Source organism: Pinus tabuliformis, chromosome 4_2 (assembly GCF_031772625.1).
Source record: "Pinus tabuliformis cultivar Carrire ecotype Pingquan chromosome 4_2, CPIR1, whole genome shotgun sequence".
NCBI lineage: Eukaryota > Viridiplantae > Streptophyta > Pinopsida > Pinales > Pinaceae > Pinus > Pinus tabuliformis.
The window spans coordinates 431039364-431111452 of record NC_142304.1 but is presented as its reverse complement, the minus strand read 5'-3'; the positions used below and the strand labels follow the sequence as shown (position 1 = coordinate 431111452).

General features: G+C 35.8%; 2 pseudogenes; both read right to left on the bottom strand.

Moving 5' to 3' along the window:
- Nucleotides 1-44883: 44883 nt before the first annotated feature.
- On the bottom strand, nucleotides 44884-45351 carry LOC149169806 (xyloglucan galactosyltransferase XLT2 pseudogene; annotated as a pseudogene).
- Nucleotides 45352-61384: 16033 nt separating this feature from the next.
- On the bottom strand, nucleotides 61385-62681 carry LOC149169805 (glucan endo-1,3-beta-glucosidase 11-like; annotated as a pseudogene).
- Nucleotides 62682-72089: the final 9408 nt, after the last annotated feature.

Genomic DNA, 72089 nt, shown 5'->3' with positions numbered 1-72089 from the left:
TGAATTAGAAGAAAAGCGTGGTGTTGAGAACTCTTCTGACTTGGTAGTGCCACTGAGAAGTTTAAAGGAAGAAATAAGGAGTTGTAATTCAGATAATGACTAAATCATACAGGCACAAGAAAAGTTAGCCAAGGTAAATGCAATCATACTTCAGAGCTTGCCAGATTTGCAGCGACATGGACCACTTCGGATCAGCCATGAGAAGGAGTATATCACTAATGGGGCATATGGTAGTAGATCACATGGTGGTCATAGGTCAGATAGAGATGACGCAATCAGAGATGGTAAATTGTTGGACACTCTGGATAGGAGAAGGGATAGACACATATATGATTCTAGTTCTAATTCAGATAAGCACTATGATCGTCATTGGTGTCATCCTTACAGGAGGAGTGATAAGGGGTATTTTCGAGATGAGTTTAAGAAATAAAATCTACCTAATTTTGATGGAGAGGTAAGGAAATCACAAGATGCAGGGGCATGGTTGCTAGGCATGAAGAAGTTATTTAGATTTCATGACTATTCAGAGAACATGAAAGCTAGAGTGGCTACATTCAGTCTCAAAGGAAAAGCAGACATTTGGTGGGAAGACATGAAGAATGTCAGAGGTATAAATGAGGAAGATTTGACTTGGAGTGAGTTTGAGCAGTTATTCAAGAAGAAGTGTTTTTTAGAAAGATACTTTGATGACAAGATGAAATAATTCTATGAGCTAAAGATGGGATCCATGATAGATGATGAGTACACTAGCAGATTCTTGGAGTTGTTGAGGTATGTGCCTTACCTCAAGTAGGAGAAGGCTAAGATTCAAAGATTCGTTAGTGGGTTACCCTTTGCATTCAAAGATAGTATTGAATTCGATGATCCTAGATCATTGGTGGAGGCCATCTAAAAACTGAAGCATTGCTATGAAAAATCAAAGCACAGAATTGAGACTAAGCCAAACTAGAGAGGTAATGCAAAGAAAAAAGGAAAATGGGACAAGAAATGAGTACGACCATAGGACACAGGTAACAAGGAGAATGTTGCACCACCTAAGAATTTCAATACATTAGATATAGGATAGGGATCCCAGTCAAGAGAGTAGAACAAGGAGATAGGTTGGAAGCCTATAGAGTGTTGGACTTGTGGAAAAGATCATCGCAGGAGAGATTGTCCATAGAATCGAGGTGGTATACCTTAGATATGCAGTGCGTAAGAGGAAAAGACTATTGGGGATGTTGGTTAGAGTATTCCATGTATTTATACAGCATTGGATAACCAACAACAAAGCATCATGAATCTATCATTGAGATGGATGGTAAGCTTTGTGATCAATTTATTCCTATTTTTATTGACCCTAGATCTAATTATAGCTATGTTAGTCTTGATTTGGTGGATAAGTGTGGTTTGAGTAAGGAATTGTATGCAGAACCTTGATTAAGAGCTTATGCATTTGATTTGAACGGTATGCCTACAACAACACATTTGAATGTATTACCATTGGGATCATACCATGTGTTGTTGGGCACGGATTGGTTGCATATTCATAGAACCAAGGTATATTGTTATGATGAAGCCATTGAGTGTGTTGATGACAATGGAGAACCAAGAGTCTTACAGGGAAAGAAGAAAGCCACATTAATTAGGATGGTGACAACTATGCAAGAAAATCATAGTCACATGAAAGGGCGTAAGTTATTTGCATCGTACATTTCTAGTGATAAAGGTAAGGAATTTGAGGATGCAAATGTGTTGAGTAGATACCCAGTTCTACAACAGTTCAAGGATGTGTTTCCTGATGACATTTCAGAGTTACCACCTCATAGGGAAGTAGAGGTTTCTATTGAGTTAGTTCCAGGGGTAGCTCCAACATCAAAAGCACCTTAGAGGATGAGCATACCTAATTTGGTTGAGTTAAAGTTACAGCTGAAGGAAATGTTGGACAAGGTGTACATCATGCTGAGTGTATCACCTTGAGGAAAATTGGTATTGTTTGTGAAGAAGAAAGATGGTACTCTCAAATTATGAATTGAATACAGGTAGTTGAACAAAGTAACCATCAAGAACAAGTATCTATTGCCACGGATTGATGACTTATTCGATCAGCTGAAGGGAGCAAAAGTGTTCTCTAAGACTGACTTGAGATTTGGATATCATCAGGTATGCATCAAAGAGGAGGACATATACAAGACCGCATTCAAGACCAGGTATGGGCACTATGAGTTTGTTGTCCTTCCATTTGGCTTAAGTAATGCTCCAGCTACATTTATGTGTTTGATGAATAGTTTTTTGTGTCTGTACTTGGATAAGTTTGTTATTATGTTCATTATTGATATACTGGTATATTTTAAAAATGAGGAAGAGCATGTCGAACATTTAGTAGCAGTGTTGAGATTGTTGAGAGAGCATCAGTTGTATGCTAAGCTCAAGAAGTGTAGTTTCTTTTAGACTAAGGTACACTACTTGGGGCATGTTGTCTCCAAGGAGGGCGTTGATGTAGATCTGGGAAAGACAAGAGCCATCATGGAGTGGGTAGCTCCTAAGAATGTGGACGAGGTGAGATCTTTCATGGAGTTGGTGGGCTATTATAGGAGGTTCATCAGGAAATTCTCACACATTGCTTATCCTATCATATCATTGCTGAGGAAAGGTAAGAAGTTCGAATGGACAGAGGAGGGTGAGGCTAGTTTTGAGAAGATTAAGAAATCGTTGACACATGCCCTAGTGCTAAATATTGTAGATCCATAAGTAGTATGCATAGATGCTTGCAAGAAGGGACTTGGTGGAGTCCTTATGCAAGATGGATAGGTGGTATGCTATGATTCGCAGAAACTAAATGAGCACGAGTAGAACTACCCCACACATTATATTGAGCTAGAAGTGATTATACATGCGTTGAATATGTGGATACACTATCTTCTAGGTAGGAGATTTACATTGGTGAGTGATCACAGTGGTTTGCAATATCTATTTGACCAACCAAATTTGAATGGTAGGAAGGTTTGGTGGTTGGCTACAAACTATGAGTTTGATTTTGAGATCTGATATATCAAAGGTAAAGAGAACAAAGTGGTTGATTCTCTTAACATATGGATATAGGTAAATCACTTAGCAGTTATGAGCTCCTATGGGATAGATCTACAGGTTAGAATCTTGCGAGTAGGTCAGCAGGATGTCAGATAAATGGATATTGTGCACAAGTTGTAGCAGAGCATAGGTACAGCTAATGGTACAGGTATAGGTGATAGTACAGGTATAGGTACAAGTGATGGTACAGGTAAAGGTTATGGTACAAGTGCAGGTGCACAAGATATGGATTATTGTCTTACAGTAGATGGATTGGTTAGATTCAGAGATAGGATATGTGTATCAGATAACAATGAGCTCAAGAAGGTGACCTCAATGGAGTTTCATGTGAAACCCTATTCAAGTCACCCAAGTTATCATAAGACGTTAACTGTAGTGAAGAGATTTTACTATTGGCCAAATATGAAGAGAGATGTAGCAGAGTTCATGGCTAGATGTTTTGATTGTCAGCAAGTGAAAGTAGAATGCAAACATCCAGGTGGACTGATACAACTGATCACAATTCCAGAGTGGAAAAAGGAGGTCATTTCCATGGACTTTATTATAGGTTTTATGGAGACAGTGAAACAACATGATTCCATCATGGTTATTGTGGATAGATTGGCAAAGGTTGCACACTTAATTTTGGTTAAGTCTACATTCTCAGCTAGTGATGTAGCATAGGTATTCATCATAGATGTCATCAAATTTCATGGTGTTCCAAAGAATATGGTGTCAAACATGGATGTGAAGTTCACTTCCAAGTTTTGGAAGGAGTTGTTTGTGGGTTTGGGCACAAAGTTGGCCTTTAGCACATCTTATCATCTGCAGAACGATGGAAAAACAGAGAGGGTCAACAAGATATTGGAGGACATGCTGAGAATGTATGTGATGCATCAACAACAGAAGTGGGAAGAGTACCTTCCCCTGGTTGAGTTCGCATACAAAAATGGTTGTCAGGAGTCATTGAGGATGAGCCCTTTTGAGGCATTGTATGGACATAATTGTAGCACTCCCAGTAGTTGGAGTGATCTGGTTAACAGGGTGTTGATTGGACCAAACATGTTGGCAGACATGGAATAGGAAATGTGGGTTATAAAGGAAAATCTAAAGGCAACACAAGATAGGTAGAAAATCTATGCAGATTAGAACAAGTTGTTTAAGGAGTTCTAGGTTGGGGAATAGGTGTACTTTTGCATCAAATTGAAGAAGATCTCCTTGCGGATTGGATCATGTGCCAAGTTTCCACCACAGTTTTGTGGACCCTTCAACATTATTGAGAGGATTGGAGTAGTAGCCTATCAACTTGCACTACCTCTGACAATGAAAGTCCATGATGTTTTCCATGTATCATTGCTTAAGAAGTATGTTAAGGATGTTGATCATGTGATTGGCTAGTCTATATTGCAGGTGGAACTAGATGGAGAATTCCAGTCAGGGCCTCAGTGTATATTGCAGAAAAAGGTGTTCATGCTCTGGAACTGAACAATCGATCAATTTAAGGTACAACGGAAGCATGGATGGCATGGATGGCATATGCATGTGGATTTTTGGTTGTGATATGTCATTGGCATGTAGGATGGTCAGGATTGACAGTAGATTTCCTAGCATTGTCATCTCCTAGATAGCCATGGTGATTGTGGGTTTATTTTCATTGTTTTGTTTTGGTTGGTTCTCATGTTTTCTTAGCTTGGGTTTAGTTATTAGTTCCTAGAAGCCCTGGTTCGACAAATGCTTTGGAAGCCCTGTAACATTTTGGGTTTAGTTACTATTCTTGGAAGCCTTGGTTGGAGAAACGCTCTGGAATCCCTTGGTGATTTGAGTTACTATTCCTAGAAGCCCTAGTTGCACAAACGGTATGGAAGCCATATATAAGTTGTGGGTTGAGTTACTAGTCCTGGAAGCCTTGGTTGGAACAAACACTCTAGAATCCCAGGAAGGCTTGGATGGAGACCAACCTAATGATGGTTTTTTTGATGTCTGACTGGGTGGTGGAATCAATGTTTGATGGGTTGAGGTGGATAGCCTCTAGAAGCCCTAGATGATTTTGTATTGATGTGTTCTATGAGATCCCACATTCATGCCTAGAATATGGCACAGGGGTGAATGGCTGAAGAGAGATTTGGCTCAGCCATTCTATGGCTGGCTGGAACATGGAAATCCCATCCTGGGTTTGGATTTTGCATCATTAGTGAAAGGTTATTTCTCCTTGTATTTCTATGAGCGTTTTGATGGATTATATGTGGTCTATATGATTGTACTTTCATGAGTATTTTCACTACTACTATGTTAGTTATGTATGTGTTTTATGATAGCAACCATATATGGCTTTCATCATGTTTTTACTTGTAATTGAATAATCAATGTATCTATGACCTAATGGATGGAATGATAGTTCATGTGTTTAGGCATCAATGGTTCTTAGTCATTCTCAACTAAGTATGAGACCCCTATTCTCAGAACTGTTATTACACTTGTAGATTACATATTCATGATATGTTTGATGAAATGCCTGTCATGGCTAGTAGGGGTCTAGTCAAGGCCTTAAACAAGTAATTTCTTTAACAATGTCATTTCCATGTTATTTTACTGATTTGAAGAGATGGTTCAATTTTGGCCATACACCTGGGATCTGGGCCTGGAAAGCGGCTCAAATCTCATAGTTGTTGGCATAGCACTAATATTTTTGGTCTTTGGTCACTGTTAGGCAAGCTTGTGAGAGTGACTTTGGGTTCTTGGTTGCCCTCATGCCTATAGCATGGGAGAAACTAAGGCTTAAGTTGTCCAAAATATTAGTGGGACCGCAAGGCAAGATGTCTAAAGTATTGGATTAGTTCTTGAGGGTCCTGTAGCTAATGATTAATGTTTTTATGGTGTGTTTCCATCGGTTCCTCTTCCTTAACATGACTTAGGAGGCAGAATCATATCATAGTGGTATCTTGTCGCATGTTTACCCCAGCTGGCCAGTTTCTTAGGTAGAGTGGTATCAAAGCATGGTTCACCACTCGGAATGGATGGGCTATGTGTTGGTAATGTATGCATGTCAGTTGCATGTGTGTCTCTCACCCATGCATTCCATGTTCTTGTTGAATTTTCATGATATTGTTCATGGTTGTCGTGATGTCGTCATGTGAAATTTTAGGTTGTGTTGATGCCTCTAAAATCGTAGCACCAACATTGTGGGATAACCACCCAGTCCAAACCTTAGTGCAGCTCCTTACCCATTTGGTATGGTGGCTCTGATTGGATATTATGGGACCAGTTTCCCAATAAAGTATGATTTGATGAATGGGTGTTTTAAATGTATAAAAATATGATAGGTGGTTTAATCTATAAGCTCAAAAATATACAGATATATCTATATAACCAAGGTGATCTCATAATAATGCGATTCTTGATGATTCCTAGCAGACAAATCATAATATAGATTATTCACTTATCTACAGAAAGATGCATTTAAATAATGATTAATTTTTTTAAGAAATTAAACAAAGTAATGTAAAAACATATCGCATAACATACTAATATTTATCATTGTCATATGTATACAATATAACAATTCTAGATCATTCATAAGTGAAATAATACAGAGTTGTTTGAAACATAGGAACACATCAACAATAACAAATCAATGGAATGCTAATTACATAAAAAAAGACAAAAGAATAGTGATAGAAGTATGAAATGCATTTGAGTCTAGTTATGCAAGTAACACTCTGGTTCAATCTTCTTATTTTGGAAACTCCAAGGAGATACAAAAATGCAAGTCTTTATGAAGCTCTTTCAAAACAAGTCTAAACCTTGATCCATTGCTTACAAAAAATAAATTAAGAAGTGTGGAAGTGCAAACTTCTCAATTATAGTTTTATACAAATTGAGGACCCTTTCTAAAATGACATGAAAGGGTCTTTATAGTAAGATTAAAAACAAACTTTCCATAAAAATTACTGAGAGTTGTTGGAACTACCTTCATCAAAATATGGGATTTGAATTTCAAAAATAGAATTGTAATAAGCTTTGAAGAGATTCATCACATCTAGGCTTTCTCTTCTATCTTCAACCGACTAATTGAGAGCATGGTTTGGATTTCTAGATGATGACTCATCCTGAAGTGTAACTATCCTACGTATGTGGCATCTGAGAGCTCGGGCATCATGCAATCAATGGCATCAACAAGGCACTTGATAGTCATCTTCTGGCTATGTGGCTTGACTAAAAAGGACCAATGTGCATCCCGGTTAAGACCTTGTACTCTATTGAGCTGCTCTTCCTTGGTGTCCAAATCTTGCTTCCATTGCTTCTCTAAAACTTTCGCCTTTGGAAGTTTTCTTGGGGAACAATCAGAAATTAAATTGGCACCATATAAGTTATCATTCACTAGCTCAATAACATTATTAATTATAGCCTTGGCCCTAGATGTAGCTCTTTCTGATTTTATTAACTGTGTTTCCCATTCCACAAACAATATCTCTTTATGAGACTCTTCAATTTTAGGTAGTTTAGCAGCTCTTCCATCTTCTGTGCTTTGCCAAGAGAGATAATTTGTGAATTTATCATCCGCGTCTTCAAATTATAACCTGGTATTAACTACTTGATCAATTAGTGATGTCGTTATGATGCATAATGGATCAATAAGAGATATTTTTTGACGGAGTAGATTCAACTATTGAGATAAAGCCTTATTTGCCTCTAAGGCTTCCTTTTTCAATTCTTCAACCTTGGGATAATCTTTGAATTGTCCCAAAGAGAATTGTAACTGTGTGATTTGGTCTTCCTTAGATTTAATCTCTTACTGATGCATCAATTTAAGCTGCTCGAGCTCTTGAGATAGCTGTTGTTGTCTCTGAGTGGCCTGCTAGTCAATTTTCTACTTTTCCAGGTCTAATTGTTCTTCAAGCTACTCATTCTTCTATTTCTCTACTGTTAATTGTTCCTCAAGCTGATTTACCTTTTGCTGCTCTACTACCAACTGTTCTTCAAGCTTATTAATCTTTTGATCCTTTTCTTTGATCAATTGATTCACCTTAGTTTCCTTATCAATTGTAGCAGCTATGTATGCCCTTGCAAATTGAGATAACTTAGTCAAATCCTCAGAAGGATCGGTGAATCTTTCCATATGACATTCATAAATTCAGATTGAGGAGCTGTGGATGATGTTTGATCTATTTTCCTCTGCCTCTTGACTACAGCCCTATGTTTTGGGCTATAAAACACATCCAAGGGTGGAATCTCCTCAATATTCAATGTAATCTCCCCTGAAGGATTTTCAGGGATTATTTCTATCTCTTTTCTAGCTGTTTCTTTGTTGGGTGTCTCTTCAACCATAATATCAGGAATAATGGGTCGCTTTGTTTCAGGAGGCGCAGATGTGATAATTTTTTGAGGATCATTCTGACTTTTTATCTGTTGATCAAATTGATCCCATTCTTTAATCAATATGGTATCAATGTGAACATTAGTGCTTAGTTGTTCACTGGCCTTGTCACTTGTCTCAACTTCTCCAGAAACCTTCTCAATTACCTACTCTTTGCTATGTTTGCCTACTAAATGATTGGTGTAGTACTTAACAAATCCAGAGGTACTGTTAGTAACCTCTTTGTCTTGTATTCAATGAATTTCCACATTTTCTAAGCACTCAAGTTGAATTTTTCCAGATGACTTACTATTGAGAATAATTCTACTGAAGCAAATAAGTCATCAAACTCATCTTCCTCATGCAAGAATTTATTAACTTTCATTTGAGTGGTGAAATTGAAAGCAACCTTCTTTGGGTCATATTGTCTTTTAGGGATAATAGCTACACTCATATCTTTTTTCTTGTTTACTTCTTTCTCTGCATGTTTAAAATCATGTAATGAGTAAGTGCCACAGCGAAGAGGAAAGGTAGGCCACAACTATTTCTTAGAGTCTTTAAGATTTATAGACATCCCTTTTTCTACAATTTGGTAGGCTACCTCCCTGGCTAATAGCTTATCTAGAATGTAAAGTGGAAGTACATGAGGATTTGTAATACTGCCAAAAACCCTAACATAGTTGAATGTCTCTTCCCCGAACCAACTACCAATTGAGGTTAAATCAATGCTAGCCTTGTCAGACAGCCAAGGAGCAGGTTTATTAAAGATAGCTTGATGGATGGGTAAAATGAAACCATGGCAAATACTGTATAAATGATTCTTGTATTGAGACTTCCATAAGTATTTATGGTAAATATGAATGGGGGTTGGGTCCTGAATATTCCACATCCAACCTAGTATGGGAAAGTTGGAATTAAAACAAATTGTGTCAACTATGTAAGCACTCATATGGAATGGGCGCACAACTTGGGTAGTGACAAATATGTTCTTTCTATAATCCAATATTTGACTAGCCATTTTATCCAATAGGATAGTTTCCCAATCCATGACAAAGGAATTTATTGCTGCTTCTATCAATGGTACCATCTCAATTGAAAATCTAGCAAAATTAGGGCTCCCAAAGAGTCTACACATCATAGCAGTAACATAACAATATGGAGATGTCAAGGAGTCAACAGAATACATACCAAATGATTCATGTTTGTGCTTGTTAGGAAAGTGTCTCCATTGCTTGATATGACCTAATTCAATGTCATTCTCCTTGGCGAAAGCTTCCAGGAATTCTTTGTTGTAGTGTCGCTGGGGATATGGCAAGTGATACATTCTCTTGGTATCTTCCGGTTTGAAGGATCCAAACATCCTCCCATCAGCTGTGAAGAAATCTCTATCTGTTATGTTAATGCTCTTAATTACCCATCTTACCATATCATTATATGGTAAAATATTTGCATGGGCCGCTATTCGATGGAGGACAGATTTGGCTAAATCATTGAGCGTGTTTTTTGATTTATCAGTTCCATTAGTTGTTTCTTCTTCTTCTATCTCCTTCGGATCTTCATTTTCAAGCAAAGTATATATGCCTTCCCACGAGGTCTTGCCAAAGCCTAGACAAGTAGTATCTAAGATTAACGCCAATTTTCCTTGTCCTTCTTCCACTGTAAGGGGAGCCTTTGTCTTTCGAGCTCTCTTAGACATCTTGACTACCTGCGTGATTCTGGATTTACACTACAAAATGAGAAAGAGGAGCATGATAGGCAAAAAACTTTGAAAGGAGCCAATACAACTAATTACAGACTAAAAGTAGTTATGTGCATCAAAAGATCTCATATAGTACATAGTCACAAAGGATGAAATCCTTAAAGGATTATTACCATAACTGGCTCTTAATGCATTACCATATCCTCATAACGTGAAACTTTAATGCTGAATTAATATATGTCATATTGCAAGTTTTCCAATAGTCCTTTTAGAATAGGTGTCACAACTCTACGATTTTGTGATTAGCGATTGTATTATTTTAATACATGTAGAGCCATTGCATATCGCAAATCGGGAGTTACAAGTGCTAAGTCCATAAGAATTCCTTGTATTGTTGCGATTGCGATGAGTGATGAGCTGGCACATAGAGTTGGCAGGTTCCTTTCAAACTTGGCAAATCATGTTTTCCTTTATAATTGATTTAACATTATATCGCAAGTGCTCATAGTATATGGTACTTGTTTATATTGGGAGTGCAGTATGCGATATGCGATCGTGATAGTTACATTGCATCACAAAGTTTCAACAGATCCGTTTCAACGTTTTCCTATGGATTGGCGAAATGTGATATGCGATAGCCTTATCACATTGCAAGGTTTCAACGAAGTGCCCTAACTTATTCCTCAAAATTACCGATTTGCGAAATGTGATAGTTATATCACATTGCATGATTATAAATGGATTTTTTCAATTTAAAACTTTGCGATGAGGCATTTGCAATGACTTTGATCGCATCATAACTTTTCAAATGGATGTCCATTGGTCTTAAGCAATTGCGATTTATGATGAGAGGTTCCAAACACTCATAAAGCAACTTTTACATGAAAATTATGGAAAATCTATTTTTACTCAAAAGGTTTTATTTCTTTTATATCCTAAAGGGGACCTATTTCTTATTTAGCATCTTTAGACTAAGATTAAAAATTTGAAATGGCAGGGGGGGTTTGTTGTATAACACAACAATTGGCGATTCACTAGAAGAACCAATTATCTCTGAATAAATTAATGAAATTTCTAACACTTTCTTAAGTAGAATCAATTGAGGAAAATGGAACTATCTTGGAATTATTTATATAAAAAATTTAGTCTGAATAAAACAAAGATATCAATTTTGTAATTTCTTTTACAAACCCTTATCATAAATAAAAACATTTTTGGTTTCTTCAAGCTTTGATTGGTTGTTAAAAATAAAGTAGGGAGCTCCTCCAACTTAGCTTTTAAATCTACTCCTTTGTCACAGGCACTGCCACTGCTGCCAGCAAACATCTATAGTCTCGACAGGGTTACCTTTTAACCATCAATTATTCATTGTCCCATCCATCTAAGAGTATAATATTTTAAAGATAAATTTAGGAAGATATATCTACATTTTTATATTTTTTCATATTTTGTTTTATTATTTTATTTTATTAAAAGCCATTGGTAGCCAGAAGATGACAATTTCATTCACTGGTTGTAATTAAACTAAATAAGCTGGCTTGTGATGAGACCCCTTGTCTTTTGATTTAAGCCATTACCCTGTTTTGGTATGCAGTATTGGTAATGTCAGCTTAACTAGCTCCCTATGATCATGGTAAGCAAGCTCGTAATGAGACCTCTTATCTTTTAAATCAGATATATTTTAGAATTACACTTTGAAAAATCGTAAACCTAGTGGATGGGGTGAATGTTTGACTCCTTAAGAGTTTATGGATGACAATTATAGACTTGTAGATGCTTAGTTGGAGAAATTATTTACCTTTTTATAAATAACCTTTCTCAACTGATAAAACTCAAAATGATTTACTGTGTTTTCAAGGTTTGAAAGATTTCACAATTTTAAAGAGGATTTCAGATTTTCCTTCTTTTTATCTAATTTCCAAAACTATAATCATTTCCTTGAAAGTTTCTACCTTTCAAAAGCAAGTAGCCACAATGTTCTTTCAAAGATCTTTTCAATAGTAGAAAGCCAATGGTAGACTATTTACAATAGTATTTCTAAAAGAAACCAAAATTTGCATAAAGAATATGTACACGTAAGAAGGGGTTATCTCCTTAGGAAAAGAACTTCTTTAAGATAAGCCCACTCACAGGAAAAGAATCTCTCTTTCCTGATAGGTCTTACAGCAAAAATGTTGATGAGCTTATCTTTTCAACGATCTAAAATGGCCCAAGCCACATGTTCTGAAATTTGGTATGCTTACCTTTGTCTTCATGTGCTTTGTCCCATTTTAAAATGAGATCACCAATCTATAATGTTTTTGAGCTGTCAGAACTTGCATCAAAAGAAGATTTAATGACTTACTGATGTTTAACATGAGTAATTTTGGCCTTTTCTCTTTCCTTAAGAATTTGGTCAAACCTTAATTGAATAGAGGAAGAAGGAGTTTCTTCAATGAGTTCTACTAGGGCTAGAGATGGTAGGGCTAAATTTGGTGGAATTACAGCTTCTTTCCCATACACTAAGTTAAAAGGAGAAGTACCTATTGAGGCCTTCCGAGTTATACGATCTTCCCATAATTCAAATATTAAAGATTTATGCCAATTCTTTTGGTTTTGATCAACAGTTCTTTTAATAATCCTGATGAGATTTTTGTTAGTTGACACTGATAAGCCATTTCCTTGAGGATAGTAATTTGCAGAGTACTTAAAACCTATCTTAAGAAAAAATTCAACTATATTATTTCTAGAAAAATAAGATGCATTGTCGAAGATAAGCGCGTTAGGTAAACCAAACCTTGTAATGATGAACTGATCAATAAATTCAATAATCGCATCAGAATTGGCTACCTTTAGTGGAATTTCTTCTACCCACTTTGTGAAGTAGTCCATGGCTATGAGGATGTATTTGTGTTTCTTGGAAGAATGTGGAACAATCTCTCCGATAATATCAAGCGCCCACTATTCAAATGGTTGCTCATTTTTAATTGGTTGTAACGGAAAGGCTAGTTTCCTTTGTCTCCCGCTAGCAGTTTGGCATATCTTACATTTCCTCACATAGTCACGGGCATATTTGAACAAAGTCGGACAATAATATCCAGCATGTAGTATTTTGTGGGCTGTAGTGTCTCCTCCAAAATGTCCACCTACTGGGCCATCATGTAGTTCCTGCAAAACCTTTTGTGCTTCGGATTTCTCAAGGCATCTTAATAGAACAGAATCATAATTTCTGCTAAATAACACATCATCAATGATTTCATAGTGTTTGGATTTTAACATTAAGGCATGTTTATTTTTGTAACAGAATTCAGGGGGAGCATATCCATTTTTTAAATAAAATATCAGATCATCATATTGAGATTCGGATTCAATGATACTTATATCGTTACCTTGTGCAGTACTATCTGAATCTTTATGATCTGGTATATTGGAAGCTCCTGCCAATAACCTGCAAAAACCTTGCCCTCTAACAATTTTTGCTAGTTTAATATCAATATCATACTCTTGTAAAGTTGTTACCCAGTTAGCTCTTTTCTCTCCTACTTCTCTTTGAACTAGCAATTGTCTCACTGCAGAGAATGGGACTATTAATTTAGTGTGTGTTTTTAGGAGGAATGGTCTAAAATGTTTAACAAACTTAAACACAGCGAAGGCTTGTTTTTCAACTTCGGAATAATTAAGCTCGGCGCCCTGCAAATTATAACTAAAGACGGATATGGGTGCTTCTACTTGTTGATCATTGATTTGTGTTAAAACAACAGCATAAGATGTTTCAATGGCCATAGTATACAAAATAAAATGACTAGAAAAATTCGGAGCACTCAATGTAGGAGCATTAATGATCACTTGTTTGATCGAGTCAAAAGCCTCTTTTTCGTTATGTCCCCATTTGAAGACTGAATTTTTCTTAATCATGGATTGCAATGGTAAAACAATATGAGAAAAATTAGGAATAAATCTTTTCACAAAATTTATCTGTCCCAAAAATGATTGCATAGATTTCTTATTATGTGGCAAAGGGATATCAGAAATTTATTTTATCCTATGAGGATCATTGTATATGCAATTTTTGGATAAAATAAACCCTAAAAGTTTACCTTCATTAAGAGCAAAGAATGATTTCTTGGGATTTAAGGAAATCCCATATTTTTTGCAACATTCAAAGATCTACTTTAAATCATGCAAATGATAGCTCTTTTTCTTAGAATAGATAGTTATGTCATCTAATTAAACAACAATCGTCCTATTGATCAAACCTTTGAAAGTTATGTCCATAGCTCTTTGGAAAGTAGCTACAGTGCTTATCAAACCAAAAGGCATTTTCTGATAAACATATGTTCCCCATTTGGTTCTAAATGTAGTCTTTAATCTATTGTCTGGATGTACCAGGATCTGATTGTATCCTAAAATACCATCAAGAAAAGGCCTTAACTCTGAGCCAACTACTCATTGAAGTATCTGCTCCATTGTTGATAATGAGAAATTATCTTTTTGGCATGCTTTGTTGATATTCCTAAAATCTATGCAAATCCTAATATCACCATTATTTTTCCTCACAGGTACTAAATTTGAGACCCATTTAGAATGTTTGACAAGAAATATTAATTTGGCTTTAAGGAGTTTATTCAACTCTGCTTTGATTTGGCTTTCAAGATTTGGGTGAATTTTCCTTAGTTTCTATTGTATAGGTTTCTCATCAGAGATCATTGGAATTGTGTGTTGAATGATAGAGGTATCATAAGTTTTCAAATCTTCATAATTCCAAGCAACAAAAAAAATTGTATTTCTTCAATAAACTGATGAAAGCAAATCTTTCAGGTGATGAAAGTCCAAGTCCAAGATTAACATTTTGTGGTTTGGCATCAGTGCTAAGATTTACTAATTCAAAGCTTAAAGTTGAACTTTGAAATTTTGCATTAGTGACCTTTTTAAATCTATCCTTAATATCATAAAGATCTTCTAGCTTGACCACAGATTTAGGAATAGGATTTTCATTGAGTCTCCGCTTTAATTGAAGATCATGATCGCTTTCATTGATAATTTGATTGTCATAAGATCCTTCAGATGTCAAGAAATTTAAGATATCCTCATCATGATTGAACACATGCCAATTGGTGACATTATCTGGGACAGATGGTCAAAAAATTAATTCAATAGAAAATCTATCTAGACTATAATCCTCGGATGGAAGGAGTTTAGAAGCAACATTAGCCAGGAGATCTGCTACTGCATTTTGTGATCTAGGAATAGGAGAAATGTCAAATGCTAGAAAATGAGTTATGAGATCTTGAACAAGTGATTGATAATGTTTCAGATGCCCCGAAAGACAATGGATAGTATTTCTCACTTGTTTAATGACAATTTCAGAATCACCAAATACTTTCAGATATTGGATATTCATGCCTATTGCTTTATAGAGACCTTGAATCAATGCTTCATATTTTGCAGTATTGTTGGTACGTTCAATTTCTAATCTACATGATAAAATTGTTTTTTCTCCTTTAGGACTGAGTAAAATACATCTTGCTCCTGCACCATCCTTAGATTTAGATCCATCAAAATACAAAGACCAAAATAAATGCTTATTTACAGGTTTATCTACAACTTCATCTGCAACACTACCACACTTAGAAGTATCGATACTGGAGAAATTTTCTACTTGTGATATGACACTATTAATAGGAAATGGAGATTGTCGAGCATTGAAATTCCCAAAAAATGATTCATTTGAATAGTTTCCAAGAATGTTATTATTAAAGGCTACAGGTTGATTTTCTTCTTCAAACTTAGTTACTGTGTGAGTCAAATGTTTTTCACAATCAATTTTGATTTGATTTGGTTTCCCATTATAGGGAAGCCACATGTGAGACCAATCGGTTGAAATATAACCATGAAGTTTTTCAGACCAATCTTTGCTAAGGATCAAACCATGAAGCTTAGGGATGTCAGCAATTAATATATAAATTCTTTGGACAACCCTGCGATCAACAAATAATCTGATAGTAATTGAATTTATTTCTCCTAAAACTTGAACCTTAGTTCGATCTAATTGGACAATATAAACTACAGACTTCTGGGGTTCAATATTTAACTTGGAGCAAACTAATGTTGGCATTATGTTTGATGAAGCCCCTGAATCAATCATGCAGTTATGAAAATTTCTATTGTAGATCTCATAATTCAAGATAAAAGGAGTATGGGAATTTGACCTATCCCCAATCAAAATGACATCGATAGCACCCACCTTATCAGATGGTGGCTTACCTGATCCTCTAGCAGCCTTTGATAATACACTAGTTGGAAGAGGAGAAGAAGCAACTACATTTAATTCTTTAAGAAACAACTTTTGTTGATGCTTGAGCTTGCTAAGTTCATGCAGAGAAATATTTGCTCGAGTATTCTTCATATCTTCCACTATGTTATAATCCATGGAATCTGAAACTACTAGCGTTTTAGATGATGAGGGAGAGTTGGATGAAGATGGTTGAATGTGGGGAGACGCAAGTGGAGCTTTCTTTGTGGGAACTTTCTCTTTAGTAACAGGATTTGAGTCTTTCTTCTTTTGAATTTCTTGACTAGGCTCTACTATACTTTTATTTCTAGTATTTACTGGGAGAGATTCCTATTCACTTTCATTATCAGAGTTGGGTAAGATAAAGTCCCACATTCCATGACATTCAACTGTTTCATCTTCTTCTGTTTCTTCAGCTAATAAAACTGTATCTTCTTCTTCATCATCATCCAGGTTATATTCTACATTAGATATAGCATTGGGTGGTTTAGGACCAGTTGGCTGATTTCTTTTAAAATTCCTAAATAATCTTTTCATAGAAGTTTCAACTACCTACTTTTTTATTTCAACCATTTCATTAGACATAGTTTTAAGAACTTTTTGTAAGCCTTCCATGTCATATGGATCCTTAGTTGCTTTCTTCTTTGAATAATCTCTAAAGGTAACTTTCTTGGATTTCCAATCTTCTAGAGCATTTTTCTTTTCCAAAGCAAGGATACGTTTTTCAACAGCTATTGCTTCCTTCATATTTTCTACTAATGTTGTTCTGGTAGCCCTATCAACAAAGATGTCTATGTTTGAAGGAAGAGCAGAAATGTACCATTCATTTCGGACCTCCTCACTAGACTTGGATGTTGCAGGTATTTTATTCAACAACTTATTAAAGCGTGAGTTGAAGTCCTTAATGAGATCTTTTGATTTGGATTTCAGGTTGGAGAGGTCATTAATCAAAGTTTTTGTAGACCTATCGTCTCCAAACTTAGTTAGAAATTGCTCTTGGAAAACATCCCAGCTATTGATAGAACCTAGTGTTAACAAAAAGTACCATGATCCTGCTACTCCTTGTAGAGTGTATGGAAATAGTCTAACAACATCATCTTCTTCCATTACTCGATTCAAGTTAATCAATAACATGAAATTGTTTATATGTTCTTCTGCTAACAGGCCATTGTCAAGATTAAATTTAGGTAGCCATTTTACAGGATGCGCTGGAAATTGGGTCAAAGGTGCAGGAATTCTGACAGCTCCTGGGTTGGTCCATGGCCTTGGTTGAGGTTGATTATGTGCCATTGTTGAGCTAATAGTAGAAGAGAGTGACGAAGTAGTTGAAGGTGATTGGGTAGAGTATGTTGAAGTTCTTGTACCTATTTGGACTATGATCTGGAGTTGGGAAACAGATGGATGACCTTGTAATGGTATGGATGGAATGGACGATGAGGAGGACAAAGTCTCACTGTTAAATTCTGATGGTGTCTTTCTAGCCCTTTTTCGGCTTGGTAAAGGGAATTCACCTGGTGGAATGCCAAGCTTTTCACTCTTTGCCCTAGTAAGCGGCTGTGATGGGATATATTGGGAAGTAACACTACCTTGGGATAACTTAGACTCTTCTTTGGATATTGAAATCCCCTGGAGTATATGAATCAAAGCTTGTAGTTCAGGAGGTTCGGGAGAAGAATTGTCTGGCGTGTTTAAGGTTTCAGCAGTGGGCTTTGTATTTTTCTTTTAAACCTCTCACTTAGGAATAGGATATTTAGAATTTGAAGGAGAAGTTGGAGGTGATGGTGAGGGGTAATTACTCTTAGAATGGCCTGTAGATTTAGATTTACTCGCCATTCACAGTCTGGCCCTCCTTCTAGCACCAAAAATGTTGATGCCTTTAAAATTGTAGCACCAACATTGGGAGATAACTACCTAGTCCGGACCTTAGTGTGGCTCCTTATTCGTTTGGTATGGTGGCTCCGACTGGATATTATGGGACCAGTTTCCTAATAAAGTATGATTTGATGAATGGGTGTTTTAAATGTATAAAAAGATGATAGGTGGTTTAATCTATAAGATCTAAAATATAAAAATATATCTATATAACCCTTGTGATCTCATAATAATGCGATTCTTGATGATTCCTAGCAAACAAATGATAATATAGATTATTCACTTATCTATAGAAAGATGCATTTAAATAATGATTACTTTGTTTAAGAAACTAAACAAAGTAATGTGAAAACATATTGCATAACATACTAATATTTATCATTGACATATGTATATAATATAACAATTCTAGATCATTCATAAGTGAATAATACAGAGTTGTTTGAAACATAGGAACACAACAACAATAATAAATCAATGGAATGCTAATTACATAAAACAAGACAAAATAATAGTGATAGAAGTACTAAATGAATTTGAGTCTCGTTATGCAAGTAACATGCTAGTTCAATCTTCTTATTCTGGAAACTCCAAGGAGATACAAAAATTCAAGTCTTTATGAAGCTCTTTCACAACAAGTCTGAACCTTGATCCACAACGTATAAAAAATAAATTAAGAAGTGCAGAAGTGCAAACTTCTCAAGTCTAGTTTTATACAAATTGAGGAACTTTTCTAAAATGACTTGAAAGGGTCTTTATAGTAAAATTAAAAACAAATTGTCCATAAAAATTGTTGAGAGTTGTTGGAACTGCCTCCATCAAAATATGGAATTTGAATTTCAAAAATAGAATTGTGATAAGCTTTGAAGAGATTCATCGCATCTAGGCTTTCTCTTGTATCTTCAACCGACAAATTGAGAGCATGGTTTGGATTTCTGGAGGATGACTCATCCTAGAGTGTAATTGTCCTATGTATGTGGCATCTAAGAGCTCGGGCATCATGCAATCAATGGCATTAACAAGGCACTCGATAGTCATCTATTGGTTGTGTAGCTTGACTAAAAAGGACCAATGTGCATCGTAGTTAAGACCTTATACTCTGTTGAGCTGCTCTTCCTTGGTGTCCAAATCTTGCTTCCATTGCTTCTCTAAAACTTTCGCCTTTGGAAGTTTTCTTGGGGAGCAATCAGAAAATTGGCACCATATAAGTTATCATTCACCAGCTCAATAACATTATTCATTATAACCCTGGCCCTGGATGTAGCTCTTTCTAATTTTATTAACTGTGTTTTCCATTCCGCAAACAATATCTCTTTATGAGACTCTTCAATTTTAGGTAGTTTAGCAGCTCTTCCATCTTCTGTGCTTTTCCAAGAGAGATAATTTGTGACTTTATCATCTGCATCTTCAAATTCTAACCTGGCATTAACTTCTTGATCAATCAATGATGTCGTTATGATGCATAATGGATTAATAAGAGATATTTTCTGACGGAGTAGATTCAGCTATTGAGATAAAGCCTTATTTGCCTCTAAGGCTTCCTTTCTAAATTCTTCAACCTTGGGATAATCTGTGAATTGTCCCAAAGAGAATTGTAACTGTGTGATTTGGTATTTTTTAGATTTAATCTCTTGCCGATGCATCAATTTAAGCTGCTCGAGCTCTTCAGATAGTTGTTGTTGTCTTTGAATGGCCTACTGGTCAATTTTCTGCTTTTCCAAGCTTAATTGTTCTTCAAGCTGCTCATTCTTTTGTTTCTCTGTTGTTAATTGTTCCTCAAGCCAATTTACCTTTTGTTGCTCAAGATGATTAATATTTTGATCCTTTTCTTTGATCGATTGATTCACTTCAGTTGCCTTATTAGTTGTATCAGCTGTGTATGCCCCTACAAATTGAGATAACTTAGTTAAATCCTCAGAAGGGTTGACCTGTGAATCTTTCCATATGACATTCATAAATTTAGATTGAGGAGTCGTGGATGATGTTTGATCTATTTTCCTCTTTTTCCTCTGCCTCTTGACTACAACCCTATGTTTTGGGCTGTAAAACACATCCAAGGGTGGAATCTCCTCAATATTCAATGTAATCTCCCCTGAAGGATTTTCAGGGATTATTTCTATCTCTTTTCTAGTTGTTTCTTTGTTGGGTGTATCTTCAATCATAATATCAAGAATAATGGGCCATTGTGTTTCAGGAGGCACAAATGTGATAATGTTTTGAGGATCATTCTGACTTTTTAATTGTTGATCAAATTTCTCCCATTCGTTAATCAATATGGGATTAATATGAACATCAGTGTTTAGTTGTTCAATGGCCTTATCACTTGTCTCATCTTCTCCACAAACCTTCTCAATTACCTACTCTCCACCATGTTCTGCCTGGTGAATGATTGGTGTAGTATTTAAGAAATCTAGAGGTACTGCCAGTAACCTCTGTGTCCTGTATTCAATGAATTTTCCCATTTTCTTAGCACTCAATTTGAATTTTTCCAGATGAATTACTGTTGAGAATAATTCTGCTGAAGCAAATAAGTCATCAAACTCATCTTCCTCATGCAAGAATTTATTAACTTTCATCTGAGTGGTGAAATTGAAAGAAAACTTCTTTGGGTCATATTGTCTTTTATGGATAACGGCTAGACTCAGATCCTTTGTCTTTTTTTCTTCTTTCTCTGCATCTTTAAGATCATGTAATGAGTAAGTACTGCAGCGAAGAGGAAAGGTATGCCACAACTATTTCTTGGAGTCTTTAAGATTCTAGACATCCCTTTTTCTACTATCTGGTAGGCTACCTCCCTGGCTAATAGCTTATCTAGAATGTAAAGTGGAAGGACATGAGGATCTATAATACTGCCAAAAACCCTAAAATAGGTGAACGTCTCTTCCCTGAACCAACTGCCGGTTGAGGTTAAATCAATGCTAGCCTCGTCAGGCAGTCGAGGAGCAAGTTTATTAAAGATAGCTTAATGGATGGGTAAAATGAAACCATGGAAAATCCTATATAAATGATTCTTGTATTGAGACTTCCATAAGTATTTATGGTAAATATGAAAGGGGGTTGGGTCTTGAACAGTCCACTTCCAACCTAGTATGGGAAAGTCAGAATTAAAACAAATTGTTTCAACTACGTAAGCACTCATATGGAATAGGGGCACAACTTGGGTAGTGACAACTTTGTTCTTTCTATAATCCAATATTTAACTAGCCATTTTATCCAATAGGATAGTTTCCCAATCCATGACAAAGGAGTTTATCACTGCTTCTATCAATGGAACCATCTCAATTGAAAATATAGCAGAATCGGGGCTCCCAAAGAGTCTACACATCATAGCAGCAGCATAATAATATGGAGATGCCAAGGAGTCCATGGAATACATACCAGATGGTTCATGTTTGTGCTTGTTAGGAAAGTGTCTCCATTGCTTGATAGGGTCTGATTCAATGTCATTCTATTGGTGAAAGGTTCCAGGAATGCTTTGTTTTAGTGTGGTTGGGGATCTGGCAAATGATACATTCTCTTGATATCTTCCGGTTTGAAGGATCAAAACATCCTTCCATCAGCTGTGAAGAAAGCTCTGTCCATTATGTTAATGCTCTGGATTACTCATCTTAGCATATCATTATATGGTAAAATCTTTGCACGGGCCACTATTTTATGGAGGAAAGAGTTGGTTAAATCATTGAGCTTGTTTTCTGATTTATCAATTCCATCAGTTGTTGCTTCTTCTTATATCTCCTTCGGATCTTCATTTTCAAGCAAAGTATATATGCCTTCCCACGAGGTCTTTCCAAAGCCTAGACAGGTAGTATCTAAGATTAACACCAATTTTCCTTGTCCTTCTTCCACTATAAGGGGAGCCTTTGTCTTTAGAGCTCTCTTAGACATCTTGACTGCCTGCGTGATTATGGATTTACACTACAAAATGAGAAAGAGGAGTGTGATAGGTGAAAAACTTTGAGAGGAGCCAATACAACTAATTACAAACTAAAAGCAGTTATGCGCATCAAAAGATCTCATATAGTACATAGTCACAAAGGATGAAATCCTTAAAGGATTGTAACCATAACTGCCTCTTAATGCATTACGTATCCTCATAATGTGAAACTTTAATGCCGAATTAATATATGTCGCATCGCAAGTTTTCCAACGGTCCTTTTAGAACAGGTGCCACAACTCTACGATTTTGCAATTAGCGATTGTATTATTTTAATATGTGTAGAGCCATCGCATATTGCAAATCGAGAGTTACAAGCGCTAAGTCCGAAAGAATTCCTTGTATTGTTGCGATTACGACGAGTGTGAGCTGGCACGTAGAGTTGGTGGGTTCCTTTCAAACTTGGCAAATCATGTTTCTTTTATAATTGATTTAACATTATATCACTAGTGCTCATAGTATATGGTACTTGTTTCTATTGGGAGTGCGCTATGTGATATGCGATCGCGATTGTTACATTGCATCGCAAAGTTTCAACGAAGTTGTTTCAACGTTTTCATATGGATTGGCGAAATGAAATATGCAATAGCCTTATCGCATCTCAAGGTTTCAATGGAGTGCCCTATGTTATTCCTCAGAAATACCGACATGCAAAATGTGATAGTTATATCACATCGCATGTTTATAAATGGACTTTTTTCAATTTAAAACTTTGTGATGAGGCATTTGCGATGACTTTGATCGCATCACAACTTTTCAAACAGATGTTCATTGGTCTTAAGCAATTGCAATTTGCGATGAGCGGTTCCAAACACTCATAAAGCAACTTTTATATGAAAAGTATGGAAAATCTATTTTTACTCAAAAGGTTTTATTGCTTTTTATTTCCTAAAGGGAACATATTTCTTATTTAGAATCTTTAGACTAAGATTAAAAATTTGAAATGGGTGGGGGGTGTTGTTGTATAGCACAACAGGTTGTTATTGTGGAATGCATCATTGGGAATGTATGATTGGTTACATGTCGATTTATGTCGTTTCCATGTATCATTGTAGTATGCTTGGTTACATTCTTGCATGTTTGGTTACATTCTCGTATGCTTGGTTGCATGTGTCATTCTTGTGGGTTTGATTTCAAATATTGTTCATTCATGTTTGTTCATATGTGTTTATGCATGTGTGGATGGTTATGCATCTCTTATGCATGTTCATGTTTGCATGTGGTCAAGTGTATAGTGATGTAATGATGGTGGTTTCCATGCATGAGGTCGTGGTGTGTGTTGTTGTTGAGTTCATGCGTTGATGATTGGACCCTAGCTAAAATGACGGTTGCATGGTCAAATGTTTATGTTTTATGTTTCTATATGTTGTCATGATTATGTTAAACATGTATCATGCTAATTTTTTGATCTTGCAGACAAGGTATCCTCCCCGAGCTATACTAAGGTACATTGGTTTATTGTGATTTGGTTTAGCTGATATGATATACCTTACAGGAAGAAATATCAAATGGTTAGCAAGATGGTTGACTACAAAGACTCTGCCTATGAATTAGAAGAGAAGTATGGTGTTAGGAACTCTTCTGACTTGGCAGTGACACTAAGAATTTTAAAGGAAGAAATAAGGAGTTGTAATGCAAATAATGATATAATCATACAAACATAGGAAAAGTTAGCAGAGGTAAATGCATTCATACTTTAGAGCTTGTCCGATTTGTAGTGAGAGGGACCACTTCAGATCAGCCATGAGCAGGAGGATAGAACTAATGGGGCATATAATAGTAGATCGCATGGTGGTCACAAATCAGATAGATATGATACAATCAGAGATGGAAGATTGTTGGACACTCTGGATATGACAAGGGATAGACACAGGTATGATTCTAGTTCTGATTCCAGTAAGCACTATGATCGCAATCGGTATCATGCTTACAGGAGGAGTAATAAGGGGTATTTTCTAGATGAATTTAAGAAAGAAAAGCCACCTACTTTTGATGGAGATGTAAAGAAATCACAAGATGCAGAGGCATGGTTGCTAGGCATGAAGAAATTCTTCAGATTGCATGAATATTTAGAGAACATGAAAGCTAGAGTGGCTACATTCAGTCTCAAAGGCAAAGTAAACATTTTGTGGTGTTAGTGTTAGTATTTGCATCCTACCATCAGTTATAAAAAATCCTCTTTTCATATCATATTAGGGTCCCACTCAAAAAAATTTGTCATTCCACTAGGTCATCATTCAAAAATTTACTCACCGATGGTATCCCAAGTCAAAAAGCATCACTCTCCCTTAAATTTCATTACTCGTTGGCACATTTTCATACCTTGTTGAATGTACATTAGTCATGAGGTCAAATTCATCATGTGATCATATCAGTCATGACACCATCAATTCTAGTCAGTCAAGGTTACCATTAGGTCCTAGGGTTTTCAAGGTCCAATAAAACATCATTTAATTTGCATAATGTCAACAAATCTCATAGTGATCAAATAACATCTCTCCACTATCCGAGGATGATTTGTAAATAGAAAATCTTGTTTCAGCATGTAATTTTGATTTTAAATGTAATATTTTTTATTTTTCACTATGTATTTTTATTTCTTTCAAATGTAATAAGCACATGATTTCCAAGCTGCTAATTCAGAGTTCCAAAATGCCAAATGACCAGAAATTCAAAGGTCAAAGTGTTCTCAATGTATATCAAGTGATCAATTGGTCAAAGAAAAAGTCAAGTGTAAAGGTATAGTTTACAAGAGTAAGGTGAATGATAAAAGGAAGAAAGTGAGCCCCCAGAGCACCAAAACGCCTCCAAATTCTCTCAAAACTTAAAAAAAGTCTTGTTTCCTCTTCAACCAAGTAAGTCACACAAATTTTCCACCTCTTTGCACTCCTAAACAACAGTTTTTTTAGTGCTTTGGTTCCTAAGAAAAATTGGCATTTGGGCAAGTGATAAAACCCTAAACCCATCCCTATCCCAAATTTTCTACCCATAGACCCTGAAACACCTTCATACATCACTATTAAACCCATCCCTACCCCTAAACTATCATTTCCTAGTCCCTAAAGCCTTTTCCCATAAAACCCTAAGACCTAGGTTTCGAAAATTCCTATGTAGCCTCTACCATAAACCTGTAATTTAAATATCATTCCCAACTCCCTTGACATTTTCACCTCCTATCACCTCCCACAGCTCCATAATCCCTTCCCTCATCTCCTCAAATTTTTATAGCCCTATCCCTATTCCCTAGACCTATTTCCACTTCCCATTCCCACCTACTTTATCCCTAGGGTTTCTTAAACAAACACTATGGAGGAAGACAGAGACTATGTGGAAGAGGAGGATACACAAGAAGAGGAGGATAGAAAAGTAGAAGAGGACAAAGAATAGAGGAGGCCACGCATAGGGGCAGAATCCTAAGGCTGGAACCCACTAACACAAATGAACTCATGGCTTCACCAATCTCCAAAAGGTCAAAACAAGACTTGAAAACCTAGCCAAGCAAGAGGAGAAGAGAAAATTTGATATCTTTGTTGAGGCCTCTTTCCATGATTTACATACTTCATCATAAGTTCATGTATCAATTTTTACAAGTTCCTGGGCATTTTTTGAAATTTTTTGGTTTTTGTGCAAACTCTGACAGTTTTTGCACAGTTGGACTATCTTGTGCATGGAACCCTAGGCATTGTACACCTTCTAGAGGCTTCCAAATGCAAAACCAACACCACCATTGGATTCAAAAGGCCGTAAACATGCAATTTTGGCTATTGTCACACCAAAATTGGACAATTTGACAACGATAAATAGCCAAAAACACCTCAAAAATTACATTTCTGCCCTCTTTTTCAACTAGGCACTGCACACAAGAGTAGTCTTGGGAGGTTGACTTTTTCGAGACTCAAATATTATCATTTTTTGGAAACAAGTACATTTCTAGAAACCAGACGGGACAGGCTTTCCAATGATCTATCTTGAGCTCAATTTGGACATCCAAAACCCCTTCAAAACTTAGCTAGAAGATGGCACTATGCACAAACCAAAGAAGATGCGCATAGACCACTAGTGCTGCGCACAAGACCGAAAACTGATATTTTGCTACTTTTTCACACTTTCTCAGTTGCTCAAGGAATTTTATGAAGTTTTACTGATGTAATTGGTCAAAACAAATGTAATTATGTCTTTTAAAGCTACCTAGGGTAAATATATTAGGTGAAAACTCTTTTTGTCATGTAATGAATCAGTTTCCAAAAGTGAGGGATGAGTTAGTTTGACCTCCCTACACTCTAGGTTTAAGTTTAGATTTTGGTGGAATAGCTCCTTAGTCATGGATTCGATCCCTAAGGATGGGATAAGTTGTTTGATGGCTATATCTATTATTTCTTGACTCATTTCAGATGAGGGATGTTGTTGTATTGATCAGAGACACTAGTGTAATCAGTGTTTGGCAGAAATTTAATGAATGAGTTGCAGCTATTTTGATGGAATACTTGTGGTATGGCATTTTGACATAGTTTCTTCTTATGTTTCATATGTTTGAATGTTTTTTACTCTCATGTTTCATTTCACTTCTATGATATGTTGATTTTCAAGTTGATGAGCAGAATACATCTTACATGCTCTGTTTTGGGGAAATCTTCACAATTTGGCCATTTTTCTTCAGTTTAGAAAGAATACATGCTTGTCTTTCTCTTTCTAGCACCTCACCATTCTGATCCATCTCAATCAATAACCTTAAAGTGTTTGAGTGTCTACCTACCTTTCTCCATCAGATGCCTACAATCATACCCTTATTGGCCTTGACCTAGTCTCTTTGACCTAATCCTCATCCAGCAACCCAATTTCAAACAATCAAACCCTTCTGCACATCATAACTAGCCTAAAACCCTAATTCATCTAGCCCTCTTGGCTATGATTTTGTGAAGATAGCCCTCTCCGGCTTGGTAGGGCTAGATACCAAGTCAAAAGGTTGGTCTGTGGTTACCTTAGCTGGACTCTTCTTCAGCCTTGGAGATCCAAAGGAGTGATAATAAGTGGGAAGATGTGAAGAATGTCAGAGGTATAAATGAGGAAGATTTGACTCGGAGTGAGTTTGCACGGATATTTAAGAAGAATTATTTATCGGAAAAGATGCTTTGATGACAAGGCAAAATAATTCTATGAGCTAAAGATGGGATCCATGATAGATGATGAGTACACTAGCAGATTCTTGGAGTTACTAAGGTATGTGCCTTATCTGAAGGAGGAGAAGGCTAAGATTCAGAGATTCATTAGTGTGTTACTAGTTTCATTCAAATATAGGATTGAGTTTGACTAACATAGATCATTGGAGGAGGCCATCCGAAAATTGAAGCATCGCTATGAACAATCGAAGCGCGAAATTGAGACTACGACAATCTGGAGAGGTAATGTAAAGAACAAAGGAAAATGGGACAAGAAGTGAGTATGACCACAGGACACGTGTAACAAGGATAATATTGCACCACCTAAGAAGTTCAATACATAATATAGAGGACGGGGATTCAGGTCAAGAGAATAGAACAATGAGATAGGTTGGAAGCCTATAGAGTGTTGGACTCGTGGCAAATACCATCGTAGGGGAGATTGTCTATAGAATCAGGGTGGTAGAACTTAGATATATATTGCATAGGAGCCAAAAACCCTTGGGGATGTTGGTCAGAGTGTTCCATGTATTTATGCAACATTGGATAATGCATAGGAAGAGCATCAGGAATCTATAATTGAGATGGACGGTAAGCTTTGTGATCAAGTTATTTATATTTTGATTGACCATGGATCTAATTATAGCTATGTTAGTTCTGACTTGGTGAATAAGTGTGGTTTGAGTAAGGAATTTCATGTAGAATCTTGATTAGTGCAATTGGCTATAGCTACGAAGAAGCGATTTCATCATTGGGTAAGATCTTTTGCATTTGATTTGAGTGGTATGCCTACAACAGCACATTTGAATGTATTAATGTTGGGATCATACAGTATGTTGTTGGTCATGGATTTATTGTATCTTCATAGAACAAAGGTAGATTATTATGACAAAGCCATTGAGTGTGTTGATGAAAATGGAGAACCAAGGGTCTTATAGGGAAAGAAGAAAGCCACATCAGTTAGGATGGTGACAGCTATGCAAGCAAAGCATAGTCGTAGGAAAGGGTGTAATTTATTTGCAATGCATATTTCTGTATATAAAGGTAAGGAATTTGAGGATGCAGATGTGTTGAGAAGATACCCAGTTCTACAACAGTTCAAGGATGTGTTTCCTTAGGACATTTCAGAGTTTCCACCTCACAAGGAGGTAGACCTTTCTATTGAGTTAGTGCCAAGGGAATCTCCAGCATCAAAATTGCCTTACAAGATGAGTACATTTGAGTTGGTTGAGTTAAAGTTGTAGCTGAAGGAAATGTTGGACAAGGGGTGTGTCAGGCTGAGTGTATCACCTTGGAGCGCACCAGTATTGTTTGTGAAGAAGAAAAATGGTACTCTCAAGTTATGCATTGGCTATAGGAAATTGACAAAGTGACCATCTAGAACAGGTATTTGTTGCCCAGGATTAATGACTTGTTTAATCAACTGAAGGGAGTAGCAGTGTTCTCTAAGATCGACATGAGAGCTAGATATTATCTAGTACGCATCAAAGAGGAGGACATTTACAAGACTGTATTTAGGACCAGTTATGGGCACTATGAGTTTGTTGTAGTTTAATTTGGCTTAACTAATGCTCCAGCTACATTTATGTTTTTTATGAATAGTGTGTTTCTTTCGTACTTGGATAAGTTTGTTATTGTGTTCATTGATGATGTAGTGGTATATGCTAAAAATGAGGAAAAGCATGTCGAACATTTAGCAGCAATGTTTAGGTTGTTGAGAGAGCATCAGTTGCATGTATGTTTCCTTCACTAGTTTTGGAATGCATGGCATATGCATGTGGATTTTTTGTTGTGATCTATCATTGGCATGGAGGATGGCCGGGATTGATAGTGGATTGCCTAGCCTTGCCATTTCCTAGATAGCCATGGTGATTGTGGGTTTATTTTCATTATTTTTTGTTGGTTCTCATGTTTCCTTTCCTTGGGTTGAGTTATTAGTTCCAGGAAGCCCTAGCTAGACAAATGCTCTAGAAGCCCTGTAATAACTTGGGTTGAGTTACTATTCCTGGAAGCCTTGGTTGGAAAAATGCTCTGGAAGCCCTTGGTGGTTTGAGTTACTAGTCTTGGAAGCCCTGGTTGGACAGATGCTCTTGAAGCCATGTATAAGTTGTGGGTTGAGTTACTAGTCTTGGAAGCCTTGGTTGGAACAAACACTCTAGAAGCCCTAGAAGGTTTGGATGGCTAGCAATCTTATGATGGTTTTGGTGATGTCCGACTGGATGGTGGAATCATATTTTAATGGGTTGAGGTGGATGGCCTCTGGAAGCCCTGGATGAGTTTTTATTTATGTGTTCTATGATATCCCACATTCATGTTTGGAATATGGCACAATGGTGAATGGTTGAGGAGAGATTTGGCTTAGCCATTCTATGGTCGAGTGGAATGTGGAGTCCCATCCCCAAGTTGGATTTTACATCATTAATTAAAGGTTATTTATCCTTTTATTTCTATGAGCATTTTGATGGATTATATGTGGTCTATTTGACTGTACTTTCATGAGTATTTCTACTACTATTATGTTGGTTATGTATTTGTTTTATGATAGAATCCTTGTATGGCTTTCATAATGTTTTTACTTGTAATTGAATGATCAATGTATCTATGACCTAATAGATGGAATGGTGGTTGATGTTTGCAGACATTAATGGTTCTTAGTGATTCTCATCTAAGTATGAGAGCCTTATGCTCAAAACTATTATTTACACTTGTAGATTACATATTCGTGAGATGTTTGATGAAATTCCTGTCATGGCTAGTAGGGGTCTAATCAAGGCCTTAAACAAATATTTTCTTTAATACTGTTATTTCCATGTTATTTTACTGATTTGAAGAGATGGTTCAATTTTTGGCAGTGACCTGGGATCTGGGCCTAAAAAAGTGGCTCAAATATTAGAGTCACTAGCATAGCACTAACAATTTTGGTCTCTAGTCACTGGCAGGCAAGCTTGTGAGAACAACTTTGGTTTCCTAGTCACCCTCATGCCTATAGCATGGGATCACCTGAGGCTTAAGTTGTCCAAAATATCAGTGGGACCCAAAGGCAAGTTTTCTAAAGTATTGGATTGGTTCCTGAGGGGCCTGTAGCTAATGACTAATGTCTGTATGGTGTGTTTCCATCGGTTCCACTTCCTTAATGTGACTTAGGAGGTCAAATCATATCATAGTGGCCTCTTGTCTCATGTTTACCCGAGCTAGCTAATTGTTTAGGTAGATGTGGGGGGAGGCTGCTACAAGATAGTGCCCCTCTCATGAGCCCTCATTCTAATAGAAACCATACCCCATGAGTAATGAGGGTACCTCAAATATGTACCTCTCAAAACACTCATGCTAATCTATAACATAGTTACAACATTGTGAATGATCTTGCTCAATCACCCACAGCCATGTTTGCATTGGAGGTTTTACAAGCATTTCCTTCCCAATGAATGGCTCTAATATCTACACTAGGGTTAGTCAACTCACCAATTCACATTTAATTACATCCAACCTTGAAAAATATGAGCCTCAACTACCCTCCTTAGTTGCATTTCATATGCAGGTCACCATATGCAATATCACAATTCATTGATGCATCATAGATGAGGGTGCATCTAAATGAATTATTTCCAAAATTATGTGGAAAAATATAGGCCCCCTTGAGCTCCTTCCCTTAGCCACCCTACTTTGGGCCTATGATGATCGCTCATCTCAATCCAAATGTCCTCGTCATGCTTGTGGGAAAGATGATATTAATTGATATCAAGGTTACTAATATACCTTTGGCCTATAATATCCTCCTAGGGTGAAAATACATGTATTCAATGAAAGTAATGGCTTCTCCCATCTTCCATATAATGATGCTCCCCCACAATAGGAAAATTCTCATGGTTGAATAACTAACTCACTATGAGCCATGGCGTATCACGACATTAGACAACATTTTTCCCTTCCTTTGGGGCATAGCATATCTCCCATTGTGTTGGGTGTGGAGCCTGATTATCTTCTTTATTTAGAGGTACCACCACATTGGACACCAGTTCGTAATGTGGCAGCAATGTCGCCCGTAAAATGTATTCCGCTAGGGGGGTCCAGGGGGGAAATGGTGATTATTTCAACCCCCCCTGGCACTACCCCTGAAGCTAAAAAATAGATGTAAAATTGCCTTGTAAAATGTTGTAATTTCATAGTCAATCTAGGTCGTTCATTAGGAGGAGATCTGATGGTAGAAGTTATGTTTAATTTAGGATTTTTTGCCCTAGAAGGCAACCCCTCGCTATATATGAGGGAATTGTATTGCGTCTATGTAGATCTGTATTCTAAGCGAGAAAGAGAGAGGAGATTGTGTGAGAGCAAAGAGGGAATTACAACAGATCTAATGTAGGTTGTATCTCTTCATTTTACTAGATAATATAAAAAGAAGGACTGGCTATTTCTCCGTGGACGTAGCCCAAATTGGGTGAACCACGTATATCTATGTCTCTCTTGTTTTATGCGTTTTCTGTGTTTATATTTCTTTGATATATATTATGTGTTCCATTGCTCTGTAATAAATAATTTTTCTAACAACTGGTATCAGAGCCGAAAGTCTATTTGGCTGATAAACTTGTAGGAGAGAAGGGTTCCTAGTTCAAGTGGGAGCAATGGCAAAATATGGTAGGTTTAGGGTCAAAAAATTTAACGGCCAAAACTATCAGCTGTGGAAGATGCAAATGGAAGATTATCTGTATCAAAAACATTTGTACCTACCATTGAGTGGAAAGAAAAATATGCCAACGAGTATGACAGACATAGAATGGGATATTCTCGATAGAAAGGCACTTGGAACAATATGGCTATGCCTAGCGGCGTCAGTAGCCTTTAATATTTCAAAGGAAATGACAATAGAGGGTTTAATGTTGGCATTGGAAAAACTATATGAAAAACCCTCGGTCTCAAATAAGGTATTTCTTATGAAGAGTTTATTTAATATGAAGATTTCATAAGGTGGATATGTCGCTGATCATTTAAATGAATTTAATACAGTTACTAGTCAGTTAAGTTCTATAGCAGTAACTTTTGATGATGAATTTAGGGCTCTGTTAATTCTATGCTCATTGACAGAAAGTTGGAATGGTGTAGTTATGCCCATTAGTAACTCTGTCTCTGGATCTAGTACTTTAAAGTTTGATGATGTTGTCGGTGAAATCCTTAGTGAGGAAATGCGACGGAAAAGCTCCAGTGAGACATCAGACAATGCTTTGACTGTAGAGACTAGTGGAAGAAAAATGGAAAGAGGAAAGAGCCAAGGATATCATAGTAAGTCAAGGAAAGGCAGATCCAAGTCCAAATCAAGGATAGTGTGTTGGAAATGTGGGAAGAAAGGACACTTGAAGAAAGACTGCAAGTCTCAGAAGGGAAAAGAAGGAGACGCATAGCAAGAAAACAATCATGAAGTGAATGTGACAGATGATGTGTTGCAAGACGCTTTGATTCTTTCATTAGAAAATATTATGGATGCCTAGGTGGTGTATTCATGGGCCTCATTCCATGCCACACCTGATAAGAAACATTTTCATGATTATGTTCAAGGAGATTTTGGACAAGTTCAATTGGGTGATCATAAACTCTGTAAAATCATTGGAATGGGTAAAGTTTTCATAAAATAGAAGAACAAAAATCAATGGCTATTGAAGGAGGTAAGGCATATTCCAGATCTGAAGAAAAATATTGTTTCAATAGGGTAGTTAGGAGGTGAAGGTTGTGTAACTACTTTTACAGATAAAACCTAGAAGGTCACTAAAGGAGCCCTAGTAATAACAAAAGGAGAAAAGGTTGGTGCATTGTATTTATGCAATGGTATTTCTAATTATCTTAATGCTTTAACCTCTATAGGAGAAGATACAACATTGTGGCATCATAGGCTTGGGCACATGAGTGAGAAGGGGATGCAGATTCTTCACTCAAGAAATTTGTTTCCAGGTTTGAAGCATGTTGATTTAAAATTTTGTGAGAATTGTGTTTATGGAAAACAGAAGAGAGTCAGATTCCTCAGAGTTGGGAAAGAAAAGAAGAGCGAAAAATTAGAGCTTGTGCATACAGATGTATGGAAACCTACTCAGGTATCATCTCTCGGTGATTCTCGTTATTATGTTACTTTTATTAATGATGCAACCAGAAAAACCTGGATTTATTGTATTCGAAATAAATATGATGTATTTGATACTTTCAAGAAATGGAAAGCTTTGGTTGAAAATGAGACAGGAAAAAGGTTGAAGTGTCTCAGATCAGACAATGGAGGTGAATATTACAGCAAAGAGTTTGATAGGTACTGTTCAGAGAATGGAATTCATTGAGAGAAGACAGTTCGAGGAACACCACAAGAAAATGGTGTGTCATAAAGGATGAATAAAACAATTGTGGAGCATGCAAGGTGCATGAGATTGCATGCAAGATTGCCTTTACAATTTTGGGCAGATGTTGTAGATACTATTGTTTATCTAATAAATAGAGGGCCTTCAAGTTCCTTGGATGGTGGTATTCTAGAGGAGGCATGGACATGTAAAAAGGTAAACTACTCATTTTTAAAGAATTTTGGTTTCGAAGCCTTTGTCCACATTAATAAAGAAAATAGAACAAAGCCTGAGGAAAAATCAAAGAAATGTACCTTTATTGGATATGGTTTTAATGATTTTGGTTATCTCTTTTATGATTATGAAAAACACAAAATCATTAGGAGCATAGATTTCATATTCAATGAAAAGGTTTTGTATAAGGATCAGATGCAGGAAAAGAAATGGGAAGAAGAAAACAAAGAATACATAATACTTGATGAGATCACAGAAAAAATGAAGGTGCCTGAAAATCATAATGATCAACAGCCAGAACAACAACAACAACCACAATAGTAGCAAGCACCTCAAACACCTGAAAGTGGTGTTAGAAGATCTACTTAGGATAAGTAGACCCCCTAAATGATATTCTCCTTCATTCTATTATATATTGTTGATTGATTCTGGTGAACCAGAATGTTATGAAGAAGCAGTGCAGGTAGAAACCAGGAAGAAGTGGGAGCAAGCCATGAAAGAAGAGATGGACTCCTTAGCACATAACCAAACTTGGGACTTAATCATGTTTCCTACAGGTAAAACAACATTGCAGAATAAATGGGTTTACAGGTTGAAGGAAGAATATGGAAGCAGAAAAAGGTATAAATCTAGACTTGTGGTGAAGGGGTTTGCACATAAAAAGGGTATAAACTTTGATGAGATATTTTCTCCTATTGTTAAAATGACTTCAATCAAAACTATTTTAAGTCTAGTAGAAACTAAAGATTTGCATCTTAAGCAGTTAGATGTAAGGACATACTTTCTCCATGAGGATTTGGAGGAAGAGATATATGCAATAGCCACAAGGATGTGAGGTAAAAGGAAAGGAGAAACTAGTGCACAGCTTGAAGAAGAGATTGTATGGCTTAAAACGGGCTCCAACATAGTTGTATCTAAAATTTGATAGGTTTATGTCTAAACAAGGTTATACTGGATGTCACTTTGATCATTGTGTTTATCTCAAAAGGAAAAATGATGGTAGCTATATTATATTGTTATTGTATGTAGATGACATGCTTGTTGCAAGTTCTAACATGCAGGAAATAAATGTGCTCAAAATCAAATTGGCAAACTCATTTGCAATGAAGGATTTGGGTGCTGCAAAACAAATCCTTGGTATGAGAATAACTAGAGACAGGAGGAATCACAAATTAACATTGTCTCAGAGTGAGTACATACAAAAGGTGTTGAAAAGGTTTAATATGAAGAATGCAAAACCAGTTAGTATACCTTTCGCTAGCCATTTCAAACTAATTAATGAGGTGTGTCCCAAGACTCAGGAAGAAATGGCTTATATGTTTAAAGTTCCATATGCATCAACAATTGGAATCTTAATGTATGCAATGGTCTGCACAAGGCCTGATATTGCACATGTGGTGGGAATTGTAAGCAGGTACATGAACAATCCAGGAAAAGAACATTGGATGGAAGTGAAGTGGATTCTCAGGTATTTGAGAGGTACCACAAATCAATCATTATGCTTTAGTGGTTCAAGCATTGCTCTACAGGGATATGTTGATGCAGATATGGTGGGTGATAGAGATAACAGGAGGAGAACCACAGGGTATGTGTTTATTGTAGGTGGAACAGCTCTCAATTGGGTTTCAAAACTACAAAGTGTTGTTGCACTTTCAACAACGGAAGCAAAGTATGTTGCTGCTATAGAGGCTAGTAAAGAAATGATTTTGTTACAAAGGTTTCTAAATGAATTAGGTAAGAAGCAGGAGTTGGGCAGGTTAAACAATGACAGCCAAAGTTCCATACATCTTGCAAAGAACTTTGCATTTCATTCCAAGACTAAACATATATAGCTCAAGTACCATTTCATATGGTCAGCATTAGAAGATGGACAGTGGAAGCTAGAAAAGATACACACTAGCCAGAATCCTGCAGATATGTTAACAAAAGTGTAACTAGGAAGAAACAGAGATTCTACTCAATTTCAATTGGTCTTCAAGTATGATGAAGAAGATGAGAAATAGCTAGGTCCAAAGTTGAGTCATTGTCCAGTAAATGAAGTAGTGGTGTAGTTTCTATAATTAGTCTCCAAGTGGGATATTATTGAGTGTGGAGCCTAGTTATCTTCTTTATTTAGAGGTCTCACCACATTGGGCCCCAGTTCGTAATGTGGCGGAAACATTGCTTGTAAAATGTACGCTGCCAGGGGGGTCCGGGGCGGTGGTTGACAGTGGTTATTTGGAGCCTCCCCCTAGCAGTGGATCGGGGGCAGTGCCCCTGAAGCTAAAAAATAGATGTAAAATTGCCTTGTAAAATGTTATAATTTTGTAGTCAATTTGGGTCGTTCATTAGGTGGAGATCTAACAGTAGAAGTTATGTTTAATTTAGGGTTTTTTTCCCTAGAAGGCAACCCCTCGCTATATATGAGGGAACTATATTGCGTCAATGTAAATCTATATTCTAAGCAAGAAAGAAAGAGTAGATTGTGTGAGAGCGAAGAGGGAATTACATCGGAACTGTTGTAGGTTGTATCTCTTCATTTTGCTGGATAATATAAAAGGAAGGACTGGCTATTTCTCCATGAATGTAGCCCAAATTGGGTGAACCACGTATATTTGTGTCTCTCTTGTTTTATGTGTTTTATGTGTTTATATTTCTGCAATATATTTTATGTGTTCCATTGCTCTGTAATATATAATTTTTCTAACACATCATTTATGGAGATCATCCCAAGAATACTTAAATATTGCACCCTTATTGGAAGTTACCAGTAAGATACACAATTTCTATCTTCTTCACATTCAAAAAATGTATGCACCATTACATCTATGATAATTTAACCTCCATCTATCACCCACCCTCAAGTAAACATCTTTCTAGGAGGATAAAATCATCTTAGAATAATCACCTATACCAAAACACACACATGTGCTAGAATTATTAGTCCCCATCCCAATGGTTCAACATTTCCCTCAAATCCCATGTTTTATTCCATTCTCCATCCATATGGCACATGAAGTGATTGTTACATTAACATTCCCAAATATGGTGTTGAGTTTTCCTATGTGGTACCTAGATCCCCTCTTGACAGTCCCCATGTTAACATCCACCCCCAATTTTCTATGGTACCTTGTTCCCCCATCATTAACTCCCATACCAATGGTACCTAAAAAATTCATGGAGGCATATTATAAATGAATAGGGGCACCCAAGCAGTTACCACTATGAATCCACAAAAGAAACTATAGGGAAACACTTAGTCCTATCCTAAGTGCCTATCCCTTACACTTTTTATAAACCCTTTGATGACCCTACTCTCTCAAATATATGGAACCTTTTGCACATACTTATAATGATACCTCCATTGATTTCTCCCTCGACCACTAATACTACTATGAAGTCATCCACAAAACCCCAAGCACATAAAAAAGGGTTTTTGACAAACAACTCTTAATATATTTGTTCTACTTTTGGGAATTACATTTATCACTATTGAAAGCTTAATAGATTCAGGATTGCACTAAGGAAAGAGAATCATATGCAACTCTCTATTAAGCCCTATATAAGCCCCATGTTAACCCAAAAACACCTTTTTAAACCCTAGATATTGAGAGATTACATTTCTATTGTTGTATTATTATGTATGCTAGAACCTTTCATGATCTCATTTTATTATAGTTATACCCTTTGTCTCCGATATATATATATATATCTATATATATAGAAAGGACACCTAGTATGAGGATCATCAAATATTGTCTTGTACATTTTATTTGTTGTAAAAGAAGATTTCCCCCAAAAATAGGACTATAATTATTGGTTTCTTGTCATTTTTAAGGTGCAAGGTTCATAACATTTTGTATTAGATCATATGACTGCTTCAAATAATTCATATTCAAAATGTTGCTATTAATTTCTTTGTGGATGCATTAGATGGTGAAATTTTGAGAATATTGAGGAGAAATATTGGGGAACATCTAGTCAAAATTGTATACCTTGGTTTGTTATACTTCCAAATATATGCTCTAAGGAATTTAAGGTTCTAGAGTGCTCTTGAAATCAATTTCAGACATGTTAGCTTGGAAATTTGTATATAACTTATTTTTGGGATATTTCATATTATGGCATTTTAATTAGATAAAGTTTATATTTCTATGTACTTGTTATCAAAATTTCGACTTTGGTTCTCTATACTTTTGGAGATATGATCTAAGGAAGTTAGGGTTCTTGAATGTTCCTGAAATTAGTTTCAAACATGTTGGTTTGGAATTTTCACTATAAAAAAATTCAGGGATGTTTCATATCATGAAATTTTGAGAAGATAAGGGAGATATCTCTAGGTACCTATGGTAAAAATTTTATACTTTGCTTCTCTATACTTTAATATATATTCCCTATGGAAGGGAGGGTTTTTGAATGGCCCTGAAATCAATTTTGAAAAGGTCATCTTGGTATCTTTTCTATAACTTCTATCCTGGGACTTTTCATACTGTGAAATTTTCATAGATCTTATGTGACACACAAAGGTAATTTAGGTAAAAGAATTCAAATTATATTTGAAGAATTGGACATGTGGCATGCAATACAAGTTTTCTCTTAGGAAGAGGCCAAAGATAAGCAAGTTTTGGGAAAGTTACCATTACCTTCATTTGGCACGTCAAATTTTAGTCAAACCTATGGAATTTTAGAGGAGATATAAGACTATTAGATACCAAAATTTTATATTTTTAAGGGCTCAGATCTCATAGTTATATCAAGAAAAGGTCAAGTATTCAAGTACTCTCGAAATTAAGGTTTTAAAGGTATGTAACTTACAAGTGACATAACTTTTAATTAAAAGATACATTTTTTTGTGACTAGAAGTTGTGATAAAATGGAGTACTATTATTATTTTCTAACATTCCTCCAAAGAAAGATACTACACCAATAAACCTCTTGAAGGCTCATTCATGACTCATGAAGAAATAAAAAACTTTGAGTATAAATTGTCCACGTTTTAAAGTCAATTTAGGAAAATAAGTGATGCTATGAGTGTTGAGTTGTCATTACTTAAAGGATCAATTGGAAATATTGAATAAAATATGATGTATGAAATGGAAAAGAAGATGAATGAAAATAAGGAAGAAATATATTAATTAATTAAAAAAAATATGGAATAAATAAAAAACATTCTATTACAAAATCTTAGAGGAAACCATGAAAATAAGAATAATGGTGTTGAGACTCAACCAATATGACAAGCATTTTATCACAATTTGAGAGCACAAAAAATGAATCATAAAAACATAATTTGGACTTTTAATATAAGATCTGCATCATAAAGGATTAAATTTAGCACCAAGGAAGTACTACATTCTAAGGATCGATATGAGGAAGTTTAATGGTAATGATCCTATAACATCGATATTCCAGATGGAGTAATAATTTGATCTATACCAAATGGAGGCCTTACAAAAGGTAATTGTTGCATCCATGTTTTTAAAACAAATTCAACAGGTTTGGCATACATGGCTTTGTGAAAGGAAGAAGGATTATGTTATATCTTGGTCCATTTTTATAAAGGATTTGATAGCACATTATGGTGATATAAAGAGCAACACATTCTTTAGTCAACTGGTAAATATTTGGAAAAAGGTCTAATTACAGAGCACGTTCAACAATTCCAAAAGTTGACTCTCAAGGTAAAGAAAATTTCAAAGAATAATGTTTTAGACCTATTTTTGGGAAATTTAAAGGAAAGCATCCAACATGAGGTGCATCTATTTGAACTCAAATATATAGAGAATTATTTTAGTTTAGCAAGGAAAATTGAAAGTAAAAATTTGTCTCTAATAGCTATAGAAAAATCATGCTCCCTCCTATATCAACAAGGTTGACACCTTAGAAAATGGATGAAAGAAGAGGAAGGGACTATGTTTCAACTATGACAGAAAGTAAAATAAGGAGTATAAATGTAGTGAGAATAAATTCATTCTATATGGACTCTGAAGATGAAGATAAATATGTGGAACCATCACATGATCTAGAGCCAGAAGAGACTACTCTAGAAATATCTTGTCATGCATTGGTTGGCATTAGTGTTCCATAAACCCTCAATATAGAAGGGTATGTCAAAAATAAAAAAGGTAATACTATTAATTTACACAAGTAGTACTCATAACTTTATCAATTACAAATTGGTAAAACTTCTTAATTAATTTTTATATCTAGCACAAGAATTTCAAGTAATGATTATAGATGGAGGCATCAAAAATTAAGAAAGTGCCATAGTATTACATTATATATGGGGAAGTAATTGTTGGAAATTCATGATTTCAATCCAAATGTGTGGTGTTGGTGTTGTATTAGGGGTCCAATGGTTGTAATAATTACAAACAATCACCCTCAATTTTTAAGATATTTTCATAATATTTTCCTTAGAAGGAAAGGAAATTGATCATAGACATATCCAAGGGAAACATAATGAAATGATGAACTCTAATAGCATGACAAAATTTCTAAAAAAGGGACACCAGGGTGTAATTGCACAATTATGTCAATTAGATGTTCAAACTTCTATATCCTCTACTCTAGTGGATCTCCAAAAGATTATAAATAATCAATCCAAGATATTTGGATAGATGCCTAAGCGTCTTCCACCTACTTGAGGTCATGACCAGTTATTCATTTGTAACTTGGAAGTGGACCACCTAACATTAGGCCTTATAGGTATCAATATGCATATAAAATTTGGATTGAGTGTATGTTTCAAGAAATGTTAGAGGCTCGCATCATTCAACCTACCTAGAGTGCTTTCTCTTTACCAATGGTGATGGTTATAAAAAAGGATGGTTCATGGAGTATGTGTCTAGCTTATAAACAACTCAAAAAAATGACAATCAAATATAAGTTTCATATTCCTATTATTGATTAATTATTAGAAAAATGGCATGGATCAATTTTCTTTACTAAGTTATAACTTCATTATGGATATCATCAAATCAAAATGGGGCAAGAAAACATTACCAAAATTGTCCTTAAAACACATGAAGTTCATCATGAGTTTTTGGTTATGCCAAATTAGTGGACTTACAAAATCAACTTCAACATTTCCAAGCTTGATGAATTCTATTTTCAAACATGGCCTTGTAAATTTTGTGTTGGTATTTTTATAACATACTAATCTACATAATATATTAGGAAGAACATGCACAAACATGTTGATAGGGCCTTAACACTATTGGAAGAGAAAAAACTATATGCAAAGCCTTCCAAGTGCACTTTGGGGTCCAATAAGTGGAATATTTGGGTCATATTGTATGCCATGACAATGTTAAATTGGATCCTAAAGGGAATGGACAATCCCCAATACCTTGAAGAAACTCAAAGGATTGTTAGGATTGATATGATATTAGCGCCAGTTTGTCAAGAATTATGATCAAATAGAAACATTTCTAACAAAATTAGTGAAGAAATAATCATTTGCTTAGACTAAATAAGCAACCAAATCTTTTGAAAAACATAAAGAGACTATGTGTACAAATCTCATGTTGGCAACATTTAATTCACAAAAACCTTCAATGTGAAGTGTGATGCCTCAAGATATGTCTTTGGTGTAGTTTTGATGCAAGAAGGTAGGTACCTTTCCTTTGAAGTAGTAAACTTAAAGTAAATAACTTACTCAAAACCATGTATGAAAAAGAAATGTTGGCCATAATACATGCATTTAAGAAATTGCATACATACCTAATAGGAAGACACTTCAAACTAAAAATAGATCATGATAGCTTCAAGTAATTATTGGAACAAAAATTATATTTGGAAGAGCCAAAAAAAGGGCTACAAATATGTTGAGTTATGACTTTGAAATTATCTACAAAATGGGAAAAAATATTGTGGCAAATGTACTTTCAAGGAAAGAGGAAGACACAAAGGGTTTACTTAGGTCCCTATACTACTAGTGTAACCCATTATTGTTATTATTGCAACCCGCTTATTGTATTATTGTTCCCATATAGTCCCCATGTTGTTATTATTATGCCCCATACAAGCCCACTATTGTTATTGTTATGTCCCTACAATATTATTGTTAGGGGAGGGTCGCCATTACCTGTGTGCCCTCCCCGCCACGTCGCAAAACCACATGTCAAAGCACATGGAGCCGGTACGACACCTGTCCACCGTGGAGCTCCGCGTGTTGGGCATCATGTCATCCCATAAAACTTTCACTCCGCGCCATTTCCGCCGTTTGTTTGGGGTCATTGCTGCGATGTTCCATTTTCCCTTTGTCTTTCTGCTCGGGGCTGGTTGTTGGGCGAAGCCCCCCGCCGAAGATGGTGCGGGACGGCCCCAGAACCTGCGTGCTTCGTCCTGTATTCATGTGCTGTTGCAAGCGTTTGTTCAATTGATAGGGTTTGTGGACCTGCGCGCTTCGTCTGGTATGCAGGTGCTGGTGCAAATGTTTGCTGGAGGTTTAGGGTTTGTGGTTGGAACATCGCTTCTGCTTTTCTTGTGGTTTTCCGCCTAGATTTCTTGGTCGTTCTGGACTGCCGGTAGTTTAGGGTTTCTCTGGTGGTGGTCTTATTCGGCGATTTTGTTGTTTGGGGAGGAGCCGGTTGCAGTTTTACTGAGCTCGAGGTAATTTCTTAATTTGTTGTTAATTTGCTGTTTTGTGCTGGTGTTTTTGGTGGTTTTCTATTGTCTAATGGCTTTTTCTTCTCGTTGCAGGTGTGGAGAAGGTCTGGCGAGCTCCGGGGAAGGTCGGCGACCATCCATGGCCTGTATCCGGTAGGATTTTAATCCTACCAGCAATTTCTCTGTGTTTTTCAACACAAACAACTCTATTTGGATATTTTGTAAACTTTCTATGGCATTTTTTGAGGGTTTAGGGTTTTTGTGGATATTTTGATGTTGTTTGTTGTTGAGGGTTTAGGGTTTTTGTGGAAATTTCGTTGTTTTCGCTGTTATTTTCGCCGTCCCGTGCCATCCTTGGAGATTAAGATGCCAATGGAATCACCTGGAATCGAACTTACTGCATTACCAACACCTCCTGTGCCGTGCTGTCCCGTCCCGTGCCATCCTCGGCGGAGGGCTTCGCCCAACAACCGGCCCCAAGCAGAAAGACAAAGGGAAAATGGAACATTGCAGCAATGACCCCAAACAAACCCTCTCCTTGTTTTCGCTATTATTTTCGCCCCGTGCCATCCTTGGTCGTCCCGTGCCATCCTCGGCGGAGGGCTTCGCCCAACAACTGGCCAGGACAGCAATTCCCTCTCCTCTTGGCCCGCAATTCCGCTCTCCTCTTGGCATCAAGGATAGAGCACAGGCTCTGTCTATCAACAGATAAAATGTGTTCCAACTGTTGCAGTTTGTAGCCACCTCAATTGAAATTTTTGTGTCCTGTTTTTTGTGGGGTTGAGAAGAGATTTGGGTTTAGAACTGGCTTTTAAATATTAATCAAATTCTGCAGGTTGTCGTAACTAGACAAAGTTTCAGTCCTTTTATAGAAATTTTTGTGTCCTGTTTTTTGTGGGGTTGAGAAGAGATTTGGGTTTAGAACTGGCTTTTAAATATTAATCAAATTCTGTAGGTTGTCGTAACTAGACAAAGTTTCAGTCCTTTTATAGAAATTTTTGTGTCCTGTTTTTTGTGGGGTTGAGAAGAGATTTGGGTTTAGAACTGGCTTTTAAATATTAATCAAATTCTGTAGGTTGTCGTAACTAGACAAAGTTTCAGTCCTTTTATAGAAATTTTTGTGTCCTGTTTTTTGTGGGGTTGAGAAGAGATTTGGGTTTAGAATTGGCTTTTAAATATTAATCAAATTTTGCAGGTTGTCATAACTAGACAAAGTTTCAGTCCTTTTATAGAAATTTTTGTGTCCTGTTTTTTGTGGGGTTGAGAAGAGATTTGGGTTTAGAACTGGCTTTTAAATATTAATCAAATTCTGCAGGTTGTCGTAACTAGACAAAGTTTCAGTCCTTTTATAGAAATTTTTGTGTCTTGTTTTTTGTGGGGTTGAGAAGAGATTTGGGTTTAGAACTGGCTTTTAAATATTAATCAAATTCTGCAGGTGGCTTTTCTGGAACAATGCATCCATTACTTCTCTGAAATGGTGTTTAAGTAGACTCTCTGTCGCTGCTCTCAATTGACTTGCATAACGTTTCCCTTAGGCTTCCCTTTTAAAAGTTGATCCTCTCATGGCATCCATCACCTGTCTTCACCTCGTCCGTGAAAGCTTTTGTCAGGAACTTCACTCTTTGTATTTGAAATGAAGCCTCTCTCGCTATTTCACTGCTCACCTATCCAATAGTTTCATCTTGCAATTTTCTTAAATTCACTTTAAAAATAATTTTCGAGTTCCAACCACTCTGAATGACCGCAATCCACTTCTCTTTAAAGTCTGAGATCAATGGATATCATTATTAAGCCATTGCACTTTTGTAGAAAGTCGTTAGATTGACTAATTTGAGTATATTTACAGTTAAGCAAATTTGGGGTTATTTTGGTTGGGCTGAAAATAACAAATTCTTTAATGGCCATATGTATGGGGTTGTATAAGTCTACCATTGCAGTTATTTAACTATGAGCATATATAGCTTCCCTGCATTTATATCTATGAACAAATTAGTTATCTGTTGTTAACCCTTAATTATCTAACAAAACTTACATGCCCTGAACCAATGAAAATCAGTGCACCAAATAGAATGAAAAATATACAATTGAAACATTCAATTTGTTTCAATTTACAAAGGCAAATTCTCCAACAGCTTTGAGTGGATTCTCAATTTACACAGTGCAGTTTTGATCTATAACACTTGATTTATTGGACATTCAATTTAGAAGACAAATTTCTCCAAACTGCTTTGAGTGGATTCTCATTTATACAACACTTTTCCATTAGTTTACATTTTGATAGTCCCCTGAATTTAATACTATTGTTGCTAAATGTGGATTCTATCATCATAACTGAATAATTCGATCCTGAATTCTTTTTGGAAATCTAATTTGATGCGACCATAAAATAAATAAACAAATAAGGAGTTCACACATTTTACAGTCGATTCCAAAACCGGTTACTCATGGTTCTGTGAAGCACGCCTTCAATGTTGAGATCGAAGGCATCCTTTGGAAAAATCTCACCATCATCTTTTTCTGTAGAATTCATGTAAAGAAAACTGGGTATAATCTTAATGATCTTTTCCTGCATTTTCCTAATTTTCTCCTCAGAATAACTACTCAATACGTCCTCGATTTTGAGGGTGTTTCTGGAATTCACCAATCTCTCCTCTGCAATAATAACATAGTAGGTTTCTGGGTCTGAAGGAAGATGCCATGTGTATTTCTCATACGCAGAATCCCTTCTGAAAAATACGGGTATACACCTAGCTATCAACCCATGGAAAGTCGATCGCCGGGTCAGGGAATTCCCGGGCAGTTGCAGGCAAAAATTGGCCTTCAGCAATTCCTACATCAGGGCCTCCGGCCTGTGACTGCACTGCATCTTAGTGCAATTCACCATCAGCCATTTCGAAGAATCCATGCATTGCTCAATAACGGCACGCCGGGTGACTTTTCTCAAAAACTTATTATGAGATAAGACTGTTTGGTCATTTGATTTCTGTATTTAGCCTTTTTCCTATACCTTTGGCCATTATCTCTTGTCTATTGTTCATATCCAGTGTTGCCGCTTCTGCAATGTTTATTTCATTTATTGGTTTGTATTATTATTCTAAATTAGAAGATTGGTTTTCTCGTTCATCAAACAACAACAAATCATTCTGTAGCTTTGCTGGCATATTCCTCTTGTTAATGAGAAATTTTCTTATATACAGTTCTATATATACATGATTAAATGATAGGTTTTTTCCTGCTCTACTTAATAATGAGTGCTCTCAAAAATTTGTTATGAGATAAGACTGTCTGGTCATTTGATTTTTGTATTTAACCTTTTTCATATGCAACATGGTAATGAGTGCTCTCAATTTCTCAAGTGTCCCCTCAATGAATAAAATTATCAGTGGCTTTTTGATATTTAATAAAACTTATTATGAGGTAGATTGCCTCCTCATTTGAGACTGTTTGGTTAGCCATTTTCCTTAGCCTTTGGCCATTATCTCTTGTCCAGAGTTGGAATGGAATGTTATTATTGAATTCCCAAACATTGCAGCAATGACCCCAAACAAACGGAGGAAATGGCGTGGACACAAAATTTTATGTGATGACACGATGCCCAACACGTGGACCTCCATGGTGGACAGGTGTCATACCGGATCCATGCGCTTTGACACGTGGTTTTGCGACGTGGCGGGGAGGGCGCACATAATAACTTATAGAAATAGTTTTATCATAATTAATATTTTACAGAAAGACATATTCCATTGAAAATTTCTTATCAACACACAGTTAGGTTGCCACAAGAAATCACTACTAGGTTGTAAGCCAAAATGTTTCTTGTGACAAGAAAAAGATACAATCTAGTGTTGTAAGCCAAAATGTTTCTGTGACAAGAAAAAGATACAATCTAGTGTTGTAAGCCAAAATGTTTCTGTGCCAAGAAAAAGATACAATCCATCCAAAATCCACATCATAATGTGGTTAGAACCAAAAACATATGACACCCCTATTCTTTAAGGCCCTAAGAATCTTGAGTGCCAAAACTCCTCGAGTTACCTTCTTGAGCCAGGTAGGTTGGCCTACCAGTCAAGGGCTGATTAGGAAATGGTTGATTGCTACCATATGATTGATTCCAATTTGCAGCTTCCAACCATGGAGGTACTGAGTACCCATACCTCACATTTGCACTACTAACCCCTACATTAAGTGGAGGTGTGTAATAAGCATATAGAGAATTGACACCAACTCTGGTAGGAACAAGGCAAGTGGGTAAACCCTCAGTTTGATAGTGTGGCACTTGAATGTTTATGAGATCTTGGAATAATAGTGTATTATCTGCAATGGAGTCCAATGAGTTTGAAATAATCCTGGTTTCATCAGCTATTCTTGTATCGTTGATCATCCCTTGTTCCTTTTCAAGCATTTGTTGTGCCTTTCGTTTTTCCTAATCTTGTCTTGCCATTTTCTTTTGTTGGTCCTTAACTTGCCTTGCTTTATCTCTTTCAATCCTTCCATCTGCTCGACGTTGTGCTACAACAATCCTTGTTGCCTTCTTCTCCTTGGCTAGATCCTTCTTTTTCTGTTTTAATTCTTGCATTTCAAATTTCTTTTTTTTAGACTCAACTAATAGGTTTATATAGTCCTCTGAGGTGAGTAATTGTCAGCTTCGGCCCAAACGAAGACTACCCAATGCACCTTGCTTTTTTTCATTGATATTCTCTCTACTAGTAGCTTTAGGAACCGTCCAAGTGTCTTCTCCACGCCTCCCACTTGCATGTCATTGCTTGGTACTTCCCTTTCAGTATCTGTTGGAACTAATTGAACTATATCATTATCTTCATTTGATGCCTCATTATGTCCTTCATCTTCTTCCATTGATCTATTGTCCACAAAAAAATGAACAATTTCACTGTTCAATTCTGCTGGTTGTGAGGGCATGTTCATGCTTTCTTCATTGGTTGTTGAGACACTATGTGCATTCATATTGATCATTGCTTCTACTAGCCATGAAGGTAGGGTTACTTGGCTTGGCAATGTCAATTGGTCATTGTCAACTGCATGTTCAACAATATCATTAACAATATCAGCAACAGGAATTTCATGTTCTTGAGTTGGTGGAACAATCTCCATGTTACTGCAAATTTGTTCATTGTTATATTGTGTTTCACATACAGTTTCATCATCTTTAGCATATAAGTGTCCTTGAGACAGGGAAATCATATTACCAGCTGCAACAACATCATCTTGGTCATCTACTTCTTGCACTTCAACACCTGTTTGGGCATTCCCTTCTTCCTGACCATCCACATGAAACACTTCGCTACAACCAGTATCATGCATAAGAGCATCATAATTCAGTGGCCAGATTCCTGTCCTCCTAAAGCCAGCCTTGATATTTGATGGTGTCAAAGCCCTTTTAAAAGCTTTACTTGCAAGCTCTGCTAGCTCAAACCTTTTCACCTCAACCCCTGGATTCTTTGCCATCCATGCAGCGCGCTCCGACCTGAAATAGTTCTTGAAAGGGCCAAACACACTAACATCAAGGGGTTGCAGTTTGTGAGTGGTATGAGTGGGCAATGTCAACAGGTTGATGCCTAAATTGTTTGCTTCCTCAATTGTTTGTACAGCCATGTGGCTCCCATGGCCATCTAATATCAAAAGGTGTCTGTTATTAGGCGAGACGCCACCTGGTACCGATGCAGCAAAGTGGAAAAGCCAACTTAGAAACAGTTCTTTAGTCATCCATGCATGGGGATATGTAGCCATGCATGCACCTGGTTCACAGTTCTGTATATAGTTTTTCAGTTTATTTTTACCTTTGAATAGATAAAATCCTGGGATTGAAGTACTAATTGCATTGACACAACATAAAATATTTATCCACTCCCTGCTCTTGGGCAAAATCTTTGGCACATTTCCATTCCCTCTCTTGGCAATTACCCGCATGCCACAATTCCTCCCTGCCTATAAACTTGTTTCATCACAGTTCCATATATGGTTTGCTCCATAAGAATGTTTATCGTAAGCACTAGAAAGTGTGTCATAAAACTTTTTCACAACTGCAGGGCGTAAGTTTAATGCTATGTCTCTGTCAAGGCCCTCAGCAGTACATAATACAAGTTCTAGATGCCTTTTTTTAAACCCAAACCACCATGATTTACCAGGAAACCCATCTTTGAATGGGTTTGGCCTCCCTTGACAGATTTGAGCAACTGTTGATTTGAGTTGTATCAACTCTAGCCCATGTCCTAGTTGGGCCATCTCTTTACACCACTTAACCACCTCAGCCTCCTCCTCGTTAGTCATAACTGTAAGAGGCCCTCTACGTTTTGTATGAGTTAGTCCATTTATCCAATAATGTATTGATGAGGGAGGAATACCATGTTTTTTTGCAGATGCTCGAACTGAGTATCCATTAAACTCTATGTCGTCAATTGCAACTAACATTTGTTCTTTTGTCCATCCTCTTATAGCACTGATCTTTTTAGTTGAGCTTGCCCCTTGGACTGTTTTTGATGGTGGTTCTGTGGCTGATGGCGTGTTAACATCAACTGCTGTCACATGGTCATCCTCAACAATGTTCCCTGGTGCATTGTTGGCATTGACATCAGCTGGCCTGTCCTCATCAGACGATGTGCATCGCAGCTGCGCACCCCTTGTCACTCTCTTGCCACTTCTCCTTGTACGAGCAGAGTAACTTCCTTTTGCCATAGATGCAACAACCTGTAAAATTATTGCATGCATTTAGACATTAGAATATTTGTAAATTATGCTTCATTACTTCTGCAAAAATACTTTTCCTTTATTACAGGAAATTATCAACATGTATGTTACAGGAAATCGAATTGCATTACTTCGTAGTCTCTCATTGCAAATTACTTCGTAGTCTCTCAATTGCCTGCCTGTTCATCAATTTAGCAACTTTTATATGTCTTCAAGTAGGATTCTATGATAGTTGTTTCAAATATCATTTTCCATTTTTTTTGTTGTTTGGCATTGCCAAAAATGTCTCGGTACTGCAACTTCTCCATTGCAGTCCATGGCCACCATTCCAGGCATAAATTCTATGCTGGGAACAACTTGCAGCTGTGATCAGCCTTGTGGTCTCTCAATTGCCTGCCTGTTCATCAGTTTAGCAACTTTTATATGGATTCAAGTAGGATTCTATGATAGTTGTTTCAAATATCATTTTCCATTTTTTTTGCTTTTTGGCATTGCCAAAAATGTCTCAGTACTGCAACTTCTCCATTGCAGTCCATGGCCACCATTCCAGGCATAAATTCTATGTTGGGAACAACTTGCAGCTGTGATCAGCCTTGTGGTCTCTCAATTGCCTGCCTGTTCATCAATTTAGCAACTTTTATATGACCAATGACACAACTATGAAATTCTACATCCAATTTCAAAAGATTCTCTTTCTCAAGCTGTTGAAGTTTGGATATGGGAGCACCAGAAGTGATAAATCATATTAATATTGCACATCAATATGAATTCACATTTTCTAGCCTTCGATTTAATGCAAATCCTCTTTCCGCAGGGAACTTATCGAGCATTTCAATATTCTCGAGTTACTCTGAATATTTAGTATTTTTTTCGTTCACACTGGATTTTTCCATGTATTCATCTGTTTTCATAATGAGAGTAAATGTTTCACTTTCATAGGGCAGTGTCAAAATTTTGCAAATGTCATTCCACGTAAATCCATAATTCATCAATTTAACAACTTTTATATGGATTCAAGTAGGATTCTATGATAGTTGTTTCAAATATCATTTTCCATTTTTTTTTGCTGTTTGGCATTGCCAAAAATGTCTCAGTACTGCAACTTCTCGTAGATTTTCAAAATTTTGCTTCATTTTCCTGAAATAAGCAGTCAAACCTCCTAGGGCCACCTGCAAAAATTAGTTTTCACATTGATGGATTTACATTTTAATATTTTCTCTAGGTTTTGGATAGCACTCACAACCTCAAATGTCTAATATTCCTTATCTCACCAAGATGGGAGAATATTCCCACAAAAAATGAAGGATGTGAGAATGGAATACCATATCAAGGTGTCCATGAAATACATGAATAACCAGGACCCATGATCACACCACAGAAATTTTGTTACTTTGATTAAGTAAAACATGCCACTTGCATGGAATATTTTTAATCTTCAATTTTGCGTTCATTGGAGAGACCATAGGTTTGATTTGGAAATAGTATTTGAAGAGGAAATTTGCAAGCAACAATCTCAAGGAAGAATAAAAAGAAGCAATGCCAAAATCTCAAAAGTGATGAAAACCAGGGTAACTGTCAAATAGTTTATCAATGTTTTGTTTTCCTCCTTTGACCATCTCAAAGCATGATTCCTTTGAGCCCATATCTCACTATAAAACACAACAAAGATAATGGTCCATGCCAATACCACAATGATTTTTGATACCATACTCATTCAAATTAGTGAAGTCTCTCTTGACACTAAACTGTATTGTATTCCAGCATCAAGCAATGACTACCAAAAACATAGGCTTACCTATGTAATGAAGGCACTAAAGAGCCCTGTTGATGTGTCTCTAGTTTATGATAAATTATAATCAAGATTGTTTGCTCTTGTTCTCATCATTGTTGCCACATGGTTATTAAATAAAATTTTGAATTTATTTTTGCTACAGTAGCATGGAACTCTTTTGAACTGCGTCCCTATTATCTTCAAGAAAACCAAGAAAAACCTCCCTCAGAATATTTAGTTACTCTGAATATTTAGTATGGCCAGACAGATCATGTAAGAACTCTGATAAATGAGAACAATGAAAACAATGAAAATAGAACTGTAAGAACAATGACTTTCAATGGTTGTTTGTGAAACCATCCAGGTATCCTTCTGGTAGTTATGGCCAGACAGATCATGTAAGAAATCTAATAAATGAAAACAGAATTGTAAGAAGAATGAGTTGTAATTCATATAACTAACCTGGATATATTGGCAACTGTTTTGTGATGTTGTCTTCAAGTTTGCTGAATAGTTTGAAAGCATAAGATGCAACTTCAACAGTGGGTGGACTTCTTTTATAGTTTTGGGCACTTGAATTTAATTGGTGGACATGGATGCACATGGATTGCAATGGCTTCATTTTGAATGTGTGGTCTAGATTTAATTTGATGTGATCTAATGGTTGGGAATTGGTTATTTGTTAATCCATGTGCTTTGATTTGTTTTAATGAGAAATAGAGTGAGTTGGGTGTCATTTATTGCAGTTATTGGGTCTGGGTGTCATTTATTGCACAAAGTGGGTTTAAATGTTATTGGGTTGGGTGTCATTTATTGAACATAGGGTGTTTAGTTGTTGAACAACACAACAGTTATGGCTGACATACATTCCCTTTTGTTATGTGCAGGTAGGCATATTTATTTGGGATGCAAAGTTGCAGTTCTGATGAGTGGGGGTTGAAGTGACTACTGCTTTGTACTTCTGGAATAGACCATTTTGGAAGCCTTTATGGTTTTAGCTATTTTCTAGTTGGGTCAATATGGTTTGCAGTCTTAACTAGTAAAATACTATTTATGGACAGTTGTGGGCCCAGTCAATGTATGGGGAAATTTTGGACATAAATTAATACTTATTTATACTTAATGTTATTTATTTTTGTTTAAATATTGGTTTCAAAAGTCTCAATTTATGGTAGTTTGGTAGGACTAGTACTATATCAATTAATGGTCCCTACACAACATTAGGAATCTCTCCCCTATGTAGGCTCTGATTGTATGGGGACCTCTTAGACTCCTATATATAGAAAGGAGGCCTTGTCATTTGTATCATCCAAGAATTGTTTATTTTTGTAATTTAAAGGAGGTTTCCCCCTCGAAGAGGCTAATTTATAAGTCTTTGATCTATCTTTTCTATCTTTTTGTGAGCTAGTTTCATAACATTTGGTATCGAAGCTTTGGATTCTAGGGTTTCGCTACTCCAAACAGGTCATTGTGGAATTTTCGCTATAAATTTTTCTCTACGAATTTTCTAGAGCTCAAACAAATACCCACTTGAGCCAAATTCTTTTTTAACCTCAGGTCCAAATTTCAGATCTTGTCTCACTATATTTTCAGATATATGATTTAAGGAATTTAGGGTTTTTGAAAGCTCCAGAATTCCATCTCAAACAAGTCATTGTGGAATTGTTGCTATAATTATTTTTCTATGAAGGTTCAGACTCTAAAATTAAAACCTATTTGAGATGAAATCTTTCTGAAGCTTTGGTCCAAATGTCAGATCTTATTTTGCTATATTTTCGGAGATACGATCCAAGACATTTAGGGTTTTTGCAGACTCTGGAATTAAATTCCAAACAGGTGACCTTGGGAAAATCATCATAACTTTCTCTTTGAGCATCATATTGAAATTTCATAAGTTACAGAAAGAGGAAAGACTATACTTTCTTGTGTATTTTGTTTCAGGTTCGAAGGTCGGAACAGTGAAAGTGGAAGGTCATATAATTTCTCTCTCATGAACCAGTCTATAATCAGGTCATCATAGGAGATTTGGCATAACTCTTTATTGAAGAATCCAATATTGATCAAACTAGTGGCATTGGAAAGAGGATGCAAAGGGCTATTGTAGTTCACAATTTCAGACCTTGGAGATCCTAAATTTCATAGATACAATAGATTCAAGATCGAGATCCTAAAAGAAAGAAAAATAATGACTCAAATCAAGAAAATAGAAACACCTAGTAAGAAAAATTAGATGGATGATTTGAAGAATGTGATCAAAGCTAAGATAAATAGTTTTATATCTTCCATGGAAGAAGATTTGAAGAAAGGCATGGAATATTTGAAGAAATACATGGAAGGTTTGAAGGAAAGTGGGACAAAGATGCTACAAGAAAGGCCTCCTAAAGGCAAAAAGGTAGTAGAGGAAACTTGTGATGAGAAAAAAATAAATGTTAATCATGATTTCATAGAATCTAACATTGGATTAAAGACCCACCATATTTCAAAGATCGATATGAAGAATTTTGATGGCAGGGATCCCATAACATGGATACTATAGATGGAGAAATATTTTGATCTACATGATGTGCAACTATTACAAAAGGTACATATTGCATCTTTATATTTATAACCGAATCAATTTTTATGGTATAAAGGGCTTTGTTCTCGTAAACCTCTTTTCACTTGGTCAATTTTCAAGGAGCAAATGATAGCACATTATGAGGATACAACGAGCAACACCTTCTTTAGCCAATTCATAAATCTCAAACAAAAGGATGGAAAAGCACATTGAGGACTGCCAAAAATTGAATATAAGGGTAAATGATATTCCAGAGAAGCAGAGGATTGATGTCTTCATAGGGAATTTAAAGGATAACATTCAACATGAGGTTCACGTTTGGGAACCTAATTCATTGGAGAAGGCATTCAGGCTGGAAAGAAAAATTGAAAGCAAAATTATGGCAACAAGAAATCCTACCACTCAAAATTATAAAGATGGAAGTGTTGTTGCTCCTAGCCTTCCCCAACCTACAAGGTTGACACCACAAACATTGGAAGAAAAAAGAGAAAAACAGTGGTTGTTACAGTTCTTATAGAAAATACACTAAAGGTCATAAGTGTGCTGAGAAGAAATTATTTTACATTGATTGTGATGAGGAGGAAGAAAAGGATCAAGAAATGTCAAAAGAAGAGGATATACACTAGGAACCAACCCTAGAGAAAGAGGAAATGAATCCGACCATATCTTGTAGTGATTTGGAAGGAATTACCACTCCTAAAACTTTCAAGATAGAAGGACATATCAAGAAGAAAAAGGATAACCTCACTTTCGTGCAGAATCAACTGAAACAATAGGTAAACCAACATCGCAGCGAAAGAAGTTTTGATATAGGATACTGGGTATTTTTACAAATACAATCATACAAACAAATGTCCCTCAAGCAAGCTAAGAAGGATAATAAAGTATCACCAAAGTACTATGGTCCTTACAAGGTGCTGCAAAATATTGGTACTATGGAATACAAATTGGAGTTTCCTGCATCTTCCTGAGTGCACCCAGTTTTCCATGTTTCATGCTTAAAGAAGGCTACAGGTAAGAAGATCCCAGTTCAAACAATATTTCTAGAACTTGATGAGGAAGGCAAAATCATATTGTAATCGGAAGTAATCACAAAAACAAGAAATCGATAGTTATGAAAGCGATCAATTTTAGAGTATCTCATCAAGTGGAAGAACTTACCCGCTGAAGATTCCATATAAGAGGATGAGAATTTTATACAGAAGCATCCATAACTACTCAAGCGTTGAGGAAAGCAATTTTTGAAGGAGAGGGGCATGTTAAGTCCCTATACTACTAGTCTAACCCCTTATTGTTATTAGTACAACCCCCTTATTGTACAATTGTTCCCATACAGTCCCCATGTTGTTATTATTATGCCACATAGAATCCCACTATTGTTATTCTTATGCCCCTACAATATTATTGTTATGTAGGCTCTGATTGTATTGGGACCCCTTAGACTCATATATATAGAAAAGAGGTCTTGTCATTTGTATCACCCAAGAATTGTTTATTTTTGTAATTTAAAGGAGGTTTCCCCCTCGAAGAGGCTGATTTATAAGTCGTTGATCTATATTTTCTATATTTTTGTGAGCTAGTTTCATAACGCAATCAAAGATAAGTTTCATATTCCTGTTATTGATTAATTAATAGATAAATGGCATTGAGCAATTTTCTTTACTAAGTTATAACTTCATTATGGATATCATCAAATCAAAATGGGCCAAGAAAACATTACCAAAATTGGCCTTAAAACACATGAAGTTCATCATCATTTTTTGGTTACGCCAATTAGACTTACAAAAGCAACTTCACCATTTCCAAGCTTGATGAATTCTATTTTCAAACATGGCCTTAGAAAATTTGTGTTGGTATTTTTTATAACATACTAATCTACATAATATATTGGGAAGAGCATGCACAAACATGTTGATAGGTCCTTAACACTATTGGAAGAGCAACAACTATATGCAAAGCCTTGCAAGTGCACTTTGGGGTCCAATAAGTGGAATATTTGGGTCATATTGTATGCCATGACAATGTTAAATTTTATCCTAAAGGGAATGGACAATCCCCAATACCTTGAAGAAACTCAGAGGATTGTTAGGATTGATATGATATTAGCGCCATTTTGTCAAGAATTATGATCAAATAGCAACACTTTGTCAAGAATTATGATCAAATAGAAACACTTCTAACAAAATTAGTGAAGAAATAAGCATTTTCTTAGACTAAATAAGCAACAAAATCTTTTGAAAAACATAAATAGACAATGTGTAAAAATCTCATCTTGGAGACATTTACTTCACAAAAACCTTCAATGTGAAGTGTGATGCCTCAAGATATGTCATTGGTGTAGTTTTGATGCAAGAAGGTAGGTACCTTGCCTTTGAAGGTAGTTAACTTAAAGGAAATAACTTACTCAAAACATGTATGAAAAAGAAATGTTGGCCATACTACATGCATTTAAGAAATTGCGTACCTAATAGGAAGACACTTCAAAGTAAAAATAGATCATGATAGCTTCAAGTAATTATTGGAACAAAACTTATCTTTGGAAGAGCCAAAAAAATGGGTTACAAATATGTTGAGTTATGAATTTGAAATTATCTACAAAATGGGAAAAAAAATATTGTGGCAAATGCACTTTCAAGGAAAGAGGAAGACACAAAGGGTTTACTATGCATTATTTCAATTCCATAGTTTAACAAGGTGGAAGGAGCAAGAATATAATGGAAGCAAGATGAGAAGGTATGCAAGATAAGTCAACAACTACAAGAGGACCCTAATGCAATAGAAAAACATATATGGAATAATGATTTGTTGTGGTACCAGGATAGGTTATACTTAATGTAAGAATTCTCAACTCAAACAAAACGTCATTTTGGAATTATACTATTCTCCTATAGGAGGATATTCAAGGTTCTTGAAGGCATACCATAGGATCAAGAAAAAAAAATGGGAAGGAATTAAAGTAGATGTGAAAAAAATTGTGAATGAATGTATGGTATGCCAAAAAAATAAGGGAAATACAATCATGACCCAAAGGCTCCTTCAACCATTATCCATACCAAGCCAAGGTTCGGAAGAAGTTTCAATGGATTGTATTGCAATTTTAAAATATAAAGGAAAGAGTGTCATTATGGTAGTGGTATATCGACTGAAAAAGTATGCCCATTTTTTCTCTTTTTTCTCATACTTTTAAAGCAAGTAAAGTTGAAGAAGAATTCATGGAAATAGTCCAAAACATACATGGAATATTGAAGATGATTGTAAGTGACAAAAAATTGTTTTTCACTAGAAATTTTTGGAATGGGTTTTTTCTTGTTTGGGTACTCAATTGGCTCACATCTCATCTTACCATCCTCAATATTATGGGAAAACTAAGATTGTGAAAAAATATTTAGAAGGATATTTACATTGCTTTTCATCTGATTAACAGACATAATGGGTCAAATAAATTCCCTTGGTAGAATGGATGTACAACACATCCTTCTATACTTCGTTAAAAATTTCACTACTTATGGAATTTTATGGATATCATCCTCCATCCATGACATCACTGTTTAAAGAAACTATAAAGGCTCAAGTATTAGAGGACCACATACATAACCAACAAGAGGTTCTCAAACTATTAAAGGACAACTTGGTTATATAGCAAAATAGGATGAAATAACAAGCAAATCAGCATCACGGTGAAAGGGAATTTGAAATGGAGAATTGGGTATTTGTGAGACTACAAACATGTAAAAAAATTATCTCAATCAAAAAAAGAAGGACAATAAATTAGCACCAAGTTATTATGGCCCCTATAATATATGTTGTGGGGGATTGGAAGTATGTCTTACAAATTGGAGTTGCCTCCATCTTCATGTGTGCACCCAATATTCCATGTTTCTTTCTTAAAGAAGGTAATCAGTGACAAGATCCTAGTCCAAAATATTTTAATAAAGATTAATGAAGAAGGGAAAATCATCATAGAACCATAAACAATCCTAGAAACAAGGATTAAATAGTTAATAAATCAAGAAATTACCGAGTACCTCATCAACTGGAAAAACCTAAGAGTGGAAGAGGTGACATGGGAAGATGAGTTGTTCATGCAGGAACACTTGATATAGTCAAGCATTGAGGACATCACTTGTTTTAAGTGGGGGTCATGTTAAGCCCTATATAAGCCCCATGTTAAACCTATTGTTATTACATTTATATTGTTATGTCCCATTTTATAATAATTACACCCTTTGTGTTTTATATATTTGTGTGTCTGTGTTTGTGTCTTTGTCTATTTCTGTGTGTTTGTGTGTGTGCAACCACATGCACACACTAAGGAGACATAATATAAGGATCATCAAATATTGTATTATACATTGTATTCATTGTAAAATGAGTTTTTCCTATCAAATAGTATTGTAATCATTTGTTTCTTATCATTTTTAAGGCATAAGGTTCATAAAACTCCCCAACCTTGTTGTTCAAACCAATGACCTTATGTCACAACCATCATTAGTGCAAGGCATTGGAAAAAGTGTCTACTATATTAGCACATCAAGTGCCTCAGGTGCCCATGTGCTTTGTGTAAGTAGGACCATGATTACACAAATCAATGCCCAACAATCATTGCATACTATATTTGACAAGTTATGGAGCAATGACAAATTCTAGCAATGCACAATCTCTCAACTAGAACACCTCAAACTATTCATTTTAACCTCACCCTACAATATGCAATACTTTATAATCCCTATCCAATACATATAAAAGGGCCACAAAAACATGCAATTACCACTCCTACCCCACCTAACTCACCAATTTGTCCCCAAAGGATGCTTCACCTACACATAGTGAAATTGACTCAAATGACTATCTTAATATATGGTTTATATCCTTAGCTGAAGGCTTTCTACCTCAAGGAAACCCATTATTACCTTTTGGCATCAATATTGTATCAAATTTTACTAAAATTTCAATACATATCTCTATCTCATAGTCATCTAATGATGATATCATACCATTTCAAGCATCCATCATTTCTACATCTTTAGTGTTCCACTCTAATGAACACATCATGGAAGCAATGACTAGTCCCCCAATCACCCTTAAGATGCAATGCATCGTTATTCTTAATTTCTTCCTCAACATATTTTGTAACCCATTGTTCCCAAAAATATATGTTATTGAAAACAAGGACTTTATTCCCCATGGAAACATGTCTTGGTTCAAAAAATCTATCTTATCCCTTGACACTTTCAAACAAGGGAACATGGCCAACATGTGCCCCAGTATCCAAGTAGATATTTTTGTCAGGCTCTTTTTTGTTGAAAATATATTTCTTGGAGAAACATTCTCTAGGTAAAAATGGTCACCTATAAATCTCTCTTTCAAGAGTGTTGTGACATATTTACCTAGACATATATTGAAATTCCTATCCTAGAGCCCACCATTATGGAACATTATATCACACATGGCAAGATATTTCATGTATTCATCAAAAACAACACCCTATGTACCCTTCCAATGGCATGGCCATTAAATATGAGATAGACAAGCTTCACAAAGCCACTAGGTTTACCTACCCTATCACCTACACCTCATATGTGTCCAACCCTTTCCCTATAAACAAGAATAAAGGGACTATTCAAGTATATATGGATTTTCAATACCTACATCAAGCTTATCCCAAGGAAAACTTTCCCATGAATTTCATTGACCAAGTCATTAATGCATAAGTGGAGCATGAGGTCCTCTCCCTCATGGATGGATTCTAAATGTATAACCAAATAGAAATTTATAATGATGATTAGTACAAAATTGCAGTCATCACCCCATGGAGCACATTCATATATCATGTTATACCTTTCAGGCTTCAGAATTATGGAACGACCTGTTAGCTAGTGAGTTATGACTTACATCTTCCATGATCTATCCCACGTCATCGTGGCCTACCTAGGTGATCTCACAACTCAATCAAATATGTTATGAATATAAAGTACACTTAAAACCCATTATGTCTGTCTTGCTTTATGATTGGAAGATTATTGGGCTTCATTATGTCCCCAAAAGGTGAACGTCCAATCCATCACTAAAATTATTCTCACAAATAATTTGCACCAACTGCAAAACCTGCAACTAAAAGTCAACTTCCTACACCACTTCATCCCAAACTACACCACTTGCACCCATGGAAGTTTCCATATTTTATGTTAGAAAATCCCATATAAATAGGATGTTCAAGATCAACAAGCATTTGATGTTTCAAGTTTTTCTCTCTCCAAAGCTCCACTTATCAATCCCTTGGACTTCACAAAATATTTTATCATTTATATTTCTACTTTCGATGTTTCCACCACTGACATGTTGGTTTAATGGGAGGACAATGGTAGAGAACATGTCATTTATTGCATGAGAAAAAAATCATCCAAACTATTCCTTAAATATGTCCATGAAGAAAAGCTCACCCTTACATTAGTTTACATAGTTTAGAAACTACTTCATTACATCTTGTTGCAAACCTAAAGTTATAGATAATTCCAATCCCATGTACTTTTTTCTTAATTGATGGATTATCAATGGAAAAATCATTTAATGGGTCAACATACCTAAAGAGTTTGACCTTGAGTTTTCCAGCCCTAGGATCAAGAAATCATTGGTCGTAGTTGAATTCATTTTTGATCTCCCATCTAGCACAAATGACATGCTAGTGAATGACAAATTCCCTGATGAGAATTTGTTTATAATATTGAAAAATCACCCTTGGTATAGTGACATTCTTACATATGTACGCGCTTAGAATTTTTTCCCTTCTCTATTTTTCAGTGATCACTGACAAATCCATCCATCTCAAAAATCTCAAGTATCTCCTCAATAAAGATGTCATCTACCATCAGCGTTGACATAGTGATGAGTCACAAAAATACCATTATTTGACACCTTCTTTTCCTTCATCTTAACCCTATTTCATTTACCCATAACCATGTACGCTTTTTTTTAATGCTCAGGATTTATGTTTGAAATGTTTTCCATTTGCATTTCTTCATATTTTGTTGGATTATGACTAACATTAGAAAGAATTAGTATATTACATATTTACCTTTGAAGTATCAACTCATGCATGACGAAGTTATTAAAGGGTTTTGTTAAAAATCCACGTGTTATTTATGGACTCTTCAGTAATGGTCATTACACATATCTTGCCATGTATTTAAATCATTTTAATAGTTGTTAAAGCTACAAGGTTATCATAATCAAAACATCTTGCCATGTGGAATATAGTTGCAAAACCAATCGTGACTAAAATTCTAGCATATGGTTGTTATTTTTAATGTTCATTTTTAATAATTAAGGAATATTTAATATTCTTGGATCATATAAATTTATTGAGAAAGATAAATACCAAGTGTTTATATCAATGTTCCAACTTGATGCCATCAAAGTATCTATAAAAAATAACAATATTTTTGTAATTATGTTAAAAAGTTGGTGTTCAACGAATTTATGTCTAAGTATATGTTGATATGAATAGAAAGTGGTATTGATCAATAATATTTACCGAAGGTATCCACCTATGGAATCTACCCATGGTATTATAACTCAAAAAGGTTATAAATAGCAAGCCTCACTTTGTCACTTTGTAAAAAGAAAGAGTTTTCCACCACAATGTAGTTATAAATGTTTTTTTATAAAGAGTTTCTCTTTATGATTTCTTCTTTTCTCTCAACATTCAAATTTCTTAGATATTGGCCCCCAAGATCTAGATCAATGGTATCAAAGCAGACGTGATAACCTAGCATGTGATTTGTACATGAAAACTTGGACCAAGTAATGTAGACATGGCAAGTTCCACCACTATGGTCCCGTACATAGAGCTTGCATGAGTCCACATCTTTCTATGATGTTTCTAAAACTTCAATTATAGTGCAAATGCAAATACTTTTGCTTGAATTTGTAAACTAGCCTCAGTTTCCTCCTTATATTTCCAGTTGTAATCCCATCTCCACATGTATAGTCTAATATCGTCTGCATCTTACTATCACCGATATTAGAATTAGCAATATACCATGCCTCGGATGCTCCTTCTGGGGTTGTCCCGTCTATGATAATGTTGCACAGAAGCAGAAGAGGTCGAAGAAAAATTTCTTCTAGAGGTAGGCACACTTGGTTATTCATGATCATTGTTATCAGAGAACTGTCATAGACACACTCCTCAGTTGGGTAGAATAAGCCATAGTTGCACTCTGATGTCAGAATGGGCTTCTTGTTTTCATTAAAGAGAGAAAACATGAAAGTGTTTAGCAAGCCCTTGGGTCTGAGTGGGGTTCTAGAGTTGGAGTGGACATGCTTGATGAGGTTTCCATTATAGGATGTAGCATCATCAGGGCTAGCACTGGTTTTGTCCTCGTCACCTTTAGATGGACAACATGTCTCAATCATGGTAATGTCGAGGTTTTTGTAGCTAAGATCTAACATTACAGAGAACACTACATCAAGCTATGTACCCATCAAAGAGGTTGGTGTATAGCAGCCCACTGGTGCCGTTTAGGACTCCAGTGTTGGGTTGGAAGAGTGCATACTCCAGAGAAATAACGTCATTGTTGTCCTTGTAGGAAAAGAAGGGGTATGCATTGACCATGATATAGGATCTTGTTTGGCTTAGAAAGTATAGCATGGGCTTTATCATGTTGTCCACAAGGCTTCTCTTGAAGGCATCACTTGAAGGTGGGTAAGAGCTTTATAGCGCACTAAGGGAAACAAGGCTCGACACCTTAACAATTCCATTGAGGTTGTTTTTTATGATAGCCCTGTGAATATACATCATGGTAGAGACAAGGTATGAGGTGATTTTATTGGGATTGATGAAGACTTCCTTGCCAATAGTTATGGCCATGATTTGGTTGCACAAAATGAAGGTGGTCACATTCTGCCAAACCCAGGCGTAGGCTCACGAAAGATGATGAGAAATGTAGTAGAGTCGCTCATTGGGAAGGGTAATGGTAATTCTAATACTAGGAGCATTATAGGGTCTGCGTTGTAGAGCTTTAACTTGTTGATGCCTTGGCTCTTGATCAGTTGCACTACCTTGGAATTCAAGGGAAGGTTGTCTACTATATGACCATAGTTGATCCCACCATACAAGTTCCTACAGAGGAAACAATAGCCAGAGCCAAGAAATCCCAATTAGCACCGAGGTCATTCGAAAGCTCATTCTATGCTAAGAACTGATAACTAACCAATTGGCCAAACTTTCTTTATTTCTTTTCTTTTCTGGAGCTTATTTTTCTTAGTGCAATTTGAACATGTGACCTTGAGTATACTCAGTTTGAGTGACTAACACTCTAAGCTGCCACTCCTCACACCATGTATGAGGGATGTAATATACCTCAAAACCCACAAGAATGTGACCTAAATGCCTCTATTTTGGGTGATCCTCTGATGAGGAGAATAGACAATGTACAAGTGCTAGGAAGGCCCCTTTTTTTCCAACTATTCTTCCAAACCCTAAACATCACCTTTAAATTTAATGATGTTTGCACAAAGCTATAAAAAACAAATTAAAAATAAAGAAACCTCAAACCAGAGTTCAGTGGCAAGAATTTCAACTCACTGATGATTGCGAGAGAGATTCAAGACTCAAAGAGAATGACCGATAAAACCTGGAGTCATTACCCTCTCTGAGACCACTCATTTAGATCTTGGGGGCCAAGATCTAAGAAATTTGAATGCCAAGAGAAAAGAAGAAACCACTAAGAGAAATCCTTTATAACAAAAAACATTTATAATTACATTGTGGTGGAAAAATATCTTCTTTTACAAGGTGAGGCTTATTATGTATAGCCTTTTGAATTATAATACCATGGGTAAATACTATGGTTATATTTCATAGGTGGATACCATGAGTCAATACCATAGATGAATGCCACTTTCCATTCGGATCATATGTTGTAGCATGGTCATCCATAACTACTTCAACATCTTGAGCCAACGTGAGAAGAACATGCCTAACATGATTGAAATAAGGTATATTTGCTCAATATGCAGAATATTGTTCCAACCAAAGAAACCTACATAATTATTACAAGATACCATCATATAACTACATTTTCAATATTTTGGGTGTTGGTTGAAGGATCCACATAATGGATTTTGATTCTTATTCACTTTGTTGGCATATGGTTACACATGAAATTTATAGGCGTAGTTTCCAATTGGATTTTGAACCAATTGCATCAAATCATGCATAAAGAAAACATGGTGTTCACGAGCCTCAATAGATGCAATTATAAAAGTTGTATAAGAATAGTCTAAAGAGGTTGCACAATGCTCTAATTTCTATTGTAATAAAAACAGAACCTAGGAATCGAGGAATCTTCCATCTCTCTCCTTAAATGAATAGATTCTTTATTTTCTTATATAAAGGAGGCATCTTCATCCTAGGGACACGAATTTCTAGTTATCAAATGCAGTCAGTTTTGTATTTTGGCATCATAATATTTTTTCTAACAATATAATTGTTGTTGCATTTTTCCTAAGTGTAACTGTGTTGTAGTGTGTGAGACTTGATTTTATAGTTAGCCACACAGTTTTAACCCTTGGAGAGGTTTCATTCTAAGATAAGGTCTTTTTTTGTGCCTTTATTTTATTGTTGTGGCATACATTACAATTTATGTACTCTTTTTTTATGCTTTCTGTTAAAATTTACAGTTTGAGTTATATTTCCTTTTTCGTTAAATTATTTTGCATCCCTTTTAATTTTCATGTTAGGATTTAATTAAGTGTAGTGTGAATTGGGCCATGTTTTATTTTCAATAGACGTTAATATGAGAATTTCATAGTCACACTAAAATGAATTGTAGTGACTACTGTGAAATTAGTTGCTACGAAAACCTGTAGCTACTGCTGAGAAATCTAACTGTTGCAAAATCCAATTACTGTGAAAATAATAGTAGTAACTACAAAATCACATTACAGTAGAAATCCCTATCCATAGTAATAATTGTGACACTGAGTTAGAAATTGATCCAAGATTTTGATGCATGTATCGCCATGTATCTAGTCTAAAACTAATCTATTAGGGTCTATGTAAGCCATAATTTTGTATTACCATTAGGATTTCCTTCATAGATAGATTCAGTGCATATAGAGTCAAAAGGAAACCTTAGTCTTGTGCAGTTAACACTTAGAGCCTCATAAGTCAAATCAACCCCGAGTTGATAATTAAATGATAAGTGTAGATTGGGGTCCCTTATAAATGATGAAATAAATGTTTGCACGGTCATTTTAGGTATTTTTGTTGGGGATGCGCTCAAAGGACGAGGGTTCTTTTCCTTATAATGTAGAGAAAGTGTTACAGATAACCGTTAGACCTAGGGAAGAGTTGAATTCCCCTTTGATAACCCTAATCCCTAGCACTCTACATTAGTTCATATAGATTCATGAATTAAATTATATTAGAATTCTCTTTTGTGGTGCACCAAGAGCCACCCATAATACTAATTTCTTTTGCATGAAGCTCAATAGGAGGAAGAAGTATTGGTAAATAAGGATTTTAATGGAAGAAAATTCAAGGAGAGGTTACTTCAAGAAGGTATGTTTCATGAAAAAATTTAGGCCTTCCATTATTTCTATCATCTATTAAATGAATATCCATTTTTAAATCTTTTAGATTCTCTTGAACATGGTGTGGAAAACTTTCATGGATAACGAGACACTTTGGAGACTCTCTAGAGTTCCCATGGTGGTTATATCAAGTTCTAGTTATATCAATTTCATACTTTAGATGATGAGGAACTCTATGGACACTCTAGGGTTCCCATGGTGGTTATGCCACAATATCATCCTCTCATACCACACCTGAACTAGATGCTTTAGTAAGCAAACCTCTAATGTTTCCTCTTTAAATTCATCTTCTATGACATATAAAAAGCGATGGGAACATGGGTATAGCCTTGTTGTGCATTCATTCTATTGTCACCTTGGGTTGCTAAAATAACTTGCCACAATCCTTCCATGGAAACATTTTGTTGTCAATATCTACCTATTTATTTCTCACCCTTTTTCACTCATTGATCCATAACTATTTCCTTCATTTTTATGCCCTCCAAGACCCTCCACTCTTAACTATTGACTACATCTACCACACGGCTAGTCTCCTTAATCTTGAAGGTCCATGGGTTAAAATAACAAGTGCATATGCATCATAAAGCTTTCGCTACTTCATTGAGGTAATTTTTACATTATTCAATTCATGTAATAACCTCCATATCTTTGTAACTAAAATTCTCATAATTAAACTTGCACATTGAAATTAACCTATAGTAATTTATTCATATCTTGCAAGTTATGATATGGGTCACTTATATTTCTAGTAGAAGAGAGGATTAAATTGAAAAAAAAAATGTACTCATGACAATCCAATGATACTCGAATAAAAATTTAAGAAATACATCATTCTACAACAAGTTTCCATGGAATGCTTTTCAGTGTCATTTTCGCATTTTGAGGCCATATCACAAAACTTGAAAACTGGGTGTTTGAAATTTCTGGCATGGGGATTCCTTATATTGAAAAATATATGCCTATATAAATCTCACATATGTAGGTCATTATTTGAAAAAATATCTTGGTTATTGAATTTTTGTGGCAATGATCTTACTCATAACATAATTTAGACAGTCAACTTTTGGTATCTTAAATGAATATATCTTTCAAACCTGTTTATATGGCATTCTCTCATGTCAATCTAATTTACAATCCAACTTGAATCATTTCATTCTGATATTGTATGAAAAATGTATGCCCTAATTACTAATTGTTTGTCATAAATCTGTACTACGAAAACTTTGTTTCCTAGATTGTTCATAGGTGTTTTTCCTGTGTGTAATTATGTTATAGTGTGTGAGACTTTATTTTATAGTCAGATACACAAGTCAAACTCTTAGAGGGGGGCCAATCTGATGTAATTTCTTGTCTTGTGCCTTTATTTTATTGTTGTAACATATATTATAATTTATATACTCTGTTTTTTATGCTTTATATTAAAATTTACAATTTTGAGTTTTATTTCCTTTTCTGTAAAATTATTTTGAATTCATTTTAATTTTCATGTTATGATTTAATTAATTGCAATGTGATTTGAGCCATGTTTAATTTACAGTAGATGTAGAGGTGAGGATTTCACCTTCGTGTTAATGGAAATCATAGTGACTGATACAAAATCAATTTACGAAAACCTATTGTTTCTAATGAGAAATTTGACTGCTACAAAATCCAATTACTGTGAAAATAGTTGTAATCGCTTTGAAATCACAGTGAAACCAAATTTCCTATCCATAGTAAGATCAATGACACCAAACTAGACATTGAGACAAGATCTTGATGCATGTATTGACACGTAGTTGGTCTAAAACTAATGTGTCAGGATCTATATAAGCCTTTGTCTTGTATCACCATTATGGTTTCCTTTATAGATATAAATAGTGCATTTAAGGTTGGTAGGAATTATTAGTCCTTTGCAAAAACACTGAGATCCTTGCAAGCCAAATAGACAAATATTTACACCATCACATAGTGTTACATTGATTCCTCACAATAGAAGAAGCCAAAAAAATCATCAATGATTACCATAGCAGCATGTGCAACAGTCATCTATCTAAGTTGGCCACCCCTGAAAAAGTATCCACACTAGCTACTATTAGCCCACTTGATTCCATGTTTATTCAAGTAGTCAAATGTTATACCAGGTGCCAATTATTTACCCATAAGAAGTGAGCTTTGTTAGCTCCTTTGTGCCCTAATGTCATATTTGGTCCCTTTTGTAATGGTAAATTTACATCATGACTTGTAATCCACCCTCCAACAATAATCATCAATACACCATTCTAGTTATTGACTATTTAACCAACTGAGATGAAGTCATGCCAAATTTAAACAACATGGTAAATATTTCTGCCCAAATTGTCCTAAACCTTTTCATTTCTTGTTTTGGGGTCCTAAAAAAATTGATCTTTGACCACAAAAAGCATTTCGATAATGAGTTCTTCCAAGAATTATCATCTATTCTAAAATTCACCCATGAGTTTGATTCCATGTACTACCTAGAATACATTGACTAGGTTGAGGTATCACATGTTATTTCCCACTTTATGGGCCTATTTCACTTCAATAAAAATTACCATACGACTTATCTCTTTCCATCTCGTCCAAGGAGTGGAAGAAACCTTACCAATTTAATGTGAAATACCCACTCTTTCAATGGAAAGTGAACTACTACCCGATACTAAAACTCTCAAATAATTTCAAGCCACCTCGGAGCACGTTGATGAGGGTCGCAAATCTTCATTGCAAAATAATGAATCCATTAATGTTCTAGAGTCATCTATGATCAACAAGTTCACCTTATTTCATTCAATGAGGATGGTCATGCCCTTGTGTATGATGTTTCAAATGAGACTCTAGGACTAGGCAATTTTGAAACTTTATGGTAAGGTCCATATATAGTGAAACACTATGCTACTTGGAGGGCATACATCATTGCTCACCCTGATAGAGACTATCTTAAGGGCCTTGTTAATGGGTTATATTTAAAGAAATTTTACCCCTAACATAATCCCCTCCATCCCTCACCATTTTTTCATATATGCCCCATAATTAAACTTCTTGAGGTCCATTCAAGAGCACAAAGGTCCATTTTTAGAATCGTTTCCACCCCTAAAATCCTATAGTTTCCATATTTATCATAGTTTCATCCATGCAGTTCACCATAGCATCACCTCAAGACCCTTATTATGCCACACACTTATTAGGTACACACAAGCAATCTCCCTGTTATACATTTTTTTATTACCTTAAAAAAATTCTATCTCATTAGTACTATCACTTAAGGTATTTGTTTTCATGTGTGTAGGTACACTCCTAAGGCCTTTACCCAGTTGCAGGTTACTCTTGACAAGTCCCTTGTTTCCTTCATGTATATACTTCTTTAATATAGCATGTAATCCTCTCCCTATAGGATTAATGCATTAAACATGGTTTTCACCTGAGTATGTCATTAAGTTTCTCTTGTCTAGTTTTATTCACCACGTCAACCAACTCACATACAATCTATGGAAACCAGCTAGTAAAACTCCACATCCATGGGTTGCCCCATTACATAACACCCTTTACATTTTTTTACAACCATGTTGCTTAATCCCATATGACAAGTGTCTGATAGTTGACATCCTAGAGAATGAACCTCATGCTTCTTTCTCCTCATTATGATATCCCATCCTCTCATATTCCTAGTTGTTGATTGGAATTGGTTGGTTCTTTCAAATGAATTCCCACATTTTCATTGGCCTCTCATCTACCCAAGTTCAAGAGACCATCTACATTCCAACTTTCTTCATCAACTTCCATGGAGACTCAGCCATGGGGTCCCCTTCCCCTATTTTCTTATAATTATTCACCTCTCAAGGTTGAGTCATGTGATAAATGGGCCACATGTCTCCATACTTGTACTTTCAACCTAATTATTATTTTATTCATTAGTATATGTACAAAGCATTATTTCACCAAAGTAAGTGTACCATATTTCTTATTTCACCTTTTACCTAGAGGTAATCTCAATCACCCTTGGTTTAGAACATATAAATTGAGTGACCTATGCCCCAACATCTTGGTATCTTACACTATGATCACTAGCAATGCCAACAACAATTCCCCACACCCTATATAACCACTGCAAAGCTGGTTACAAATTGACTTCAACCTGTCATATCTTCTTGTCCTTCTATAAATGCAAATCATCTTCCATAAAATTGTTCTTTTGACTACCACCCATTTTATCCATTAAAATTTATTTGACTAAGGGAATTTCTTTTTACAACCTTTTCCACTAATATCTCCACCCCAACCCAAAAAAAATCATATATATATATATATATATATATATATATATATATAACAATGGTTCCCTAATTACTCAATTATGGATTTAAAAGGACACTTTTGTTCTTTACGGTCACTTATTCATTCCTATAAATATCAACTCATCCATTCTAGGAATGTTGTGGTATATTAGCTACCATTACCATCAAAATAGTGAACCCCATATTGGACAAATAAATTCATAATTGCTCCCTACTTTCATTGACTTGATGTCCGATTCCAACATAATCTCCAAATCAAATTAATTCATACCTTGTGATAGTTGCAGCCATCATTTTAGTGAATACCCCTCTTGGTTTAATCAATCTACCATTGTCAATGTCTTAGAACACATTTTTAGTAATGTCAAAATCAAGTTCTAGGAACTTTTCATTTGAAGTGGTTATTTCCAAGTAGCACTCCCAAGGGTAATGAAGACATCTACATCATTGAGTTTTCTACTGTAACAAACATTAATTAGTTTTTTAGATTATTTTATTGTTAAACCATCCCATCTAGTCTACTATTTACCATCATAAATCATTTTGGCACGAACATGGGACATGTATGCCTAGTATGCATAAAAGAATTGAGAATTTCTAAGAAGATTTTGGTTTTGCAAGTGGGTTAATATCCTTCTCCCCAAGCCATCCTTGTGTCCTTCATTTTCTCTCTCCCTATGTAGTATTAGTTCATAGATTGTTAATTACAATATGAAAATAATGATGAATTTCAGTTATATGTTTGCTCCTAACCCCACACATCAAGATGAAATTTTTATTTCCTAAAAATCATTCATGGTGATATAGTTGTTAATGAATCATCATCACTAATGTTAGAAAATTATATATTACAGAGCAATGGATCACATAAAATATTGTAGAAATATAAACATATAAAACACATAAAACAAGAGAGACACAGATATACATGGTTCACCCAGTTTGGGATACGTCCATGGAGAAACAACTAGTCCTTCCTTTTATATTATCCAAAAAAATGAAGAGATACAACCTACAGCAGATCCGTTGTAATTCCCTCTTCTCTCTCACAGAATCTCCTCTCTCTTTCTCACTCAGAATACTAATCTACATAGATGCAATAAAATTCCCTCATATAGAGCGAGGGGTTGCCTTCTAGGGAAAAAAACCCTAAATTAAACATAACTTCTAGCGTCAGATCTTCGCCTAATGAACGGCCCAGATTGAATATGAAATTAAAACATTTTACAAGGCATACATTTTACGAGTGGCATTGCCGCCACATTACGAACTAGGGTCCAATGTGGCAATACCTCTAAATAAAGGAGATAATCAAGCTCCACACCCAACAATCTCCCACTTGGAGACTGATTATAGCAACTCCACCGCTGCTTCATTTGTTGGACAATGACTCCACTTTGGACTTGGCTATTTCTCATCTTCTTCATCATACTTGAAGACAAAGTGAAACTGAGCAGAATCTCAGTTTCTCCCTGGTTACAACTTTTGTTAACATATCTGCAGGATTCTAGATAGTGTGTATCTTTTCCAGCTTCAACTGTCCATCTTCAAACACTGACCATATGAAATGGTACCTGAGCTGTATATGTTTAGTCTTGGAATGAAATGTAGAGTTCTTTGTAAGATGTATGGCACTCTGGATGTCACTTTATAACCTGCCCAACTCTGGCTTCTTACCTAATTTATCCAGAAACCTTTGTAACCAAATCATTTCTTTACTAGCCTCTGTAGCAGCAACATACTCTTCTTTTGTCATTGAGAATGCAACAACACTTTGCAATTTTGAAACCCAACTCATATTTGTTCCACCTACAGTAAACACATACCCTATGGTGCTCCTCTAGTTATCTCTATCACCCACCATATTTGCATCAACATATCCCTGTAGATCAATGTTTGAATCACCAAAGCATAATGCTTGATTTATGGTACCTCTCAAACACTTGAGAGTCCACTTCACCACCATCCATTGTTCTTTTCCTGGATTTTTCATGTACCTTCTTACAACTCTCACTGCATGTGCAATATCAAGCCTTGTGCAGACCATTGCATACACTAAGCTTCGAACTGTTGATGCATATGGAACTTTAGACATGTAATCCATTTCTTCCTGAGTTTTGGACACATTTCCTTACTTAGTTTGAAATGGCTAGCCAAAGGTATACTAATCGGTTTTGCATTCTGCATATTAAATCTTTTCAACACCTTTTATATGTACTCACTCTGAGACAATGTTAATTTTCAATTCTTCCTGTCTCTAGTTATTCTCATAAAAAGGATTTGTTTCGCAGCACCCAAATCCTTCATTGCAAATGAGTTTGCCAATTTTCTTTTGAGCACATTTATTTCCTTCATGTTAGAACCTGCAACAAGCATGTCATCTACATATAATAACAATATAATATAGCTTCCATCATTTTTCCTTTTGAGATAAACCCAATGATCAGAGTGACATCTAGTATAACCTTGTTCAGACATAAACCTATCGAATTTTAGATACCACTGCCTTAGAGCCTGTTTTAAGCCATACAAGCTCTTCTTCAACCTGCAAACTAGTTTCTCCTTCCCTTTTACCTCACATCCTTGTGGTTGCTGCATATATATATATCTCTTCCTCCAAATCCCCATGGAGAAAAGTTGTCTTTACATCTAACTGCTCAAGATGAAAATCTTCAACTACTACTAGACATAAAATAGCTCTGATT